Source organism: Aegilops tauschii, chromosome 5 (assembly GCF_002575655.3).
Source record: "Aegilops tauschii subsp. strangulata cultivar AL8/78 chromosome 5, Aet v6.0, whole genome shotgun sequence".
In the NCBI taxonomy this organism is placed as follows: domain Eukaryota; kingdom Viridiplantae; phylum Streptophyta; class Magnoliopsida; order Poales; family Poaceae; genus Aegilops; species Aegilops tauschii.
The window spans coordinates 115872839-115944712 of record NC_053039.3 but is presented as its reverse complement, the minus strand read 5'-3'; the positions used below and the strand labels follow the sequence as shown (position 1 = coordinate 115944712).

The 71874-nt window shown below is 44.5% G+C and overlaps 3 protein-coding genes and 1 non-coding gene across 7 annotated transcripts; 2 read left to right on the top strand and 2 right to left on the bottom strand.

The window, feature by feature from the left end:
• Window positions 1-26051: 26051 nt before the first annotated feature.
• On the bottom strand, window positions 26052-29721 carry LOC109758369 (rhodanese-like domain-containing protein 6). Of its 3 annotated transcripts, none has more exons than XM_073499952.1 (9): window positions 29405-29721; window positions 29131-29292; window positions 28917-29022; window positions 28573-28771; window positions 28395-28476; window positions 28202-28284; window positions 27986-28118; window positions 27689-27865; window positions 26052-27358 (listed from the first exon to the last, which is right to left on the bottom strand). In XM_073499952.1, the coding sequence occupies exons 1-9, from the start codon at window positions 29618-29620 to the stop codon at window positions 27218-27220; spliced, it is 1299 nt and encodes a 432-aa protein (XP_073356053.1). In that variant the 5' UTR covers window positions 29621-29721; the 3' UTR covers window positions 26052-27217. The 3 variants fall into 3 exon arrangements, with proteins under 3 accessions (XP_073356053.1, XP_073356054.1, XP_020172809.1); XM_073499953.1 differs by having other exon boundaries at window positions 26052-27060; window positions 29405-29714; XM_020317220.4 differs by having other exon boundaries at window positions 26052-27060; window positions 27694-27865; window positions 29405-29710.
• Window positions 29722-29820: 99 nt separating this feature from the next.
• Window positions 29821-33232, top strand: LOC109758370 (protein REGULATOR OF FATTY ACID COMPOSITION 3, chloroplastic). 2 transcript variants are annotated; one of them, XM_020317222.4, is made up of 5 exons: window positions 29823-30127; window positions 31851-31905; window positions 31987-32043; window positions 32172-32249; window positions 32553-33232. In XM_020317222.4, the coding sequence occupies exons 1-5, from the start codon at window positions 29888-29890 to the stop codon at window positions 33032-33034; spliced, it is 912 nt and encodes a 303-aa protein (XP_020172811.1). In that variant the 5' UTR covers window positions 29823-29887; the 3' UTR covers window positions 33035-33232. The 2 variants fall into 2 exon arrangements, with proteins under 2 accessions (XP_020172810.1, XP_020172811.1); XM_020317221.3 differs by having other exon boundaries at window positions 29821-30127; window positions 31851-32043.
• Window positions 33233-53101: 19869 nt separating this feature from the next.
• TRNAG-UCC (transfer RNA glycine (anticodon UCC)) lies at window positions 53102-53173 on the top strand. Its single transcript has one exon. It is a non-coding gene; the product is annotated as a tRNA-Gly (tRNA).
• Window positions 53174-54373: 1200 nt separating this feature from the next.
• Window positions 54374-58997, bottom strand: LOC141022608 (uncharacterized). The gene is made up of 2 exons (XM_073498873.1): window positions 57429-58997; window positions 54374-54658 (listed from the first exon to the last, which is right to left on the bottom strand). Exons 1-2 carry the CDS (start codon window positions 58995-58997, stop codon window positions 54374-54376), a joined length of 1854 nt encoding a protein of 617 aa, XP_073354974.1.
• Window positions 58998-71874: the final 12877 nt, after the last annotated feature.

Below are 71874 nucleotides of genomic sequence, written 5' to 3'. Positions count from 1 at the left end.
TAACATTTAATTTCTTATCAACTCTTTGCCCTAGAACAGCACCTACAGCATAATCACTAGCATCACACATAATTTCAAAGGGTAAATTCCAATCAGGTGGCTGAACAATAGGTGCAGAAATTAATGCTTTCTTAAGTATTTCAAATGCTTCTAAACAACCATCATCAAAGACAAATGGTATATCTTTTTGTAATAGATTAGTCAGAGGCCGAGAAATTTTTGAGAGGTCCTTAATGAACCTCCTATAAAAACCGGCATGACCAAGGAAACTTCTTATACCTTTGATGTCCTTGGGACATGGCATCTTTTCAATAGCATCAATTTTAGCTTTATCAACTTCAATGCCTCTTTCAGAAATTTTATGCCCCAAGACAATGCCTTCATTAACCATAAAGTGGCACTTTTCCCAATTCAAGACAAGATTAGTTTCTTCACATCTCTGCAAAACTCAATCAAGGTTGCTTAAGCAATCATCAAAAGAGGATCCATAAATGGAGAAATCGTCCATGAAAACCTCACAAATTTTTTCACAAAAGTCAAAGAATATAGCCATCATGCATCTTTGAAAGGTAGCAGGTGCATTACATAAACCAAAAGGCATATGTCTATAAGCAAAAGTACCGAAAGGGCAAGTAAAAGTGGTCTTAGCTTGGTCACATCTGCTGACACAGGTATTGAGAGAAGCCAGAATAACCATCTAGAAAGCAAAAATGTGTATGTTTGGATAATCTTTCTAGCATTTGATCAATAAAAGGTAAGGGGTAATGATCTTTTTTAGTAGCCTTATTTAATTTGCAGAAATCAATTACCATCCTATAACCTGTAATAATTCTTTGCGGGATCAATTCATCTTTATCATTAGGAACGACAGTAATACCTCCTTTCTTAGGGACACAATGGACAAGACTTACCCACTGACTATCAGCAACGGGATAGATTATACCTGCCTCAAGGAACTTTAATATTTCCTTTCTTACCACTTCTTTCATCTTAGGATTTAATCATCGTTGATGATCAATAACTGGTTTGGCGTCTTTCTCCAAATTTATTTTGTGTTGACATAGAGTGGGACTAATGCCCTTAAGATCATCAAGAGTATATCCAATAGCAGCACGGTGCTTCTTCAGAATTTTCAATAATTTTTCTTCCTCCTTCTCTGAAAGGTTAGCACTAATAATAACAGGATATATCTTCTTTTCATCAAGATAAGCATATTTAAGAGTAGCAGGCAATGGTTTAAGCTCAAACACGGGATCACCCTTGGGTGGAGGAGGATCCCCTAGGATTTCGATAGGCAAGTTGTGTTTCAGAATAGGTCCTTGTTTAAAGAACACTTCATCTATTTCCCTTCTTTCATTCATAAACATATCATTTTCATGGTCTAGCAAATATTGTTCTAAAGGATCACTAGGAGGTACGACAATAGAAGCAAGACCAATAATTTCATCTTTACTAGGCAATTCCTCTTCGCGGTGTTGTCTACGAAATTTAGAAAAGTTAAACTCATGTGACATATCACCTAGACCAATGGTAACAACATCCTTTTCGCAGTCTATCTTAGCATTAACAGTGTTTAAGAAGGGTCTACCAAATATAATGGGACAAAAGCTATCTTGCGGGGAACCAAGAACAAGAAAATCAGCAGGATATTTAGTTTTCCCACACAAGACATCAACATCTCTAAAAATTCCAATTGGTGAAATAGTATCTCTATTGGCAAGCTTAATGGTGACATCAATTTCTTCTAACTCGGCGGGTGCAATATCATGCATAATTTCTTTGTATAAGTCAATAGGTATTGCACTAGCACTAGTACCCATGTCACATAAGCCATAATAACAATGATCTCCTATTTTAAAAGAAATAATAGGCATGCCTACCACAGGTCTATGTTTATCTTTAGCACTAGGTTTAGCAATTCTAGCAGTCTCATCACAGAAATAAATAACATGCCCATCAATATTATCAGCCAAGAGATCTTTAACGATAGCAATATTAGGTTCAACTTTAACTTGCTCAGGAGGTGTATAAGTTCTAATATTGCTTTTACGAAGCACAGTTGAAGCTTTAGCATGATCCTTTATTCTAACAGGGAAAGGTGGTTTCTCAACATAAGCAGTAGGAACAATAGGATCATTATAAGTGATAGTCCTTTCTTCAACTTTAATAGGTGCAACTACTTTTACTTCTATGGGAGGATGATATTTAAACCACTTCTCCTTAGGGAGATCAACATGAGTAGCAAAGGATTCACAGAAAGAAGCTACTATCTCAGAGTCAAGTCCATATTTAGTGCTAAATTTACGGAAAACATCGGTATCCATAAAAGATTTAACACAATCAAACTTAGGTGTCATACCTGACTCCTTACCTTCATCGAGGTCCCAATCTCCAGAGTTGTGTTTGATTCTTTCCAATAAATCCCATTTGAATTCAATAGTCTTCATCATAAAAGAACTAGTACAAGAAGTATCGAGCATGGTGCGATTGTTGTCAGAAAGCCGAGCATAATTTTTTTTGAATAATCATCTCTCTTGAGAGCTCATGATTGGGGCGTGAATATAACATTGATTTAAGCCTCCCCCAAGCTTGAGCGATGATTTCTCCTTCGCGAGGCCAAACATTATTTATATAATTACGATCACGATGAACAAGATGCATAGGATAAAACTTCTGATGAAATTCCAATTTCAGTCGCTTGTAGTTCCATGATCCCATATCGTCACATAGCCTATACCATGTCAATGCATCTCCCTTCAAAGATAAAGGGAAGACCTTCTTCTTGATAACATCATCGGGCATACCTGCAAGATTAAATAATCCACAAACTTCATCCACATAGATTAGGTGCTCATCAGGATGTAATGTTCCATCTCCTGCAAAAGGATTAGCTAGCAGTTTTTCTATCATACCTGAAGGAATTTCAAAGTAGACATTTTCATTTTCAGTAGGTTCAGTAGGTTGAGGAGCAACTCTTTGCTCTACTGGTCGGGGTGAAGATACCCCGAACAAGCCCCTCAGAGGATTACTTTCCATAGTAACAAGTGACAGTAAATTTCAGCACACTATATAAATTTTTCCTTACCAAATCCCACCTACCAAAGGCGCTTCACTCCCCGGCAACGGCGCCAGAAAAGTCTTGATGACCCACAAGTATAGGGGATCTATCGTAGTCCTTTCGGTAAGTAAGAGTGTCGAACCCAACGAGGAGCAGAAGGAAATGATAAGCAGTTTTCAGCAAGGTATTCTCTGCAAGCACTGAAATTATAGGTAACAGATAGTTTTGTGATAAGATAATTTGTAACGAGCAACAAGTAACAAAAGTAAATAAAGTGCAGCAAGGTGGCCCAATCCTTTTTGTAGCAAAGGACAAGCCTGGACAAACTCTTATATAGAGAAAAGCGCTCCCGAGGACACATGGGAATTATCGTCAAGCTAGTTTTCATCACGTTCATATGATTCGCGTACGGTACTTTGATAATTTGATATGTGGGTGGACCGGTGCTTGGGTGCTCTCCTTACTTGGACAAGCATCCCACTTATGATTAACCCCTATTGCAAGCATCCGCAACTACAAAAGAAGTATTAAGGTAAACCTAACCATAGCATGAAACATATGGATCCAAATCAGCCCCTTACGAAGCAACGCATAAAGTAGGGTTTAAGCTTCTGTCACTCTAGCAACCCATCATCTACTTATTACTTCCAAATGCCTTCCTCTAGGCCCAAATAATGGTGAAGTGTCATGTAGTCGACGTTCACATAACACCACTAGAGGAAAGACAACATACATCTCATCAAAATATCGAACGAATACCAAATTCACATGACTACTAATAGCAAGACTTCTCCCATGTCCTCAGGAACAAATGTAACTACTCACAAAGCATATTCATGTTCATAATCAGAGGGGTATTAATATGCATAAAGGATCTGAACATATGATCTTCCACCAAATAAACCAACTAGCATCAACTACAAGGAGTAATCAACACTACTAGCAACCTACAGGTACCAATCTCAGACTTAGAGACAAGAATTGGATACAAGAGATGAACTAGGGTTTGAGAGGAGATGGTGATGGTGAAGATGTTTATGGAGATTGATCCCCTCCCGATGAGAGGATCGTTGGTGATGGATGGTGATGATTTCCCCCTCCCGGAGGGAAGTGTCCCCGGCAGGACAGCTCTGTCGGAGCCCTAGATTGGTTCCGCCAAGGTTCCGCCTCGTGGCGGCGGAGTCTCGTCCCGAAAGCTTGCTTATGATTTTTCCTCGGACGAAGGACTTCATATAGCAGAAGATGTGCACCAGAGGGCCACCAGGGGGCCCACAAGGCAGGGGCGCGCCCAGGGGGTAGGGCGCGCCCCCCACCCTCGTGCCCAGGGTGTGGGTCCCCTCTGGTATTTTCTTTGCTCAGTATTTTTTATTATTTCCAAAAATAACTTCCGTGGAGTTTTAGGACTTTTGGAGTTGTGCAGAATAGGTCTCTAATATTTGCTCCTTTTCTAGCCCAGAATTCCAGCTGCCGGCATTCTCCCTCTTCATGTAAACCTTGTAAAATAAGAGAGAATAGGCATAAGTATTGTGACATAACGTGTAATAACAACCCATAATGCGATAAATATCGATATAAAAGCATGATGCAAAATGGACGTATCATTCACCCACCGTAATACTTATGCTATCTTGAGAGAAGCCACTATTGAAACCTATGGCCCCGGGGTCTATTTTCCATCATATTAATCTACCGTCAACAAGCTATTTCTGGCGTCGTTTATTTTGCTTTCTTTACTTTTACTCTTTATCATAAAAATACCAAAAAATTATCTTATCATCTCTATCAGATCTCACTCTCGTAAGTGACCGTGAAGGGATTGACAACCCCTTTATCGCGTTGGTTGCGAGGTTCTTATTTGTTTGTGCAGGTGTGTGGGACTCGAGCATGGTCTCCTACTGGATTGATACATTGGTTCTCCAAAACTGAGGGAAATACTTATGCTACTTTACTGCATCACCCTTTCCTCTTCAAGGGAAAACCAACGCAGTGCTCAAGAGGTAGCAAGAAGGATTTCTGGCGCCGTTGCCAGGGAGTCTACGCACAAGTCAAGAAATACCAAGTACCCATCACAAACTCTTATCCCTCGCATTACATTATTTGCCATTTGCCTCTCGTTTTCCTCTCCCCCACTTCACCCTTGCCGTTTTATTCGCCCTCTTTTTCCGTTCGCTTTTTTCTTGTGTGTTGGATTGCTTGTTTGTCACGATGGCTCTACCTAGATTTGGTGATCTTCACCTTAAAAGGTTAGAAGAGATTGAAAGCAACGTCAGAAGTTTTATGACTTTACAATTTGAGCATAATAATTTCTTTAGAAACGAGCTTAAGGAACAAAAAGCTTTATGGGATACATGAATAAAGAGCTCGATGATATGTCTAAGGAATTTTATGGTTTGAAATCTCAGATTGCTCATCTCGAAAAATTAATAGCTGAAATCTCGGATAAGCAGGCCACCTTAGTTAATAAGATGGCCGCTAAACCGGAATTTTTTTATGAGAATAAAGATGAAGATCTAAAAGTTATTGATGTGTCTCCTATTAAATCTTTGTTTTGCAATATGAATCTTGATAATGATGGGACTAGAGATGAGTCAACTTTAGTTAAAAGGCGTCCCAAAAATTCGGAGTTTTTAGATCTTGATGCAAAAATTGGTAAAAGTGGGATTGAAGAGGTCAACACTTTAGATAGCAATGAACCCACTATTTTGGATTTCAAGGAATTTAATTATGATAATTGCTCTTTGATAGATTGTATTTCCTTGTTGCAATCCGTGCTAAATTCTCCTCATGCTTATAGTCAAAATAAAGCCTTTACTAAACATATCGTTGATGCTTTGATGCAATCTTATGAAGAAAAACTTGAGTTGGAAGTTTCTATACCTAGAAAACTTTATGATGAGAGGGAACCTACAATAAAAGTTAAAATTAAAGATCATGAATGTTATGCTTTGTGTGATTTGGGTGCTAGTGTTTCCACGATCCCAAAAACTTCGTGTGATTTGCTAGGTTTCCGTGATTTTGATGATTGTTCTTTAAACTGGCATCTTGCGGATTCCACTATCAAGAAACCTATGGTAAGAATTAATGATGTTCTTATTGTTGCAAATAGGAATTATGTGCCCGTAGATTTTATTTTTCTTGATATAGACTGCAATCCTTCATGTCCTATTATTCTTGGTAGACCTTTCCTTAGAACGACTGGTGCAATTATTGATATGAAGGAAGGAAATATTAGATTTCAATTTCCGTTAAGGAAAGGTATGGAACACTTTCCTAGAAATAAAATAAAATTACCTTATGAATCTATTATGAGAGCCACTTATGGATTGCCTACCAAAGATGGCAATACCTAGATCTACCCTGTTTTTATGCCTAGCTAGGGGCGTTAAACGATAGCGCTTGTTGGGAGGCAACCCAATTTTATTTTAGTTTTTTTTATTTTTGCTCCTGTTTAGGAATAAATCTTTGATCTAGACTCTGTTTAGATTTGTTTTTGTGTTTTAATTAGTGTTTGTGCCAAGTAAAACCTATGGGATCTTCTTGGATGATAGTTATTTGATCTTGCTGAAAATTCCAGAAACTTTCTGTTCACGAAAACAATTGTTAAAAATCACCAGAACGTGATAAAATACTGATTCCAATTGCAGAAGATCAATAAACAAATTATTTAGGTTGTCCTATTCTGGTAGAATTTTTAGAGTTCCAGAAGTTTGCGTTAGTTACATATTACTACAGACTATTCTGTTTTTGACAGATTCTGTTTTTCGTGTGTTGTTTGCTTATTTTGATGAATCTATGGCTAGTAAAAGAGTTTATAAACCATAGAGAAGTTGGAATACAGTAGGTTTAACACCAATATAAATAAATAATGAGTTCATTACAATACCTTGAAGTGGTGTTTTCTTTTCTTTCGCTAACGGAGCTCACGAGATTTTCTGTTAAGTTTTGTGTTGTGAAGTTTTCAAGTTTTGGGTAAGGATTTGATGGATTATGGAACAAGGAGTGGTAAGAGCCTAAGCTTGGGGATGCCCAAGGCACCCCAAGGTAAATCCAATGACACCAAAAAGGCAAAGCTTGGGGATGCCCCGGAAGGCATCCCCTCTTTCGTCTTCGTCCATCGGTAACTTTACTTGGAGCTATATTTTTATTCACTACATGATATGTGTTTTGCTTGGAGCGTCTTGTATGGTTTGAGTCTTTGTTTTTAGTTTACCACAATCTTCCTCTCTGAACACACTTTTGAGAGAGACACACATGATTCGGAATTTATTAGAATACTCTATGTGCTTCACTTATATCTTTTGAGCTATATAGTTTTTGCTCTAGTACTTCACTTATATCTTTTAGAGCACGGCGGTGGCTTGTTTTATAGAAACTATTGTTCTCTCATGCTTCACTTATATTATTTTGAGAGTCCTACAAAACAGCATGGTAATTTGCTTAAATTGTGAAATTAATCCTAAATATGATAGGCAACCAACATTAGTAAAAACTTTCTTATAAGTGCGTTGAATACTAAGAAAAGTTTGATGCTTGATGATTGTTTTGAGATATGGAAGTAGTAATATTAAAGTTGTGCTAGTTGAGTAATTGTGAATTTGAGAAATACTTGTGTTGAAGTTTGCAAGTCCCGTAGCATGCACGTATGGTAAACGTTGTGTAACAAATTTGAAACATGAGGTGTTCTTTGATTGTCCTCCTTATGAGTGGCGGTCGGGGACGAGCGATGGTCTTTTCCTACCAATCTATCCCCCTAGGAGCATGCGCGTAGTGCTTGGTTTTTGATGACTTGTAGATTTTTGCAATAAGTATGTGAGTACTTTATGACTAATGTTGAGTCCATGGATTATACGCACTCTCACCTTTCCATCATTGCTAGCCTCTTCGGTACCGTGCATTGCCCTTTCTCACCTTGAGAGTTGGTGCAAACTTCGCCGGTGCATCCAAACCCCGTGATACGATACACTCTATCACACATAAACCTCCTTATATCTTCCTCAAAACAACCACCATACCTACCTATTATGGCATTTCCATAGCCATTCCGAGATATATTGCCATGCAACTTTCCACCGTTCCGTTTATCATGACACGTTTCATCATTGTCATATTGCCTTGCATGATCATGTAGTTGACATCGTATTTGTGGCAAAGCCACCATGCATATTATTTCATACATGTCACTCTTGATTCATTGCCCATCCCGGTACACCGCCGGAGGCGTTCATATAGAGTCATACTCTGTTCTAGTATCGAGTTGTAATCATTGAGTTGTAAATAAATAGAAGTGTGATGATCATCATTCATAGAGCATTGTCCCAAAAAAAGAGAAAGGCCAAATAAAAAAAGGAAAGGCCAAAAAAAGGGGGGAAAGAAAAAAAAAAGAAAAAAAAGGGGGACAATGCTACTATCCTTTCTTCCACACCTGTGCTTCAAAGTAGCACCATGATCTTTATGATAGAGAGTCTCTTGTTTTGTCACTTTCATATACTAGTGGGAATTTTTCATTATAGAACTTGGCTTGTATATTCCAACAATGGGCTTCCTCAAATGCCCTAGGTCTTCGTGAGCAAGCAAGTTGGATGCACACCCACTTAGTTTCTTTTGTTGAGCTTTCATGCATTTTATAGCTCTAGTGCATCCATTGCATGGCAATCCCTACTCCTTGCATTGACATCAATTGATGGGCATCTCCCTAGCTCGTTGATTAGCCGCGTCAATGTGAGACTTTCTCCTTTTTTGTCTTCTCCACATAACCCCCTTCATCACATTCTATTCCACCCATAGTGCTATATCCATGGCTCACGCTCATATATTGCGTGAAAGTTGAAAAAAGTTTGAGATTACTAAAGTATGAAACAATTGCTTGGCTTGTCATCGGGGTTGTGCATGATGAGAGCATTCTCGTGTGACGAAAATGGAGCATGACCAAACTATATGAGGGATCAACTTTCTTTGGCCATGTTATTTTGAGAAGACATAATTGCTTAGTTAGTATGCTTGAAGTATTATTACTTTTATGTCAATAAACTTTTATCTTGAATCTTTCGGATCTGAATATTCATGCCACAAATAAGAGAATTACATTGAAAATTATGCCAAGTAGCATTCCACATCAAAAATTCTTTTTTTTATCATTTACCTACTCAAGGACGAGCAGGAATTAAGCTTGGGGATGCTTGATACGTCTCCAACGTATCTATAATTTTTTATTGTTCCATGCTATTATATATTTTGTTTTGGACATTTAATGGGCTTTATTATACTCTTTTATATTATTTTTGGGACTAACCTATTAACTGGTGGCCCGGCCCAAATTGCTGTTTTTTGCCTATTTCAGTGTTTCGAAGGAAAAGGATATCAAACGGAGTCCAAACGGAATGAAACCTTCGGGAACGTGATTTTAGGAACAAACGTGATCCAGAGGACTTGGAGCGGACGTCAAGCAACCGACGAGGAAGCCACGAGGCAGGGGGGCGCGCCCTCCACCCTCGTGGGCCCCTCGTAGCTCTCTTGACCGACCTCCTTCACCCATATATACTCATATACCCTGGAAACATCATATACAGAGCCAAAACCCTATTTCCACCGCCACAACCTTCTGTACCCGTGAGATCCCATCTTGGGGCCTTTTCTGGCGCTCCGCCGGAGGGGGCATTGATCACGGAGGGTTTCTACATCAACACCATAGCCTCTCCGATGATGTGTGAGTAGTTTACCTCAGACCTTCGGGTCCATAGTTATTAGCTAGATGTCTTCTTCTCTCTCTTTGGATCTCAATACAAAGTTCTCCTCGATTCTCTTGGAGATCTATTTGATGTAACTCTTCTTTTTGCGGTGTGTTTGTCGAGATCCGATGAATTGTGGGTTTATGATCAAGATTATCTATGAACAATATTTGAACCTTCTCTGAATTCTTTTATGTATGATTGGTTGTGTTTGCAAGTCTCTTCGAATTATCGGTTTGGTTTGGCCTACTAGATTGATCTTTCTTGCAATGGGAGAAGTGCTTAATTAGCTTTGGGTTCAATCTTGCGGTGCTCGATCCCAGTGACAGTAGGGGAAATGACACGTATTGTATTGTTGCCATCGAGGATAAAAAGATGGGGTTTATATCATATTGCATGAGTTTATCCCTCTACATTATGTCATCTTGCTTAAGGCGTTACTCTGTTCTTATGAACTTAATACTCTAGATGCATTCTGGATAGCGGTCGATGTGTGGAGTAACAGTAGTAGATGCAGGAAGGAGTCGGTCTACTTGTCACGGACGTGATGCCTATATACATGATCTGTGACGCCCCCGATTTGACCGTACACTAATCATGCATGCAAATGTGTACGATAAAGATCAGGGACTCACGGGAAGATATCACAACACAACTCTACAACATAAATAAGTCATACAAGCATCATAATACAAGCCAGGGGCCTCGAGGGCTCGAATACAAGTGCTCGATCATAGACGAGTCAGCGGAAGCAACAATATCTGAGTACAGACATAAGTTAAACAAGTTTGCCTTAAGAAGGCTAGCACAAAAGTAGCAACGATCGAAAAGGCAAGGCCTCCTGCCTGGGACCTCCTAACTACTCCTCGAAGCCGAACTCCACGTAGAATCATCCTCTGGATCTCTAGCTCCTGGACTCCAGCATCTGGTTGCGACAAACAGGTATAGAAAGGGGAAAAGAGGGAGAAAAGCAACCGTGAGTACTCATCCAAAGTACTCGCAAGCAAGGAGCTACACTACATATGCATGGGTATATGTGTAAAGGGCCATATCAGTGGACTGAACTGCAGAATGCCAGAATAAGAGGGGGATAGCTAATCCTGTCGAAGACTACGCTACTGGCCACCTCCATCTTGCAGCATGTAGAAGAGAGTCGATGGTAAGTTCACCAAGTAGCATCGCATAGCATAATCCTACCCGGCGATCCCCTCCTCGTCGCCCTGTTAGAGAGCGATCACCGGGTTGTATCTGGCACTTGGAAGGGTGTGTTTTATTAAGTATCCGGTTCTAGTTGTCATAAGGTCAAGGTACAACTCCGGGTCGTCCTTTTACCGAGGGACACGGCTATTCGAATAGATAAACTTCCCTGCAGGGGTGCACCACATAACCCAACACGCTCGATCCCATTTGGCTGGACACACTTTTCTGGGTCATGCCCGGCCTCGGAAGATCAACACGTCGCAGCCCCACCTAGGCACAACAGAGAGGTCAGCACGCCGGTCTAAATCCTATGGCGCAGGGGTCTGGGCCCATCGCCCATTGCACACCTGCACGTTGCGAACGCGGCCGGAAGCAGACCTAGCCTAGTGGCGTTCCAGTCCAATCCGGCGCGCACCATCAGTCGATGACGTCACGAAGGCTTCGGCTGATACCACGACGTCGAGTGCCCATAACTGTTCCCGCGTAGTTGGTTAGTGCGTATAGACCAAATGGCCAGACTCAGATCAAATACCAAGAACTCGTTAAGCGTGTTATTTCCAAGTAACCGCGGACGCCGTCCAGGGCCAGGCCCACCTCTCGTCTAGGTGGTCTCAACCTGCCCTATCGCTCCGCCACAAAGATCCACTTGCGGGTACTCCTACAAGCCGACCCGACTTTAGTCACCACAGGTGTCATGTATAGAGTATATAAGTATATACCCGTGATCACCGCCCAAGTGATCACGGCCCGATAGTATAGCACAGCAGACGGACAAGAATGTAGGGCCACTGATGGAAAACTAGCATCCTATACTAAGCATGTAGGATTGCAGGTAAAGGTAACAACTGTAGCAATAATGACAGGCTATGCATCAGGATAGGGTTAACGGAAAGCAGCAACATGCTACACTACTCTAATGCAAGCAGTATTGAGAAGAATAGGCGATATCTGGTGATCAAGGGTGGGGGCTTGCCTGGAAGCTCAGCCGAGAATGAGGGGTCGTCAACACCGTAGTCGATCGGGGGTCGCCGGCAGTCTCGAGGTCTACCGGAAAGAAGTAACGGAGGGGGAACACAATAAATAACAGAGCAACCAAAGCATCACAAAACATAATGAGGCAATACGCGGTGCTAGGTATGCCCTAACGCGGTAGTAAGTGATACCGGCGAAGGGGGAAAACATCCGGGAAAGTATTCCCGGTGTTTCGCGTTTTCGGACAAATGAACCGGAGGGGGAAAGTTGTGTGTTTGCTATGCTAGGGATGTGTGGCAGACGAACGGGCTGCGTATCCGGATTCGTCTCGTCGTTCTGAGCAACTTTCATGTACAAAGTTTTTCCATCCGAGTTACGGTTTATTTTATATTAATTTTCAAAGTTTTAATCAATTTTTGGGGTTATTATTAATTGAAAATTAACTAGCTAAATGCTACGGGTACACATAAGTGTACCCAAAGGTGTACACATGGGGCTGACTGGTGGGGACAGGGGGCTGAGTCAGCAGTCAAAGTTTGATTGTTGACTGGTCAAACTGACCAGTGGGCCCCCTCTGTCATACACTGATTTACCTAATTATAGTTTAATTAGTTAACTAGTAGGTTAACTAAAGTTAAGTTAATTAAGCAACTTAATTAATTAATTAATTTTAATTCTTTTTATTATTATTTATTTTATTTTTATTTTTTGATCGTTTTCTGGGGCGGGTCCCACTTGTCATTCAGCCAGGGGCCTTAACGTTTCGCGGGTGGCGGTTCTCGGGCGCCGAGCGGAACCAGGCGACGGGCGCCAGCCTGCCCGACAGGGCGCTGCGGCCAGCGGGTGAAGGGGGCCGGCGCATGGCCCGGCGCCGGCGACAGTGGCCGGAGCGGGGCGGCACGGCGTGGTGAGGGAAGGGCGACGGGTTCGGCCGGAACAGGTCCGGGCTCGACAACGCCGACGCACAGGCGGGCGAGGCACGTGGCCAAGGCACGCACAGGGCAGCCAGGGCGCGCGTGGAGGCACGGCTGGGCGTAGCCGTTCACGGCCAGAGGTCCGCGGCGGGCGTGGCGATGGGACGGCGTGTGGTGCAGCGTTCGGAGGGGGGGACGGATGGGGCCCGACGGGGAGCTCACCCCCATTGACGAGAAGAGGGCGGTGAGGCACGGGGAGGACCGGCGAAGGAGAGGCGGGGACGGGGTAGTCCGGCGCGACGGGGGCGAGGACGACGCAGTCCGGCGGGGAGGCGGCGCCGGCAAGGTGGCACCAGAGACGGCGAGTGGCGACGGGGCGCAGCGTGGCTTGGTGAGGCCGTCGGGGAGGAGGTTAAGGAGGTCCGGCGTGGGGAGGAGACGAGGAGGTGCCGGCGGAGACGGGCGGCGCTGGCCAGCGACGGGGCATAGGGACGAGGCGGGGGTCGGCGAGGCGGCACCGGGCGACGGCCACGGGGTCAGCCCCGATCCGATCTGGATCGGGGGGGAGGGAGAGACGAGGGAGTGGGGGAAGTGGGTGCGGGTCACGGGTTAGGGTTTTCGTCGGTGGGGGTTTATGGAGGGATTAGGTGGGCCGGCCTGGTTGGATGGCCAGCTGGGCTGAGGCCCAGCGCGCGGGGGGGGGGGGGGGTTCTTTTCCCCTTTTTGTTTCTTCTGCTTTTTTTATTATTCTATTTCTTTTCTGTTTTGGCTAATTGTTTGGGCATCAAATGAGTTTTGTAAGATATGAGAGCTGGCCCACAAATCACAGCCCAATATATCCTACCACCAAAAACTAGTTTGGGGTAAATATCATTTCATATTTCTTTTGTATTAATAAAAAGGTTATTAAATAATGTTTTCATCCACTGTTTGAGGTTGTTTAAGTCACTTATCAAATTTCAATAATGTTGTTTACAATTTTATCATAGCCTCTGATTTATCTACTATTTATTGAACATTTTAGTTTTAATATTTGAAAACTTTTATTGTTTGCTTGATTTTGAATTTTGAATTATAATCGGTTTCGAACTAACACGAGATTAGCAACAGTAATCGAGATGACGTGGCACCATTAGCAAAGGTTTACTGTAGCTTGATTATCCGGGCGTCACAATTCTCCTCCACTACAAGAAATCTCGTCCCGAGATTTAAGAGGTGGAGTAAGGGGGAAAGTTCTGGTTACGAAATTCTAACGGATCTTCTTGTTTTTGGTTGCTCTTCTCGAAGAGGCCGATCCATTACATTGATGTCTTCATTTCCCTGCTTCAGGTCATCTTGATGAAGTCGTCATCCTTCCTTCAGGAATTTCCTTCGTACTTACGAAAAGGATAAGGGGTAGCTTCGGAAGAACTTTACAAGGTTGACTATCTGTTAGACATCTCAGGCAATGTGGCAGAAAGTATCTCTCGAATTGATACTTAAGAAATTATCGAGAGAAAAGTAAGGAGGTATCATGGGAAGTTTCGAGTGGGCAGGCAATCGTTCGATGCCTGTTACAGGGCGTGGAAGGGGTTCAAAGCAACGGGAATAAGTATGGTGTCTTATACCAGAATTGATGATCTCTCGAAAGGTGGCTCGTGAATTACATGTGTGGCCACGCGCGAGGAACAACCTTGGGAACAGGGGGTGTACAGGAGAGTCAGGTTTCGATCCTGTGGAACTGTGGGTTATGGGCCCACCATGTGGATTAAAAGTAGGAAGGGCGGTGACATCTTGCACGATCATGATAGCAAGGCATGTCAGAGGGTAGCCTGTCAGTTATATGTCAGCAACATCGTCGGTACCAAGGGCGAGGGACGAAGAGAACCATTTTCCTGCTCGTTGAAACGAGGCGGACCAATAGGCAAGGTTCTCGTCCATCGATGGTTACCGGAATGTCACCAACAATAGTAACAGGGTCTTACTGACAGAGTTGTACACCGAGGTGTTTGCACAAGCAGGGAATTAACTTCTTAGATCATAATGATCACCAGAAACGTTAAACCAGCCAATGGAAATGAAAATATGATTATCAGATTAAACAGAACAATGGAAAGGAAAATGTGTTTAAACACATATTTCAGGGGTATATCCTTCCCAAGGACCATGGTTAGAAGAGAACCATTTAGGTTAGGGAAGAGGAAGTTCATGACTTCACCCAAACAACGGTGTTTGAATAATGGATAACGAAAATTTAGCATTGTGCTTCAAATGTTTTTATTGAAGATCGGAGTACCACAGACATGCTTCGAGATAGCATTGACATGGTCATTAGGTAAGATCAGGCCATGGATACACAAAGGATCCATCAGGAACAACTTATAGAGTAAGTCTTACAATTTCCTCATGAAAGAATAGCTAACCTTGCTAAAAAGGAAAACTTATAACAATAGGGCCTCTAGGCATGATATCACCTTACTGGGTTATATAAAGACCAATGCTATGACTCTTGGAAAAATGCTCCAACCATCATATCTGACCGAGATTCAGATCTGATTGGTGTCAGGATACCTCAGACTCAGGATGCCTGAGAAGAAAAGGTGCAAAACAAATTGTCGAAACGACATCGAAGATTCTCGGGAGATGAACTATGGAAGCGAGTTCCGAACAAGGGTTCATCATTACATCAAGGAGAGGTGAGGAGGTGACTGATTGACTCAGCGACAATCCATTGAGATTTCCAAAAGATGGATTTCCACCACTAGGTGAACAAGGAGATAACATTAGCTAGATCGAATGACTTAATGATGTATGCTCGAGGAAAACATACACAGTTAAACATTGGTTGAAATGTGCACCCGAAATATGGGCTAGGTAGCACAATCAATGTTCGAATGATGATTCATTAAGCCATAGACGTAGAATGAAACTATAGACCAATAACTTCAAAGCAATAGGGTTGCTAGAAGTTTAGAATTTACACATCACATACCATTTGTCGGTATTCCTTTTAGAAACAACACGAGGACCAAGAAAGAATGGTGATGGTGAGAAGTATCACTGTACCAAGAATTCTTAAGAGGTGGAGTAATGCTCACGACATTCTTGACATCAAAGATGGTAATACTCCACGATAGAACATAACATAGGTTGGATAGCAGGGAAGTCAAGATACAACACAAAATATGAACAAGTTTGTGTTGGGGGGAAGGCAAGAATGTTGTCGATGATAACACAATTCATCGAGGGGCAAGGATGGTATTCCTCATCCTGAATTTCGACACGCAACTTGGAAGAAATCAAATTGTTGACAACGATCACGACAAATTTGTCGAGAGGTTTTCAAGAAGATGAAATTGATCGACGATGAAATCAAGTCAAAGGAATGATGAAAGCGAAAGGTTATTGGAACCACGGGTAGGGCACAAACTCGAAATCAAGTTTGCTGTTCAAGGAGAAGTGATATGACGAGGAAGATCGACGCAAGACTAGCTCACTGTCGAATTTGTGCGCTGGGAAGGTCCAGGTAGCACAGTTAAAACCGGCACGATAATGACATAGCCGAGCAGGCTAGGAATGACTTGAAGGATTATTAAACTCGTAAGCAACAAAAATTACTTAGAGTTATTGAATCAGAGTGCGGAATTGATTCACTTATCGGTGTCCTTGAGGGGTTCTAACAACTCAGAACCCGTTGGAAAAAAATGGAATCGGCAAGAATATTAGTTGATGAAGAACTCATAAGAAGTTAGGTAGTTCCATGGTATTCTCGAGATACTTGAGGGTACTACTCAAGGGAAGATCAGCATAGAAACTGAACTGGAGTGTAGACTTGCAATAGCAGATACTTTAATCTTGTCATGATAGACGAGGCAATGGAATGGTTTCCTTCCAGATGTATTGAATAAGGTTAGAATGGTTGAAACCATAACTGCAAGGGATCCAATTTACTACATCGGGAGAATTATTCGAATGTTTAAATATTCTTGCAAGAAGCTTTCATGATAAGTTCCACATCGTGTCCGTGGGCATGAACACAAATGTTCAAGGTCGACTCCCACTTCTGCAATGCATAACCTTTCATTCACTTCTCATTTACGAAGAAGTTGTAGTGCTGAAATTTTATCTGGCAAAGCACCAGAAGAGTATGACTCGTGAAAACTTTCGGGTTCACACGGATTAGAGAAGGCTTCAACCCATAGGGTCATCTTGGGAACATATACCACAAACTTCAGGAGTAAATAACACAAGCTCGAAAGGAGAGCATTGTTGACAAAGCATAGGATACAATTTACCAAAGGCATTATGTATCCGAGAAAAGACACACAAAGTTATTGAATATGAAGGACGTCGTCGGATAAAATCCAACAAGGTTATGATGGTCCATAAAGGATCTGACGTGAGTATCGGCACACAACCAGAGGAAGAATCAATGCAAAGACCTTGGATTATAGAAACAACTAAGTAACTTAGAGCTCAATTGCAAAGGAATTATGATTTACAAAGCGAAGGATTAGAAACAGACGCTCTGATCAAGGATGGATAAGTTCAATAGACATAGGGGCACAATCGACGACAATTTGATTGGGGGAGAACCAGCTCACGTTTCAAATGACGTCTGAGCCGGAAGGATGAATTCTAGGATCTGATTGAGGATTGCGAGCATTCACAACAAATTGAATCAACGGACTCAAAAGGATAATGACAAGAGATGCCAATAAGATTACGAGACTTAAGATTAATCATAATGCAAGTAAGCAAGAATTTCAAGAGTAAAAAGGCTCCTGAAGATTTTCGGAAGATCGAATGATATTTTGAACACTTTTGTGAAATACTTGAATCAACTGGGGATGAGCGGATACTCGGTAAGTGCGAGAATTATCCGTAGGGGTATTCAGGTGACAAAGAACAGCAAGGCAGTAAGCTCAAAGGATTCTCGTAACAACAGAGAGAATTACAGGGTATCTTGTAGTAACAAGATCAACCGGGAAACATTATATGAATAGCGAGTATACGTGGTTATCCATAGGAGTTTACCGATGAAAGGGAATTGCAAAAGCGATGAACACAAGTTCTCGGGTTATGAGCGGAGAGTATCTTCAGGGTCTTCACATGCAGCAGACGATCATCAGCAATAAGGGGCTCTCCGGGTGAAAGTGATAACGAGATCCTAATGTTAGATTTAGCAAAATTCACTTAACCCGAATAGAAGAGAGATCAGAGTCCCAGAGTATAGACAAGGAGTAAAAGATCCTAATACCACCCAATGGCGACGTGGGCCCGTAAGCCAACAGCCATGTTAGTAAAAGTTTAGCAATGACTAGACTCGACTTCGGCCAAGGAGTTGGAAAGGGGGATTCCTACAGGCAGTTGGCTCTGATACCAACTTGTGACGCCCCCAATTTGACCGTACACTAATCATGCACGCAAATGTGTACGATCAAGATCAGGGACTCACGGGAAGATATCACAACACAACTCTACAACATAAATAAGTCATACAAGCATCATAATACAAGCCAGGGGCCTCGAGGGCTCGAATACAAGTGCTCGATCATAGACGAGTCAGCGGAAGCAACAATATCTGAGTACAGACATAAGTTAAACAAGTTTGCCTTAAGAAGGCTAGCACAAAAGTAGCAACGATCGAAAAGGCAAGGCCTCCTGCTTGGGACCTCCTAACTACTCCTCGAAGCCGAACTCCACGTAGAATCATCCTCTGGATCTCTAGCTCCTGGACTCCAGCATCTGGTTGCGACAAACAGGTATAGAAAGGGGAAAAGAGGGAGAAAAGCAACTGTGAGTACTCATCCAAAGTACTCGCAAGCAAGGAGCTACACTACATATGCATGGGTATATGTGTAAAGGGCCATATCAATGGACTGAACTGCAGAATGTCAGATTAAGAGGGGGATAGCTAATCCTGTCGAAGACTACGCTTCTGGCCACCTCCATCTTGCAGCATGTAGAAGAGAGTAGATGGTAAGTTCACCAAGTAGCATCGCATAGCATAATCCTACCCGGCGATCCCCTCCTTGTCGCCCTGTTAGAGAGCGATCACCGGGTTGTATCTGGCACTTGGAAGGGTGTGTTTTATTAAGCATCCGGTTCTAGTTGTCATAAGGTCAAGGTACAACTCCAGGTCGTCCTTTTACCGAGGGACACGGCTATTCGAATAGATAAACTTCCCTGCAGGGGTGCACCACATAACCCAACACGCTCGATCCCATTTGGCCGGACACAATTTTCTGGCCGGACACACTTTTCTGGGTCATGCCCGGCCTCGGAAGATCAACACGTCGCAGCCCCACCTAGGCACAACAGAGAGGTCAGCACGCCGGTCTAAATCCTATGGCGCAGGGGTCTGGGCCCATCGCCCATTGCACACCTGCACGTTGCGAACGCGGCCGGAAGCAGATCTATCCTAGTGGCGTTCCAGTCCAATCCGGCGTGTGCCACTCAGTCACTGACGTCACGAAGGCTTCGGCTGATACCACGACGTCGAGTGCCCATAACTGTTCCCGCGTAGTTGGTTAGTGCGTATAGACCAAATGGCCAGATTCAGATCAAATACCAAGAACTCGTTAAGCGTGTTATTTTGAAGTAACCGCGGACGCCGTCCAGGGCCAGGCCCACCTCTCGTCTAGGTGGTCTCAACCTGCCCTGTCGCTCCGCCACAAAGATCCACTTGCGGGTACTCCTACAAGCCGACCCGACTTTAGTCACCACAGGTGTCATGTATAGAGTATATAAGTATATACCCGTGATCACCGCCCAAGTGATCACGGCCCGATAGTATAGCACGGCAGACGGACAAGAATGTAGGGCCACTGATGGAAAACTAGCATCCTATACTAAGCATGTAGGATTGTAGGTAAAGGTAACAACTGTAGCAACAATGACAGGCTATGCATCAGGATAGGGTTAACAGAAAGCAGCAACATGCTACACTACTCTAATGCAAGCAGTATTGAGAAGAATAGGCGATATCTGGTGATCAAGGGTGGGGGCTTGCCTGGAAGCTCAGCCGAGAATGAGGGGTCGTCAACACCGTAGTCGATCGGGGGTCGCCGGCAGTCTCGGGGTCTACCGGAAAGAAGTAACGGAGGGGGAACACAATAAATAACAGAGCAACCAAAGCATCACAAAACATAACGAGGCAATACGCGGTGCTAGGTATGCCCTAACGCGGTAGAAAGTGATACCGGCGAAGGGGGAAAACATCCGGGAAAGTATTCCCGGTGTTTCGCGTTTTCGGACAAATGGACCGGAGGGGGAAAGTTGCGTGTTTGCTATGCTAGGGATGTGTGGCGGACGAACGGGCTGCGTATCCGGATTCGTCTCGTCGTTCTGAGCAACTTTCATGTACAAAGTTTTTCCATCCGAGTTACGGTTTATTTTATATTAATTTTCAAAGTTTTAATCAATTTTTGGGGTTATTATTAATTGAAAATTAACTAGCTAAATGCTACGGGTACACATAAGTGTACCCAAAGGTGTACACATGGGGCTGACTGGTGGGGACAGGGGGCTGAGTCAGCAGCCCAGTCAGCAGTCAAAGTTTGACTGTTGACTGGTCAAACTGACCAGTGGGCCCCCTCTGTCATACACTGATTTACCTAATTATAGTTTAATTAGTTAACTAGCAGGTTAACTGAAGTTAATTTAATTAAGCAACTTAATTAATTAATTAATTTTAATTCTTTTAATTATTAATTATTTTATTTTTATTTTTTTGATCGTTTTGTGGGGCGGGTCCCACTTGTCATTCAGCCAGGGGCCTTAACGTTACGCGGGTGGTGGTTCTCGGGCGCCGAGCGGAACCGGGCGACGGGCGCCAGCCCGCCCGACAGGGCGCTGCGGCCAGCGTGTGAAGGGGGGCGGCGCATGGCCCGGCGCCGGCGACAGTGGCCGGAGTGGGGTGGCACGGCGTGGTGAGGGAGGGGCGACGGGTTCGGCCGAAACAGGTCCGGGCTCGGCAGCGCCGACGCACAGGCGGGCGAGGCACGTGGCCAAGGCACGCACAGGGCAGCCAGGGCGCGCGTGGAGGCACGGTTGGGCGTAGCCGTTCACGGCCAGAGGTCCGCGGCGGGCGTGGCGATCGGACGGCGTGTGGTGCAGCATTCGGAGGGGGGAGACGGATGGGGCCCGACGGGGAGCTCACCCCCGTTGACGAGAAGAGGGCGGTGAGGCACGGGGAGGACCGGCGAAGGAGAGGCGGGGATGGGGTAGTCCGGCGCGACGGGGGCGAGGACGACGCAGTCCGGCGGGGAGGCGGCGCCGGCGAGGTGGCACCAGAGACGGCGAGCGGCGACGGGGCGCAGCGTGGCTTGGTGAGGCCGTCGGGGAGGAGGTTGAGGAGGTCTGGCGTGGGGAGGAGACGAGGAGGCGCCGGCGGAGACGGGCGGCGCCGGCCGGCGACGGGGCGTAGGGACGAGGCGGCACCGGGCGGCGGCCACGGGGTCAGCCCCGATCCGATCTGGATCGGGGGGGAGGGAGAGACGAGGGAGTGGGGGAAGTGGGTGCGGTCACGGGTTAGGGTTTTCGTCGATGGGGGGTTATGGAGGGATTAGGTGGGCCGGCCTGGTTGGATGGCTAGCTGGGCTGAGGCCCAGCGCCGAGGGGGGGGGGGGGTCTTTTCCCCTTTTTGTTTCTTCTGCTTTTTTTATTATTCTATTTCTTTTCTGTTTTGGCTAATTGTTTGGGCACCAAATGAGTTTTGTAAGATATGAGAGATGGCCCACAAATCACAGCCCAATATATCCTACCACCAAAAACTAGTTTGGGGTAAATATCATTTCATATTTCTTTTGTATTAGTACAAAGGTTATTAAATAATCTTTTCATCCACTGTTTGAGGTTGTTTAAGTCACTTATCAAATTTCAATAATGTTGTTTACAATTTTATCATAGCCTCTAATTTATCTACTATTTATTGAACATTTTAGTTTTAATATTTGAAAACTTTTATTGTTTGCTTGATTTTGAATTTTGAATTATAATCGGTTTCGAACTAACACGAGATTAGCAACAGTAATCGAGATGACGTGGCACCATTAGCAAAGGTTTACTGTAGCTTGATTATCCGGGCTTCACGTGATCATACCTTGATATTCTCATAACTATGCTCAATTCTATCAATTGCTCGACAGTAATTTGTTCACCCACCGTAATACTTATGCTATCTTGAGAGAAGCCACTAGTGAAACCTATGGCCCCCGGGTCTATTTTCCATCATATTAATCTACCGTCAACAAGCTATTTCTGGCGCCGTTTTATTTTGCTTTCTTTACTTTTACTCTTTATCATAAAAATACCAAAAATATTATCTTATCATCTCTATCAGATCTCACTCTCGTAAGTGACCGTGAAGGGATTGACAACCCCTTTATCACGTTGGTTGTGAGGTTCTTATTTGTTTGTGTAGGTGCGTGGGACTCGAGCATGGTCTCCTACTGGATTGATACCTTGGTTCTCAAAAACTGAGGGAAATACTTATGCTACTTTACTGCATCGCCCTTTCCTCTTCAAGGGAAAACCAACGCAGTGCTCAAGAGGTAGCAGTATCTCTGGGCCCTCTCGGTAATGCACATCATGATAAGCCTTGCAAGAAATATGACTAATGAGTTAGTTACGGGATGATGCATTACAGAACTAGTAAACAGACTTGCCGGTAACGAGATTGAACTAGGTATGAAGATACCGACGATCGAATCTCGGGCAAGTAACATACCGATGACAAAGGGAATGACGTATGTTGTCATTGCGGTTTGACCGACAAAGATCTTCGTAGAATATGTAGGAACCAATATGAGCATCCAGGTTCCGCTGTTGGTTATTGATCGGAGATGTGTCTCGGTCATGTCTACATAGTTCTCGAATCCGTAGGGTCCGCACACTTAACGTTCGATGACGATTTTGTATTATATGAGTTATGTGATTTGGTGACCGAATGTTGTTCGAAGTCCAGGATGAGATCACAGACATGACGAGGAGTCTCGAAATGGTCGAGAGGTAAAGATTGATATATAGGACGATAGTATTCGGACACCGGAAGTGTACCGGAGGGTACCTGGTACATATCGGGTCACCGGAAGGGGTTCCGGGCACCCCCTGCAAAGATATGGGCCTTATTGGTGAAGAGAGGGACAGACCAGCCCACAAGGGGCTGGTGCGCCCCCATATAGGCTGAAATAGGAGGAGAAGGAAAGAGGGGAAGGGAGAAGGAAAGGGGAGGATTCAGCCTCCCCCTTCCTTCCCTCACCCTCTCTTTCCTTTCCCCTCCGGTTAATAAGGAAGGGGTGGGGACCCCAAGTAGGATTCCTCCTACTTGGGGCGCCCCCCTTGGCTGCTCCCTCTCCCTCCCACCTATATATACGTGGGGAGGGGGCGCCTAGAACACACACCAACAATTGTTAGCCGTGTGCGGCGCCCTCCTCCATAGTTTACACCTCCGGTCATATCTTCGTAGTGCTTAGGTGAAGCCCTGCGCGGATCACTTCACCATCACCGTCATCACGCCATCGTGCTGACGGAACTCATCTACTTCCTCGACACTTTGCTGGATCAAGAGTTCGAGGGACGTCATCAAGCTGAACGTGTGCAGAACTCGGAGGTGCCGTACGTTCGGTGTTTGATCGGTCGGAATGAGAAGTTCGACTACATCAACCGCGTCATCAAACGCTTTCGCTTTCGGTCTACGAGGGTACGTAGACACACTCTCCCCCTCTCGTTGCTATGCATCTCCTAGATAGATCTTGCATGGGCGTAGGATTTTTTTTGAAATTGCATGGTATCTTTCTCAAAAGTTATTGCTTTCTACTACTCCGTCCCATAATTTAAGATGTTTCTAAACACTAATGTAGTGTTAAAAAATGTCGTACATTATGGACGGAGGGAGTAGATTTTTGTCACTAGAACCACTCTCAGAAAAAGAAAGGTAAGTTGGATCACAGCACATATGGAATTTGTTTTCAAGAAAATGTGATGAAAATTGGAAACATAACATGTGTGTAGACGAAATCAGAAAGCCAGGGCCCAAATTTCCATGGTCCACCTCGCCCTCTTGTGGCCTATTTAGAGCAACTCTAGCAGACCCCGCATCCCGCCCCGACTCGCAAAATAACCGCCCAAATGCGGGTCAGGTGGAAAAACCTGCCCGCTCAGACCCCGCATCCCGCCCCGACTCGCAAAATAACCGCCCAAATGCGGGTCGGGTGGAAAAACCTGCCCGCTCAGACCCCGCATCCCACGGCCCGCAAAAAAATTTGAGGGGTGCGGCAAAATCTCGGCCTCAACCCGCTTATTCGCGGGTTCCCCCTCGCCGCTGCGGTGCCCTGCATATAAGCGGAAGTGGTTGGTGGGGGGACATTTCAGCCCGCACTTTCCCCACCAACCACCTCTCCTCTCCCCCCTCGCGCCGCCGCCAGGCCGCCGCCCAAGATTCCGGCGAAAGCAGCCGGGAGGAGCACGCCGAAAGGCCGCCACACGCACTATGCCTCCCCTCTCTCCCCCCTGCGTCGGCGGGCCGCCGGATTTGCGGATCTGCGGCACTTCATCGCGGGCCGCCGGATTTGGCTTTTCCGGCCGCCGGTTTGCTGTGCCAAGCGCTGGAGTGGTCGGGGAGCCTCTCCCGCAGCCCCGGCAAGGGCGCATCGCCGCATGCAGGTACGGGTTCGTCTGCCCGCCGCCGCTGACGGTTTGCGGGCATGGATTCGTCCGGCCGTCCACCGGGCTCGGCGCTCGCGCAGCGTCTCTGTGGCTTGCCGATGCCGCTCATACAGTGCGACGACTGCAAGCGGACAGTGCTACGGCTAACTTCGGGCACGCCGAAGCACCCCGGATGGGTGTTCTTCAAATGCGAAAACGACGGGGTACGTGCACTTGCGGTAGCTCATTTGATAGCTCATTCTTTAGTTCAATTGCGGTAGCTCATCTTGAACTTGCTCATTCTTTTGTGTAGGACGATGGATGCTCATTTTGGTTTTGGGAAGGCCAATACATTGATTTATTGATAGAAAGAAACTTAATAGATGTTGGTGCACTCCTTAGTAGAATCGAAGGCAATGATGCGGCTGCATGTGCAACTAGAGGGGAAGCAACGTCTACTTCTTTCGAATCAAAGATGAAGAAAGAAGAATGCAAAATCAAGAATCCGCAGATAAACAATGAATGCATGGAGAAGATATTAGTCCAACTTGTGGGAGCAGTTATGGAAGTTGGAAATCTTCTGAAATGCATACTTGTGGTTCTTGTTTTCTTTGGTCTTGCTATTCTAGCAAAGATTTGGTGATGTCTTTTGTATCCAATGTTGTTGAAAAAGCAAAGAAATGCATTATGCTAGATCAAATTAAGGTGCAAATTTAAGTTTTCCGGGCCGGGAGGAGTTGCGCCAGATCAGACGCCGCAAAGCCGACCCGTAAAAAAACATATTCCGGGAATATCCTTTTTTACGGGTCCATTATGCGGGGTCTGCAACTGCGGCTGTCCGCGCCGGCCCGCAAAGGCGTTTTTCCGCGAACTGCAAACACGTTTTGCGGGCCGAAAGGATGCGGGGTCTGCTAGAGTTGCTCTTAGCACAGGGAAGTGAGAGAACACATGTACCCCTTTGGGGTGTGTTCTTATGTTTTGTGTGTGTGTGTGTGTTATGTGTTTTGTGTTTGAGGCAGTGATGTATGAAACTAAAGTCTCACCATTCTATCTCCATCATGGCGTGGATTTTGGCAATCACTAGTCTAGTTTGTGCAAGTTTAATCGCCCATAGTTCATCAGCAAAGTCATCACGGAGCGTCAAAATCTTGATGTTTCAGTTTTATAAAAATCTTTATTGTCTGAATTTGTTGCAATGAGCATATATCTGATGTAAGTTGGATCACATAGTACAAACCTGCACAAAAAGTGAGATGGCTATGGAGAAAGAGCATTCTGAACTATCAATCTTGCCGGCCACTAATCACCTAAAAACAAATCTTGCCGCTGCCGGCCACCAAGACAAATATTTGATCAATTTTACACTGAAACTCATGTGATACAATATCATGATCACCAGCTAATACTTTTGAATAAAAATATAATACCAATTTTATACCATGTAAAATATACATATTAGCAGAGAAATTGTTGGTCAAAGTTTGTCCTAAACCAAATGCATGTTACATTTTGTTCAAAGTCTCCATGTCATTTTTCCCTGAAGGTCAAACAAAATTTTAGCTCAAACAATCAAAAGCTTTCACAAGAATAGATGTATCAATTTTTTTACACAAATACTAAAGCAGAATAACAGGCAAATCCTAAGACATGATTTTATACAACACACGGGACAATAACTATTTTGCACCATCCACAAAGCATCTGGTTTCAACTCACTGATTTGTTTGTTGTCTTTCCTTTCCTTCGGTTTTAGAGGCAAAAGTAGTATACAAAAAGAAGAAATACATCAAAGCAGGTCCAGAGATACAACAAAGCACATCCCCTATTTTCCAAAAAGGTCATATGAAATTGCATAGGAACTCTTTCATCCGATCGATGTAGGGTGGCCGGGTAGGGATGATATGCCCCATGTCATGCTCAATGATGGTGCACCGGCCCTCCTCAAACATGCCAGCAAGTTCAGTGCTTGCCCTGCTTGCGATCTGCCTGTCATGACCTTCACCGCCGCCGAAGCAATGGAGCGAGGGGAGCCTGATTGGCTCTCTGTCAAAATCGCCAACAGGTGCTGGATATCCAGAGCAGAATATCCCAAACCTGAACTTTGGAGATCCGCAAGTCTTCTGCTGCTGCCTGCACAGTAAGGCAGCCATTGCTGCACCCTGGGAGAAACCGAGAACGCCATCAAAGTTGCTATCCTGAGCAATTATACTTTCAAGGTATGCATATGATTCCTTGAACCCGTCTGTTTGTTCCTGATACTGAAGGGGGTCAAACGGTGCATCTGCAACCTTCCAATCTTGCATGGTGTGGCAGCTCATGTTTGGAGAAACTAGCCACGCGAATTTTGTTTTCGCTGTGCCAGATGGAGGTGAGGGTTTGTCGGAGCAGACATCTGGATGTGGTTGGTATACAAATGAAAGCTCGTGAGGAGCGTCTATAAATACAAGCTCCGCGATGTGCTTCAGCTTCTTCGCAAGCGATGATGTTCTCCCCTTAAAGTTTGAAGAGTTCTGACGGAAACCGTGCAAGCAGAGAATCCTCAACTTTTTCAGCTGCTCACTACCTGGTACATCATTTCCACAAGTTGTAATACTAACACTCAGACAAAAATACTAACTCGGAAGCAATACACGGGTACTGACAAAAGCTAATACTATCTCAGACAAAAATGAATTGAAGACCACAAACGAGTTGGTTGAAAAAGAAATAGGCTCTTCAAACTACAAGTGGAAGTTCGTGAGGAGAAAACAGGAGAAAGACATCAACATTTGTTGCAACACTGTCAAAAGCTGCATGTGTGCCATGCTTGATGCGTGCGCCAGACAGACCTTCCATTTGACCAATGCTTTTATCTCTTTGCTCTGGAGCAATACACGGGTAACGACTAGTTAAGTTAGTACAGAAGCTTGCTACCATATGGAGTTCATTTTGACCCCATAGGTTTCAAATACTCCCTACAAAATTAGCGAATATACGGCGCGTTACTCTTTCTTGCTGAGCGCCACTACTTTAGTTCTGCCTACATAGTTGCTCTCTACAAAATTAGCAAGTCAACTGTGCATTACTCTTTCTTGGTGAGCAACACTTCTTTAGTTCTGCCTACATAGCATATGGACTTCTAGGCTGGGCATACTTGATAATATCTTAAATAGCCAAACATCACAATGACACAAATGCAAATTGATACAGACCTTACCATTACTCCCGGGAGCTTTAGAGGTTGAAATTTTGTTGCTTATGGATAGCTTTCCAATGTCAGAAGGCTCAGATAGCTCTGGCTCTGCTTGGCAGTCTTGCTTTACAGATATTTCACAGCACTGTTTTCCATTCTTTAGACATAGTTCACATACATACTCCTTAGTAGAATCCTGGAGAAGAAAATGTTTACAAGATTTAGCAGACACATTCTGGCATGATGTCATCAATAATGAAATTAAGGTAATTAGCAACAATTTAGAAAACAATATAAAGCATGTCATCTTAGGTACCTGACATGTGGAGCACACTAAGACCAACATTCTGCAATTGCTGCAACGACACCGAGAGGAATAGTCATCATAGGTAGATCCACATACCAAACAAGTTCCAAGTATGTTATCTTTATTGCTTCCCACAGAGATTCTGTTAAACCATATTGAAACAAGTTAAGTAACTGAGTTACTATGAAATAGTTCGAGGGTTCGAGCACAAAGTTCAGCACTAACCTATGGTCAAATACAAAATTCTTTCCATCAAAATAGCCACCATCTGGATATTGCTCCAAATATCTCTGAATGCCACCGTATAACTAACGCAAGCACAATAATAAATGATCATAAATAATGCAAAGTACGATATCATGGTGAATATGTACTAATGTCTGAAATCTCGAAATTAGCAACCGAAGGTGCAGCTTACTTGAAAAACATTCTCAAAGCCTTCACCTTTGGAGCGGATATAAGCTGAGGCCATCTCACACCGTATACCTCCTGTGCAGTACCTGAAAATACCAATAAGGTAGTTACTTAAATTGCTTGCTAAATGTGTTGCCTAAACTCTAAAGCAATGTATAATTCGAAGACCTGGCCATACATACATCATAATTGATTTACCACGTAGCTTCTCAGTATGCTCATCTATCCACAATGGCAAGTCACTGTATTGTCTGATTTCAGGATGCAGCGTCTCCACATTTGGTACATGAAACTTGCCGATCCGCGTCTCATACAGATTCCTTGCATCCAAAACAACCACATCATTCTGCCCCGCAGGCGCCTCAGTATCCGAACCAGTTCCTGCAACAAGAGCAATCCAACTTAGCATCAAGCTCTTGTTTAAACATCTGTTCTTCACGGCAAGAGAATGATCTCGCTACTAAGAAGAGCGTAGGTCACATTGACAGCCAGATGTATACAGGCTTCAGTTTGAGAATCAACCCACCAACACTCTGAAGCACCGAGTGGAACTCAGCCGCTGACAAATGCCTCCCGGCGAATGAGATATCGGGGGTTGTCAATGATGGGTTGGAACAAAGCGTAACCAGCTCCTGCCAATCCCAAGAACAGCATTAGACACAATGTAATCGACAAGACTTCACGGTGCTACACGAGCTCATAAATGGTGAAAACATTTGCCTTGTGAGGAAGAAGAGAACCTTGACGAGCCGAACGGAGAGCGACGTGAAGCCGCACTCCCTGGCGACCCTCTCGTCGACAGGCTCCTCGCAGGAGGCCAGCTTGAAGTCGGTTCCGTCGAACAGGCTGTTCGAGCTCATCTCATCGATGTGCTTCTCCAGCGCCGCCACTCTTCCCCCGAGCTACCAGCACAAAATGTGGCCACAAATTCAAGTACCCACCACGAGACATACGGGAATCCGCAAAACACGGCGCCCTTAGCGGGGGGAGAACTAGAAAGAGGCGGACGCTCACCGTGGCATTGACGCCGTCGGGGCCGACGCGGACGCGGCCGACGAGCGCCAGAGCGCGGCAGCGGGACTCGTAGAAGGCCGCGAGCGCGGGGGCGTCGGGGACATCGGCGTACTTGTAGTACAGGAGCACGCCGTAGCTGCCGTCTCCACCGCCTACTTCATCCTGCTTCTGCTGCTCCTGAGTCGACGTCGGCGGCAGCGCCCCCGTCGCGTCCATGGCTACGAGTACGACCACGAGCCGCAAAACCCTAAGCGACTGCGGCGGTGCGGCCGGAGGAGGAAGAAGACGGACAGGCCGGCTTTCCCAGAACCTGGCCCATATTGATTGAGCGCGCGGCCTCTACACAAGACAAAAAACAAAATGGCCCACCGAAGAGCCCGGCCCGTTAACTACCTTATCTGCCCACGTTTCATTTCGCTTCGCGTCCCCAAACCAAAACCCCCGCGAGAACCTTCCACCTCTTCTCACCCGCGACCGCCGCTCATGGAGGCCACCGCCGCGTCGACGCGGCCTCTCTTCCTTCTGGCGCCTTCGCCGCCGCTTCTCAGCACGGTGCGCCTCGCCCTTGGCGTGGGGAGGCGCCGGCTCGTGGCCGCGGGGGCCAGGAAGAAGAGGGGGCGGCAGGACGGGGAGGCGGGGGAGGAGAGGGTGGACGCGCACAGCTTCAACCCCAAGGCCGGCGAGGTCACCGGGCCGTTCCCCGAGGCCGTGCTTCTCAGAAAGGTGCGTGTGCCCGTAATTTGTGATGCGGGAAGTTACACTAATTCTGTAGAGCGTTGGCATTTGGGCTGCGTAGAATTTTGATGTTAGCTTATGGATAATGAACTCCCTGAGCTTTGACGAATATCACATATGGCATGGTTGCTAGTTTGGTGAAGTAGGCATATTATTCGATAGACCTTGGACCGAAAAGGCAGGCAGATTATTGGAGGCAATAGATGTCATTCTCTGAGCATAGTTTGGTATCATTCTCTGCTCATAGTTTTCAGATTGCAGTATTTATTAACAGTGAGCATGGGTAGATCCACAAGTGTTGTTTCATGATGCTGTTTCTTGGGCTGGATGGGATTCACTAACAATGATCGAATTCTACTGATACAATCTGCAATGTTTCTATTTTGCTAAAATGCTGGTAACGGTCCCTTATGCCTGGCATTTGTCCCCTCATCTTTCGTTTGGAAGAAAGACTACATAGTATCCCAGTTTTGTTTGAAAGCGATGAAAGTAGCCTTTCTGCTGGCATACCAGCTTACAAGTAGGGCCCACGAAAAGAATAGGCTGTAAACCCTGAATTGAACAACTAGGAAACCAGGGTGCAACACCAACCTACATCCAGCCTGCAGCAAATAGACTGACGAGTAACGGGAATAGGCTGGAAGTCATTAGACAGGAACTACACAACAGACCCATAAACAACTGTTGGTACTCAACGCCGTGTCTAGCGTGCGCCTCCCCTCCAACAGCAATTAAAACTTCTCCTTGGCTCCTTCGGTTGCTTGCGATTATTTTGCAGGAAGCAACAAACTCCATTGATGCATGGGAGGAGTACAATATCAATCTCTGAGCACCATTTTTTTTAACATAAAGATTTATTCAACTAGGAGCATTTTACAGAAAGAAGCATGAAAGGTAACACACTGGATACAGTGAGAATTTCCCTGATTGGACAAAGTCCTATATCTGAGCTTAAACAATGAAACATTAAAGGTCTATTCTGCCTTTTTAAAGCTAGCCTTGAAAGATGATGAGCCTTGACGTTGATTCCTCTGTTAATGTGAGAAACCCTGCTTCTCTGAAAAGAAGGACTGTTCTGTATCTGAGCTATCAAAGGCCTGTTTTCCCAGTGTCCTGGAGCGGAGAGAATGTTTGTCGCTTTTGTTGCTGAAGGAAGCACTGAACAATCTGTGAGAAATTGAGGATCCTGGATATTGAGTACCTCCACCAGTCTAGTCCCAAGCAAGAGACCAAAAGTCTCGGCCTGATGAGGAGAAGAAGCCGGGGGGGGGGGGGGGGGGGGGGGGGGGGGGTCGCCATGCAGCATCACAGAAGATAGCATTGCCTGCAAAAAAATCTGTATTTTGAATTGCCGGTGGTAGAAGATGGTCCTGTAAGTACGTCGCAGCATGATCTTCAGCAGGAATTGCTCCTTCTAATTTGGTTCCTTACATGATTGCGTTAATCTCTGAACACCATAAATTATTGCTATTAGCCAATGGACCAAACTATCACTGCTAAGACTTAAATGACAGACAAATTGTAATGGTATAATCATTTTAATGTTTGTTTCCTTAGATTAGAAGTTTTCAATATTTATTTGTTCTGTTATAATCATTTTAATGTTTGTTTCCTTAGATTAGAAGTTTTCAATATTTATTTGTTCCTTGAGAAGAAAGCGAAAAATGAGATTTAGAGTTGATTATACTTTTTTATGCTGATTGTTTTGCAGAAAAAGGTGAAAGAGGACGGTGAAGCTTTGCCAGAATTCGCGGACGCCGAAGAAGGTGATAGTCAATTTGTACTCAGTTGGTCCTTTTTGTGCTTGATGTCAATACGCGATCTGTCTAACCCAACTACATTTACAGAAAAGCTATACGAGCTTCTTAACATTCAGCTAGAGAGTGGTTTAAATCTGCAAAGAAGTAAGACCTCTTCCCTTTCCCCCCTTATCAAAACATTTTAATTGGTTATATATGGCGGCATCATTGCACGCCTGTTTACATGTGGTGATCTAAGATCAGGATAATGAACATTCTCCATCATTCTGCAGTGCGGCACTATGAAGTTGTTTACCTCATTCACGAGGACCGCGTGGAAGAAGTTGAAGACGTTGTATCAAAAGTACAAGGTGCATTTCTCGATACTCACGCATCACTTAGTTGTACAAAGATGTGATTTTGTCCACATGTTGTTTGTATGTACTTAAATCCTCAGTGAGTTAATCTCAGTCATGATGAGTATGACAAACTTCCATGTTATGGCGGCAAGGGTTTGACACTCCCCTGGAGCCATGGCCTGCTAAAGAATACTCCTGTCTGGCTGATTTGCTAACTTTAATCGCCTAAAACATACTATTTGGGGTATTTCAGTTCTAACGAGGATTTTGCTGCTCTAAGGTATGCTATAAACTATGTTCTTCATTCTATTGTAGACTTTATCAGAGAGAAGAAAGGAAGGATTTGGAGGGTGAACAACTGGGGACTGCGCAGACTTGCTTACAAGATAAAGAAAGCAACACATGCCAACTACATCCTAATGAACTTTGAGATACAGGCACAATCCATAAACGAGTTCAAGACTCTGCTAGATAAGGATGAAAGAATCATTAGACACCTTGTGATGAAACGAGATGAGGCGATTACTGAAGATTGCCCTCCTCCACCAGAGTTCCATGCTATGCGATCTCAACAGTTGGATGGCGAGTATATTGATGAGGAATATGGGAGGGTGGACGATGGGGATGATGAGGCTGAACTAGAGTCTTCTGGCAATGTTGATGATGACGTTGAAGATGGCGATGAACCTGAAATCATTCTTGTTGATGAAGTTGACGATGACAATGCCGAAGACCTCAGAAGAAGAAATAGGAAGGTGAAACTGGAGAAGTATACGGTGGAGAAGGTCTTGAGGTAGCATGCGTATCTACTGTGTGGTTTAGTTCTTATACAAAGGAACACTTGTACGATGAAGTAATTACATTAGGTGTTTTCCCTGTACCGGTGACCACTGTTACGATGGTAGTAATTAGTGCGATAAGCTCATCAGGTCTTCTCCCTAAATCTTGAGCTGTTGTTGTTTTTCCAAATTATGTGGTATGATCATTCCCTTGTAGATGCATTTTTTAGTACACCTTTTATTTTTTGAAATGCATCAAAAGCCAAAATACCATAGTGGGTTAAAAAGACAAATTTAAGTAATTAGCACAACTCTTTATTGTGAAACTCATGCATCCTTTTATTGACTTAATATGTAAAACTAATTGCCAAAGTTTGTACAAATCCAGATGCTTGGTTGTTGGAATAGATGCTTTCATTTTAGCAGTACATAGAAGAGTTGGTCTATAATTTGATCAAGATGCGCTTCTGTTACTTCTGATGTTCTCCTTGTTTGAGTAGACTAAGTTTTGTTGATGCGTTCAGTTTGCTGTTGACCTGTACGTGACAAATTGCTTAGTGACTGGTGAATTCCTTCAATATTTATATTCTGCATGATAGTTGCTGAATTCCTCTGCAGGTCCTCATGTTTGCTGGACTATATCAGTTACTTAAACCTTCGTAGCCTATATATGCACCGTTTGGTTCATATTGTTACTCCAAAAATTCAGCATATCTTCATCATTTATCCAGACACTCTTAGATTCTTTTTGCTTTCGTCTGTACGAGGTACTAACATTTCCAACTGCATTTAACGGAGTACAGTGCTGGGTATTGACTTGTTAAACTCATGACATGATCTCACCAATATGGTGGCAATCTAGCAATGTGGAAGATGATTGGCTTGGGATGCAAACTTCACGAATGATCATACCTTAATACTGTTCAACAGTTGTTGCCTTGTTGGTAGGTGTCCTCCATGCTCAATAAAGGCTGAGATGATTGAGTGGATTCGCCAATCAATAACTAGCAATAACTTTGGTTGTAGAGAATTCTTGTTCATGCCCCAACTTGTTTGTCGCTGGTCTCCTGCAAGTTTTTCTATCAAATAGAGACTATTAAAATTTGCAGTTTATCATCAGTGAACTTATCTGTGCATGATTCTGACCATCTTTCTTTGAAATGTATGTAATTATAATGCATCTCTCTGAATTTGGCATATCATCTTGTTCTGTCACTACTTTGTATGTTGCATTTAGGACATGTGGCTTGAGTTTCAGACAATCAAGACTTGGAACTGGTCATGGGTAAATTCTCTTAAATTGCCTTATTTAAGATTATCAATACTTGTTGTTGATTGCTGGGACCTTGTTGATTCACCAGCTTATTTTGCCATAGTTTTCTCCCATCCCGCAATGCCAAGCAGCTGGTTCCAGATTTTCTGCTGACAGGAGAATTCTCAATAGGTAATAACAAAATCATTCTGCATTGCTCAGATAATTTGGCGAGTTGCTTCGCTTATTTGCTATTTGCCGTATTGTGCGGTGCATTGATGAGCCGAAATCGGTGTACAACTGCCCTTATACTGGTACTGTTGCTGCGCATTTATCCTGCACTTTGCTTTCAACAGCGTATCTATGATCTGGAAACTTTGATTGCTTCTCGTGGTCCCCTGGATCCATCTGATAATGATCTGGAAACTTTGATTGCTTCTCGTGGTCCCCTGGATCCATCTGATAATGATCTGGAAACTTTCAATACCTGCTAGTAAGCAATGCCATCTTGTCATCTTGTTGATATGTTGGCCTGTTTTGGTCATAATCTGAAGAACCTTCAAGCAAATTCAGACTTCAGACGCAACGTGTTTGGCATGTACCAACTAATTATATCCACCAACTTTGTACAGACAAATTATTGGTTTTTTTCCTAGTTCATCATGAGGTGCAGCAATTAGTACAGATTCCCTTTTAACATTATGGCCATAATGTGGAAAGCCCCATGACTTTCTGTCCAATCTCTGATTACCGCTTTGGTTAGAGCAACTCCAATGGGGCGACCCATTTTGTCCGTGGCCGTCCGTTTGGGTCGACGCGGACAGAAAAGGCGGCCCAACGCGCCTACCCAAACGGACGCGCGTCCGTTTTTCGTCCGCAGGCGACCCATTCCCGGCCCATTTTTGAGCCTGATTTGCGTCGGCGCGGACACGCGACGGACGCGCGCGCGGTCGCCTACTCCTGTTCCTGGGCCCGCTGGTCTGTGGCACATTGGCGTCCCTTCCCCCGGCCAACAAGCAACCCTCGCCCCCGCCTCCCCGTCACCGACACCGCCGCCCATTTTTGCGGCGACTCTTCCAGCTGCCGCCGCCTCCACATCCGCCCAGCAACGCCGCCCCTGCCCCCAGTTGCCCGCCGCCGCCGTTTTGCCGCCGGGGAGCAAACTGGTTCCCGCCGCCGGTTCCCCCACCGCACAGCCGTCCGCGACCAAGAAGACGCCTCGCCGCTGTGACGCCCCTGATTCAATCGTACACTAATCATACACGCAAATGTGTACGATCAAGATCAGGGACTCACGGGAAGATATCACAACACAACTCTAAAATAAAATAAGTCATACAAGCATCATAATACAAGTCAGGGGCCTCGAGGGCTCGAATACAAGTGCTCAATCATAGACGAGTCAGCAGAAGCAACAATATCTGAGTACAGACATAAGTTAAACAAGTTTGCCTTAAGAAGGCTAGCACAAACTGGGATACAGATCGAAAGAGGCGCAAGCCTCCTGCCTGGGATCCTTCTAAGCTACTCCTGGTCGTCGTCGGCAGCCTGCACGTAGTAGAAGGCACCTTCGGTGTAGTAGGAGCCGTCGTCGACGGTGGCGTCTGGATCCTAGGCTCCAGCATCTGGTTGCGACAACCAGGTAGAATGGAAAGGGGGGAAAGAGGGAGAAAAGCAGCCATGAGTACTCATCCAAAGTACTCGCAAGCAAGGATCTACACTACATATGCATGGGTATCTGTGTAAAGGAGCAATATCGGTGGACTGAACCGCAGAATGCCAGAATAAGAGGGGGATAGCTAGTCCTGTTGAAGACTACGCTTCTGGCAGCCTCCAACTTGCAGCATGTAGAAGAGAGTAGATGGTAAGTTCACCAAGTAGCATTGCATAGCATAATCCTACCCGATGATCCTCTCCTCGTCGACCTGTAAGAGAGCGATCACCGGGTTGTATCTGGCACTTGGAAGGGTGTGTTTTATTAAGTATCCGGTTCTAGTTGTCATAAGGTCAAGGTACAACTCCGGGTCGTCCTTTTACCGAGGGACACGGCTATTCGAATAGATAAACTTCCCTGCAGGGGTGCACCACATAATCCAACACGCTCGATCCCATTTGGCCGGACACACTTTCCTGGGTCATGCCTGGCCTCGGAAGATCAACACGTCGCAGCCCTACCTAGGCACAACAGAGAGGTCAGCACGCCGGTCTAAATCCTATGGCGCAGGGGTCTGGGCCCATCGCCCATTGCACACCTGCACATTGCGAGGGCAGCCGGAAGCAGACCTAGCAACCTCCATTACAAAGGAAGTCACGTTACGCGGTCCAGTCTGGCGCGCGCCGCTCAGTCGCTGACGTCACGAAGGCTTCGGCTAATACCACGACGTCGAGTGCCCATATCTTTCCCACGTAGTTGGTTAGTGCGTATAGACCAAATGGCCAGACTCAGATCAAATACCAAGATCTTGTTAAGCGTGTTAATTGATGTAACCGCGGACACCGACCAGGGCCAGGCCCACCTCTCACCTAGGCGGTCTCAACCTGCCCTGTCGCTCCGCCACAAAGGTCCACCCAGAGGGCCGTCGGGACAAAGGTCCTTTCAGCCCCCAATCCGTGAATCACTCGTGGGTGCTCCACGAGCCGATCCGACTTTAGTCACCACACGTATCATGTATAAAATATATAGTATAAACCCGTGATCACCTCCCAAGTGATCACGGCCCGATAGTATAGCACAGTAGACGGACAAGAATGTAGGGCCATAGATGAAATACTAGCATCCTATACTAAGCATGTAGGATTGCAGGTAAAGGTAACAACAGTAGTGGCAAAGACAGGCTATGCAGCAGAATAGGATTAACGGAAAGCAGTAACATGCTACACTATTCTAATGCAAGCAGTATAGAGAAGAATAGGCGATATCTGGTGATCAAGGGGGGGCTTGCCTGGTTGCTCTGGCAAGAAGGAGGGGTCGTCAACAGCGTAGTCGGTCGGGGCACCAGCAGCGGCGTCGGTCTCGTAGTCTACCGGAGAGAAGAGGGGGAAGAAACAATGAATACAATGCAAACAGATGCATAACGATGCATGACAAAGCAAACTCCGTTGTTAGGTGTGCCCTAACGCGGTAAGAGGTACCGGCGAAGGTGGGAAACATCCGGGAAAGTATCCCCGGTGTTTCGCGTTTTCGGACATATGTACCGAAGGGGGAAAGTTGTGTGTTCGATATGCTAGGGGTGTGTGGCGGACGAACGGGCTGCGTATCCGGATTCGTCTCGTCGTTCTAAGCAACTTTCATGTAGAAAGTATTTTCATCTGAGCTACGGTTTAATTTATATGATTTTATAAAGTTTTAAATCATTTTTAGAATTTAATTAATTAATTTAATTCAACATTATCCAGAACAGTGCATGCTGACATCAGCATGACGTCAACATGAGTCAGCAGTCAACAGGGGTGTTGACTGGTCAAACTTACATGTGGGTCCCGTTCGTCATTGATTAGACTAACTAATCATGATTAATTAGTTTAATTAGTTGTTTAGTTTAATTAATCAAAATTAATTAAGTTAATTAATTCCTCAATTAATTAATTAAACTATTATTCATTTATTTTATTATTATTATTTTTAATTTCCATTTTTTTAAACGTTGTAGGGGCTGGGGCCCACGTGTCATTGCCCCCAGGGGGCCTATCGGGCATGGCCCGAACGGGCATGCGGGCAGCGGGCGAAGCGCCCGTCGAGGCGACGGGCGAGCGATGGAGCAAGGCCGCGCTCGGCGGCAGCGGCAGAGCAGCGGGCCGGCGAGCGGAGCGCTGCGGCTGCGGCAGCTGCGCCAGAGAGCGGCGGCGAGCCGTGCGGGGTTGTGGCCGGGCGCGAGGGGCGCGGCCATGGGCGGCGGGCGCGCAGGGCGGCGATGCGCGGGCGTGTTGGGGGCGCGGCCATGGGACGGAGCGGCACGTGCGGTCGCAGGCAGAGGCCGCGGTCGAGGAGGACGGCGAAGCGCGTCAAGTGGGGTGGCCGGAACGGGGCGGGCACGGCCCTGGGCGGAGGCCTCGGCAGCGAGCGAGGGACACGGGGGGGGGGGGGGGAGGGGACGGCAGTGAGCAGTGTGGAGGCTGCGGCGGGGCTGTGCGGGCAGGCGCGGCGCGGCAGAGCAGGAGGGGCCGGAGCGGGGCGAGGCCAGCGCGCGGCACTAGGCGACGGCGGGACTGGACAGAGGAGAGGCTGTTGGGGAACGTAGTAGAAATTCAAAATTTTCCTACGTGTCACCAAGATCAATCTAGGAGATGCTAGCAACGAGAGGGGAGGAGTGCATCTACATACCCTTGTAGATCGCGAGCGGAAGCGTTAAAGAGAACGGGGTTGATGGAGTCGTACTCGTCGTGATCCAAATCACCGATGATCCTAGCACCGAACGGACGGCACCTCCGCGTTCAACACACGTACGAAGCGGGGACGTCTCCTCCTTCTTGATCCAGCAAGGGGGGAGGAGAAGTTGATGGAGATCCAGCAGCACGACGGCGTGGTGGTGGAAGTAGCGGGATCCCGGCAGGGCTTCGCCAAGCGCAAGCGGGGAGGAAGAGGTGTCACGGGAGGGAGGGAGGCGCCAGGGCTTGGGGTGCTGCTCCCATGCGCCTCCCCACTATATATAGGGGTGGAGGGGGCTGGTTTCTTGCCCTCCAAATCCATTGGGGCGTTGGCAAAGGTGGGGGAAAGAAATCCCATCATTTCCCTTCCCCACCGATTGTTATCCCCCTTTTTAGGGATCTTGATCTTATCCCTTCGGGATATGATCTTATTCCTTCTAAGGTGGGATCTTGGTGCGCCTTGAACAGGGGTGTGGGGCCTTGCCCCCACTACCCACGTTCATGTGGGTCCCCCCATGCAGGTGGGCCCCACTTTGGAACCTTCTAGAACCTTCCCGGTACAATACCAAAAAATCCCTAACATTTTCCGGTGGCCAAAATAGGACTTCTCATATATAAATCTTTACCTCCGGACCATTCCGGAACTCCTCGTGACGTCCGGGATCTCATCCGGGACTCCGAACGACTTTTGGATTTCCGCATACTAATATCTCTACAACCCTAGCGTCACCGAACCTTAAGTGTGTAGACCCTACGGGTTCGGGAGACATGCAGACATGACCGAGACGACTCTCCAGTCAATAACCAACAGCGGGATCTGGATGCCCATGTTGGCTCCCACATGTTCCACGATGATCTCATCGGATGAACCACGATGTCGAGGATTCAATCAATCCCGTATACAATTCCCTTTGTCAATCGGTACGTTACTTGCCCGAGATTCGATCGTCGGTATCCCAATACCTTGTTCAATCTCATTACCGGCAAGTCACTTTACTCGTACCTTAATGCATGATCCCGTGACCAAACACTTGGTCACATTGAGCTCATTGTGATGATGCATTACCGAGTGGGCCCAGAGATACCTCTCCGTCATACGGAGTGACAAATCCCAGTCTCGATTCGTGCCAACCCAACAGACACTTTCGGAGATACCTGTAGTGCACCTTTATAGCCACCCAGTTACGTTGTGACGTTTGGTACACCCAAAGCATTCCTACGGTATCCGGGAGTTGCACAATCTCATGGTCTAAGGAAATGATACTTGACATTAGAAAAGCTCTAGCAAACGAACTACATGATCTTGTGCTATGCTTAGGATTGGGTCTTGTCCATCACATCATTCTCCTAATGATGTGATCCCATTATCAATGACATCCAATGTCCATGGTCAGGAAACCATAACCATCTATTGATCAACGAGCTAGTCAACTAGAGGCTTACTAGGGACATGTTGTGGTCTATGTATTCACACATGTATTACGGTTTCCAGTTAATACAATTATAGCATGAACAACAGACAATTATCATGAACAAGGAAATACAATAATAACCATTTTATTATTGCCTCTAGGGCATATTTCCAACAGTCTCCCACTTGCACTAGAGTCAATAATCTAGTTCACATCACCATGTGATTAACACTCAAAGTTCACTAGAGTCAATAATCTAGTCCACATCACCATGTGATTAACACTCAATGAGTTCTAGGGTTTGATCATGTTATGCTTACGAGAGAGGTTTTAGTCAACGGGTCTGCAACATTCAGATCCGTGTGTGCTTTACAAATCTCTATGTCATCTTGTAGATGTAGCTACCACGCGCTACTTGGAGCTATTCCAAATAACTGCTCTTCGAATCCGGTTTACTACTCAGAGTCATCTGGATTAGTGTCAAAGTTTGCATCGACGTAACCCTTTACGACGAACTGTTTTACCACCTCCATAATCGAGAAAATTCCTTAGTCCACTAGATACTAAGGATAAGTTCGACCGCTGTCATGTGATCCATTCCCGGATCACTATTGTACCCCTTGACTAACTCATGGCAAGGCACACTTCAGGTGCGGTACACAGCATAGCATACTGTAGAGCCTACGTCTAAAGCATAGGGGACGACCTTCGTCCTTTCTCTCTCTTCTGCCATGGTCAGGTCTTGAGTCTTACTCAATACTCACACCTTGTAACACAGCCAAGAACTCCTTCTTTGCTGATCTATTTTGAACTCCTTCAAAATCTTGTCACGGTATGTATTCATTTGAAAGTACTATTAAGCGTTTTTGATCTATCCTTATAGATCTTGATGCTCAATGTTCAAGTAGCTTAATCCAGGTTTTCCATTAAAAACACACTTTTCAAATAACCCTGGATGCTTTCCAGAAATTCTACATCATTTCTGATCAACAATATGTTAAGAACATATACTCATCAAAAATTCTATAGTGCTCCCACTCACTTCTTTGGAAATACAAGTTTCTCATGAACCTTGTATAAACCCAAAATCTTTGATCATCTCATCAAAGCGTTCATTCGAACTCCGAGATGCTTACTCCAATCCTTAGAAGGATTGCTGGAGCTTTGCATACTTGTTAGCATCTTTCAGGATTGACAAAACCTTCTGGTTGTATCATATACAACCTTTCCTCAAGAAAATCGTCGAGGAAACAATGTTTTGACATCCTATCTGCAAGATTTCATAAATAATGCAGTAACTACTAATATAATTCTAACAGACTCTTAGCATCGCTACGAGTGAGAAAGTCTCATCGCAGTCAACTCCTTGAACTTGCCGGAAAACATCTTAACGACAAGTCGAGCTTTCTTAATGGTGACACTTACCATCATTGTCTGTCTTCCCTTTAAAATCCATCTGTACCCAACAGCCTTACGACCATCAAGTAGTTCTTTCAAAGTCTATACTTTGTTTTCATACGTGGATCCTCTCGGATTTTATGGCCTCAAGCCATTCGTCAGAATCCGGGCCCACCATCGCTTCTCCATAGCTCGTAGGTTCATTGTTGTCTAGCAACATGACTTCCAAGACAGGATTACGTACCACTCTGAAGTAGTACGCATCCTTGTCGTCCTATGAGGTTTGGTAGTGACTTGATCTGAAGTTTCATGATCACTATCATAAGCTTCCACTTCAATTGGTGTAGGTGCCACAGGAACAACTTCCTGTGCCCTGCTACACATTAGTTGAAGTGACGGTTCAATGACCTCATCAAGTCTCCACCATCCTCCCACTCAATTCTTTCGAGAGAAACTTTTCCTCGAGAAAGGACCCGTTTCTAGAAACAATCACTTTTGCTTCCAGATCTGAAATAGGAGGTATACCCAACTGTTTTGGGTATTCTATGAAGATGCATTTATCCGCTTTGGGTTCGAACTTATCAGCCTGAAACTTTTTCACATAAGCGTCGCAGCCCCAAACTTTTAAGAGACGACAGCTTAGGTTTCTCTAAACCAGAGTTCATACGGTGTCATCTCAACGGAATTGCGTGGTGCCCTATTTAAAGTGAATGCGGTTGTCTCTAATGCCTAACCCATAAACGATAGTTGTAATTCGATAAGAGACATCATGGTATGCACCATATCCAATAGGGTGCAGTTATGATGTTCGGACACACCATCACAATATGGTGTTCCAGGCGGTAATAGTCGTGAAACAATTTCCACAATTTCTTAATTGTGTGCCAAACTCGTAACTCAGATATTCATCTCTATGATCATATCACAGACATTTTATCCTCTTGTCACGACAATCTTCAACTTCACTCTGAAATTACTTGAACCTTTCAATAATTCAGACTTGTGTTTCATCAAGTAAATATTCTCAGCATCTACTCAAATCATCTGTGAAGTAAGAACATAACGATATCCACTGCGTGCCTCAGCACTCATTGGATTGCACACATCAAATGTATTACTTCCAACAAGTTGCTCTCTTGTTCCATCTTACTGAAAACGAGGCCTTTCAGTCATCTTGCCCATGTGGTATGATTTGGATGTCTCAAGTGATTCAAAATCAAGTGAGTCCAAATGATCCATCTATATGGACTTTCTTCATGCATATATACTAATAGACATGGTTCGCATGTCTCGATCTTTTCAAAAACGAGTGAGTCCAAAGATCCATCAACATGGAGCTTCTTCATGCGTTTTATACCAATATGACTCAAGTGGCAGTGCCACAAGTATGTGGTACTATCATTACTATCTTATATCTTTTGGCATGAACATGTGTATCACTACGATCGAGATTCAATAAACCATTCATTTTAGGTGCAAGACCATTGAAGGTATTATTCAAATAGACAGAGTAACCATTATTCTCCTTTAATGAATAACCGTATTGCGATAAACATAATCCAATCATGTCTATGCTTAACGCAAACACCAAATAACAATTATTCAGGTTTAACCCCAATCTCGATGGTAGAGGGAGCATGCGATGCTTGATCACATCAACCTTGGAAACACATATCGTCATCTCACCTTTAGCTAGTCTCCGTTTATTCCGCAGCTTTTATTTCGAGTTACTAACACTTAGCAACCGAACCGGTATCTAATACACTGGTGCTACTAGGAGCACTAGTAAAGTACACATTAATATAATGTATATCCAATATACTTCTGTCGACCTTGCCAGCCTTCTCATCTACGAAGTATCTAGGGTAGTTCTGCTTCAGTGACCGTTCCCCTCATTTCAGAAGCACTTAGTCTCGGGTTTGGGTTCAACCTTGGGTTTCTTCACTAGAGCAGCAACTGATTTGCCGTTTCATGAAGTATCCCTTCTTGCCCTTGCCCTTCTAGAAACTAGTGGTTTTACTAACCATCAACAATTGATGCTCCTACTTGATTTCTACTTTTGCGGTGTCAAACATCGCGAGTTGCTCAAGGATCATCATGTCTATCCCTGATATGTTATAGTTCATCACGAAGCTCTAATAGCTTGGTGGCAGTGACTATGGAGAACCATCACTATCTCATCTGGAAGATTAACTCCCACTCGATTCAACTGATTGTAGTACTCAGACAATCTGAGCACATGCTCAACGATTGAGCTTTTCTCCCTTAGTTCGCAGGCTTAAGAAACTTGTCAGAGGTCTCATACCTCTTGACGTGGGCACTAGTCTGAAATCCCAATTTCAGTCTTTGGAACATCTCATATGTTCTGCGACGTTTCAAAACCGTCTTTGGTGCCACAATTTTAAACCGTTCAACATTACGCACTGAACTATCACGTAGTCATCAAAACGTGTATGTCAGATGTTCGCAACATCCACAAACGACGCTCGAGGTTCAGCACACCGAGCGGTGCATTAAGGACATAAGCCTTCTGTACAGCAATGAGGACAATCCTCAGTTTATGGACCCAGTCCGCATAATTGCTACTATCAACTTTCAACTAAATTTTCTCTAGGAACATATCTTAGTAGAACTAAAGGGTAAGCTACGACATTATTTGCAAAGACCTTTTGACTATGTTCATGATAATTAAGTTCATCTGATTATTTAATGAACTCCCACTTAGATAGACATCCCTCTAGTCATCTAAGTGATACATGATCCGAATCGACTAGGCCGTGTCCGATCATCACGTGAGACGGACTAGTCATCATCGGTGAACATCTCCATGTTGATCGTATCTACTATACGACTCATGTTCGACCTTTCGGTCTCTTGTGTTCCGAGGCCATGTCTGTACATGCTAGGCTCGTCAAGTCAACCTAAGTGTTTTGCTTGTGTTCCGAGGCCATGTCTGTACATGCTAGGCTCGTCAACACCCGTTGTATGCGAACGTTAGAATCTATCACACCCGATCATCACGTGGTGCTTCGAAACAACGAACCTTCGCAACGGTGCACAGTTAGGGGGAACACATCTCTTGAAATTTTAGTGAGGGATCATCTTATTTATGCTACCGTCGTTCTAAGCAAATAAGATGTAAACATGACAAACATCACATGCAAATCATAAAGTGACATGATATGGCCAATATCATCTTGCGCCTTTGATCTCCATCTTCGAGGCGCGGCATGATCACCTTCGTCACCGGCATGACACCATGGTCTCCATCATCATGATCTCCATCATCGTGTCTTCATGAAGTTGTCTCGCCAACTATTACTTCTACTACTATGGCTAACGGTTAGAAATAAAGTAAAGTAATTACATGGTGTTTTCATTGACACGTAGGTCATACAATAAATTAAGACAACTCCTATGGCTCCTGCCGGTTGTCATACTCATCGACATGCAAGTCGTGATTCCTATTACAAGAACATGATCAATCTCATACATCACATATATAGTTCATCACATCCTTTTGGCCATATCACATCACATAGCATACCCTGCAAAAACAAGTTAGACGTCTTCTAATTGTTGTTGCATGTTTTACGTGGCTGCTATGGGTTTCTAGCAAGAACGTTTCTTACCTACGCAAAAGCCACAACGGTGATATGCCAATTTCTATTTACCCTTCATAAGGACCCTTTTCATCGAATCTGATCCAACTAAAATGGGAGAGACAGACACCCGCTAGCCACCTTATGCATCAAGTGCATGTCAGTCGGTGGAACCTGTCTCACGTAAGAGTACGTGTAAGGTCGGTCCGGGCCGCTTCATCCCACAATGCCGCTGAATCAAGATAAGACTAGTAACGGCAAGCAAATTGAACAAATCATCGCCCACAACTACTTTGTGTTCTACTCGTGCATAGAATCTACGCATAGACCTGGCTCATGATGCCACTGTTGGGGAATGTAGCAGAAATTCAAAATTTTCCTACGTGTCACCAAGATCAATCTAGGAGATGCTAGCAACGAGAGGGGAGGAGTGCATTTACATACCCTTGTAGATCGCGAGCGGAAGCGGTCAAGAGAACGGGGTTGATGGAGTCGTACTCGTCGTGATCCAAATCACCGATGATCCTAGCGTCGAACGGACGGCACCTCTGCGTTCAACACACGTACGGAGCGGGGACGTCTCCTCCTTCTTGATCCAGCAAGGGGGGAGGAGAAGTTGATGGAGATCCAGCAGCACGACGGCGTGGTGGTGGAAGTAGCGGGATCCCGGCAGGGCTTCGCCAAGCGCAAGCAGGGAGGAAGAGGTGTCACGGGAGGGAGGGAGGCGCCAGGGCTTGGGGTGCTGCTCCCATGCGCCTCCCCACTATATATAGGGGTGGAGGGGGCTGGTTTCTTGCCCTCCAAGTCCATTGGGGCGTTGGCAAAGGTGGGGGAAAGAAATCCCATCATTTCCCTTCCCCACCGATTGTTATCCCCCCTTTTTAGGGATCTTGATCTTATCCCTTCGGGATATGATCTTATTCCTTCTAAGGTGGGATCTTGGTGCGCCTTGACCAGGGGTGTGGGGCCTTGCCCCCACTACCCACGTTCATGTGGGTCCCCCCATGCAGGTGGGCCCCACTTCAGAACCTTCTAGAACCTTCCCGGTACAATACCGAAAAATCCCGAACATTTTCCGGTGGCCAAAATAGGACTTCCCATATATAAATCTTTACCTCCGGACCATTCCGGAACTCCTCGTGACGTCCGGGATCTCATCCGGGACTCCGAACAACTTTTGTATTTCCGCATACTAATATCTCTACAACCCTAGCGTCACCGAACCTTAAGTGTGTAGACCCTACGGGTTCGGGAGACATGCAGACATGACCGAGACGACTCTCCGGTCAATAACCAACAGCGGGATCTGGATACCCATGTTGGCTCCCACATGTTCCACGATGATCTCATCGGATGAACCACGATGTCGAGGATTCAATCAATCCCGTATACAATTCCCTTTGTCAATCGGTACGTTACTTGGCCGCGATTCGATCGTCGGTATCCCAATACCTTGTTCAATCTCGTTACCGGCAAGTCACTTTACTCGTACCGTAATGCATGATCCCGTGACCAAACACTTGGTCACATTGAGCTCATTATGATGATGCATTACCGAGTGGGCCTAGAGATACCTCTCCGTCATACAGAGTGACAAATCCCAGTCTTGATTCGTGCCAACCCAACAGACACTTTCGGAGATACCTGTAGTGCACCTTTATAGCCACCCAGTTACGTTGTGACGTTTGGTACACCCAAAGCATTCCTACGGTATCCGGGAGTTGCACAATCTCATGGTCTAAGGAAATGATACTTGACATTAGAAAAGCTCTAGCAAACGAACTACACGATCTTGTGCTATGCTTAGGATTGGGTCTTGTCCATCACATCATTCTCCTAATGATGTGATCCCGTTATCAATGACATCCAATGTCCATGGTCAGGAAACCATAACCATCTATTGATCAACGAGCTAGTCAACTAGAGGCTTACTAGGGACATGTTGTGGTCTATGTATTCACACATGTATTACGGTTTCCAGTTAATACAATTATAGCATGAACAACAGACAATTATCATGAACAAGGAAATACAATAATAACCATTTTATTATTGCCTCTAGGGCATATCTCCAACAGAGGCCAGGCCTCACCGTGGGGCAGTAGGGTCTGGGCAGTGGGGGTTGAGGCGGAGGACGAAGACGACCGGGCGATGGGGAGGCGAGCGACGATCCGGCGAGGTGGCTCCGGCGATGGCGTCGAGCGGCGGGGGCGGCGCCGGGTGATGCCCCGATCCAGATCGGGATCGGGGGAGGGGGCGAACGTGGGTGGGGGAGTGGGAGACGGGGGTTAGGTTCCCCCCCCCCCCCCCGGGTGGGGGATATGGAGGGGGAAGTGGGGCGCCGGCTGGGCCGGCCTGGCGAGCCCAGTGTCCAGCTGGGCCGAAGCCCAGTAAGGGGGGAGGGCTTTTCCTTTTACTTTCTTTTGGTTTTGTTTTTTTCTTTACTGTTTTATTATTTTTATTTTCTGTTTTATCTTAGATACACATTATTTTTAGTTTAGTAAAATATGATAACTCCTAAAATAATGTTTCAGAACCACCCACTGACATAAAACTTTTACCCCGAAATAAATTGGTTTAGAGTTTTATTAATTGAAAAGAGGCATTTACTTAATTGTTTTTGATACTGTTTAAATCACTTTAGAGTATTAAAGCATTATTTAAAAGTATGGTTTCTTCACCATAATTACCTATGCATCATTTGGCACCTCCCGAACATTTTAGTTTTAACATTTGAAAATCCTTACCATTTGACTTGTTTTTTTTACTTTTGATTTAGAACGGGATTGAATCATCGTGATTAACAACAGTCATCGCGGTGACGTGTCATCATTAACAGGGAATTACTGTAGCTTAACTATCCGGGCGTCACAATTCTCCTCCACTACAAGAAATCTCATCCCGAGATTTAGGAGGGGAGTAAGGGGGAAGGGATTGGGTTACGAAAAATCTAACGAATCTTCTCGGTCTTGGTTGCTCTTCTCGAACAGGTCAATCCATTACATTGACGTCTTCGTTACTCTGCTTCATGTCATCATGATGAAGTCGGCATCATTTCTTCGGGAACTCCATCGTACTTATGAAATAATAAAAGGGGGTATTCCGGAAGAATGGACCTCGGCAAGGTTGACTATCTGGTCGATAACATCGGGGAAGGTGGCGGAATTAACTCTCGAATTGAAACTTAAGAAAATATTGAGAGCAAAGTAAGGAGGTATCATGGGGAGTTTCGAGCGGGTGGGCAATCGTTTGATGCCTGAAACAGGGCGTGGAAGGGGTTCAAAGCAACGAAAATAAGTATTGTGTCTGATAACAGAATTGATGATCTCTCGGAAGGTGGCTCGTGAACTACTTACGAAGCCAAGTACGAGGATCAACTTTGGAAAACAGGGATGTACAGGAGAGTCAGGTTTCGATCCTGTGGAACTGTGGGTTATGGGCCCACCATGTGGGTTAAAAGTAGGAAGGGCGGTGACATCTTGCGCGGTCATGATAGCAAGGCATGTCAGAGGATAGCACTGTCAGTTATGTCGACAACAACGTCGGTACCAAGGGCGAGGGACGAAGAGAACCATTTTCCTGCTCGTTGAACGAGGCGGGCCAATAGGCAAAGTTCTCGTCCATCGGTGGTTACCGGAATGTCATTAACAATAATAACAGGGTCTTGCTGACACGGTTGTACACCAAGGTGTTTAGATAAGCAGAAGAATATTACTGCTTAGATCATATGGATCACAAGCAAGGTTAAACAAATCAATGGAAAGTAAAATGTGATCATCAGATCAAACAGAACAATGGAAAGGAAAATGTGTTTGACACATATACCAGGGGTATACCCTTCCCAAGGACAAGCAGAGCAAGATATACACGACGGGATAGAAAGTAGAAACCATTTAGATAAGGGGAGAGGAATTTCATGACATTACCCATACAACGGTGTTTGAATAATTGATAAAGATAATTTGGCATTGTGCTTCAAATGCCCTTATTGAAGATCGGAGTACCACAGACATGCTTCAAGATAGTATTGACATGGTCATCAGGTAAAGATCAGACTTTGGATACACAAAGGATCCATCAGGGACGACTTATAGAATAAGTCTTACAATTTCCTCATGGAAGAATGGATAACCTCACAGAAAAGGAAACTATAACAATAGGTCCTCCGGCCAGGTGTGCTAGGCATGACACCACCTTAACGGGTCATATAAAGACCAATGTAATAACTCTTGGAAATATGTTCCAACCATCATATCTGACCGAGATTCAGATCTGATCGGTGTCAGGATACCTCAGACTCAGGATGCCTGAGAAAGAAAAGGTGCAACACAATTGACGAGATGACATTATAAGATTCTCGGTCAATGAACTATGGAAGCAAGTTCCAAAACAAGAGTTCATCATTAAACCAAGGAGAGGATGAGGAGGTGGTTGGTGGAATCAACGACAATTCCTCGAGATTACCAACAAGATGGATTCCACAATTATGTGAACAAGGAAATAACATTTGTCTGATCAAATGATATAATGATGTATGCTCGAGGAAAACATCAATTAAACATTGGTTGAAAGGTGCACCCGAAATATGGGGTTAGGTTGCATGATCGAGGTTAGAATGGTGTTTCAATAACCAATGGTCTAAGACTGAACTGCCGACCATTAACTTCAAAGTGATAAGGTTGCTAGAAATACAGAATCCAAGCAGCACCGTTCACTTGTTGGTACCCCGGTTAGAATCAACACGGGAACCAAGAAAGGATGGTGATGGTGAGAAGTATCATTATTTCAAGAATTCGTAAAAGGTGAAGCAATCCACACCACATCCTTGACATAAAAGCCAGTAATACTTAGAATCATAACATAAGTTGGATAGAAAGGACCTCTAGGTACAACACAAACAGGAACAAGTTTGTGTTGGGGGGAAGGCAAGAATGTTGTCGATGGTAACACAATTCATTGAGGGGCCAGGATGTTATTTCTCATCATGAATTTGATTGGTATTCTGGAAGGAGTCAAATGATGATCGCGACAAATTTTGTCGAGAGGCTCCATGAAGATGCAATCAATCGGCGATGACATCAAGTCAAAGGGATGATGAAGCGAAAGGTTATTGGAACCACGAGTACGACACAAACTCGAAATCAAGCTTGCTGTTCAAGGTGAAATGATATGACGAGGAAAATCGACGTAAGCTTAGCTCATAGTCGAAAGTTGTGCTTCGAGAATAAGGACCAGGAGCATAATTAAAATTAGACGATAATGATATAGTCAATCGGGCTAGGAATGACTTGAAGGATTATTAAACTCGTAAGCAATGAAAATTACTTAGAGTTATTGATTCGGAGTGCGGAATTGATTCACTTATCAGTTTTCTCGGTTGATGACAACCCAAAACCCAGAAAAATTGGAATTGGTGAGAAATAACAGTTGATGAAGAACCCATAAGAAGTTATGCAGTTTCGTGATAATCTCGAGATACCAGGGGGGTAATACTCGACAGTAGATCAAAGTAAAGGTTGGACTGGTGTATTCATCCACAGAAGACAAGTGTTTAAACTTGCCCGAGAAATGGAATCAAAGAAGAACATATGGTCGGAACCATGATTGCAAAGGATCAATTCACTGATACCAAAGGATATTATATCAAGGAAATAGCTATTATTACAAGAAGCTTCCAGGATAGGATCTACATCGTGTCCATGGGCATGAACACAAAGTTCAAGGTCGACTCCCACTTCTCCAATGCATAAACTTTCATTCACTTCTCACTTTCGAAAAAGTTGTACTGTTGAAATTTTATCTGGCAAAATACCAGAAGAGTATTACTCGTGAAAACTTTTGAGTTCACACATATTAAGGAAGGCATATGTTCAATCCATCAGGGTATCGTGGAAACATATACCACAAGCTTCAATAGTAAATACCACCAGGTCAAAAGCTGAGCATGGTTGAGAAAGCAGAGGATACAATTTACCAAAGGCATTATGTATCTGAGGGAAGGCTCACAAGGTTATTGAATATGAAGGACGCTGTTGGATAAAATCCAACAAAGGATCTGCCGGTCGATAATGGAGCTGATGTGAGTATCGACACACAACCAAAGGAAGTAACAATGCAAAGGCATTGGATTATAGAAACAACTGACTAATTCAGAGCTCAAATGCAAAGGAATTGTGATTTTCAAATGAAGGACTCAAAAGCAAACGCTCTGATTAAGGATGGATAAGTTGAGTAGACTTAGAAGCACAACCGATCAAGGCATTGATTGGTCAAGAACCAGCTCATATCCAAATGACGACTGAGCCGGAAGGATAATCTCATTGACGAGTACGTCCGTATGAGCGAGTCTACATGCCTAGAGTCCCTGTATAAGTTCTGCAAGGCTGTGATTGCTGTGTTTGGCCCTGAGTACTTGAGAGAGCCGACAGCTGCAGATACAACCCGTTTGTTGGCGATGAATGCTAGCAGGGGCTTCCCGGGGATGCTTGGCAGCATAGACTGCATGCACTGTGAGTGGAAGAACTGCCCTTCTGCTTGGCAAGGGCAGTATAAGGGACATGTCAGGGCTTGCACTGTCATACTAGAGGCCGTGGCATCTCAAGATCTCTGGATCTGGCACTCTTTCTTTGGCATGGCTGGATCACACAATGATATCAACGTGCTTCAGCGCTCGCCGGTGTTTGCTAGGCTTGCCGAAGGCAACAGCCCACCGGTGAACTTTAATGTCAACGGCCACAACTACGACAAAGGGTACTATTTGGGTGACGGTATCTATCCTCAGTGGACCACTATTGTAAAGACAATACCCAACCCTGTTGGAGAGAAAAGGAAAAGATTTGCCCAAGAGCAAGAGAGTGCTAGAAAGGATGTCGAGCGTGCCTTTGGTGTTTTGCAATCTCGATGGGGCATCGTTCGGTATCCTGCTAATACTTTGAGCACACAGAAACTATGGAAAGTGATGACTGCTTGTGTGATCATGCACAATATGTTCGTAGAAGACGAGCGCGCCGGAACGTCTGTACGATCAAGGCTTTCAGTTTCAGGGTGAGAATGTTGTGCCTGAGCATGAAGTAGCGGCAACATTTGAGCAGTTCACTCAGTTTCATGAAGACATGCGTGATTAGGAAACTTACGTGCAATTACAAAATGATTTGGTTGAGCATATGTGGACTCATGTTGGCCACCAATAGATGTATCTTCTTTTATTCGTTTGTAAAACTATGTGAAACATTTTTATTTTTATTTGGCCTGTAAAATTATACTATTTATTTGGGCGGACTATTTTGTTTGTTAAATTTTTATTTCACAATATATTGAATGCAATGTAAAATTGCGCGGCCAGCCGGCCATGCCTGCACATATAGGTCGGCTCGTTGGGCGCGCTGCCGACCCATATGAAAAACAGAGCGGACGCCGGGCGGGCGGCTGACCCAAACGGACAAAAAACGAACGAAATCGCCGTCCGTTTGGGTCGGCCCATTGGAGTTGCTCTTAGGGGCTATTTATCGCCGCGGGCTGTCAGCCACTACCTAACTACTTTCTCATGTTCATTCAAGACAACACTTTAGCACAATCTTTTCTGTATCAGAAGAAACTATCCAGATTATGGCTGAAGAACTATCTCGGATGTCGGAACTGTTTTGCCCCCAAAATCCGTGTGATCTGGACTAAGGTGGCCTGGTCTGGAACCTGCTTCTGTAGATGATGCTGGCATTTTGGTAGAAAACTGTCTATTGATGGCCGAGCAACCATCAAAGTCACATTTCAGCAAATCTTTTGATGGCTCGAACTATCCAGGCTAGATTCCAGCAAGTCCTTCCATCGATCAAGCGATCAGTGGAGTGGTTTGTTCCACTGTTTCGGACCCCCCAAATAGGGTGACCACTGATTAATCGTGGTACAGACTGGCTGTAGTCTGAAGTAATGACTCTTCGGGCCTGCTTGCGCAGGTGACGGTGGCATATTGTCTCTCATTTCTTGTACGTCTCAAGAATAGAGCGTGGCGACGCCTTTATGTTCCATTGATAAAAGGTACTGAACTGTTGTGGACATCAAAGCGTCTGTAGTCCAACGGTTAGGATAATTGCCTTCCAAGCAATAGACCCGGGTTCGACTCCCGGCAGACGCATTTTTATTTTCCCTTTTTCTGGAAAAATGTCAGTTACCTACATACTTGTTTTGATGACCTAATTTTTTTGTCGTTTTGATGACCTAATTTTTTTGTTTTTGTGAGTGACCTAAACTTGTCTTATAGCGAAAATAGTAAGTAGCCATGAATGGAAGTCATGCCAATCATTTTCTTCTTTGATTCTTCAGTCACTTTTTTTGGATTTAGTGCTGCTTCATACACTGCTATTATTTTTTTTCATTTCCTCCTAATTTATTTCCCCTTTTCTGGAAAAATGTCAGTTACCTACATACTCGTTTTGATGACCTAATTTTTTTGTCGTTTTGATGACCTAATTTTTTTGTTTTTGTGAGTGACCTAAACTTGTCTTATAGCGAAAATAGTAAGCAGCCATGAATGGAAGTCATGCCAATCATTTTCTTCTTTGATTCTTCAGTCACTTTTTTTGGATTTAGTGCTGCTTCATACACTGCTATCATTTTAGAGACATTTTTTTATTTGTTTATGTTAGGTCTGTATTTGTTGTACGATTTTTCTTGTGCAATTGCATTTGTTTGTTTCTTATAAAGGCATCTCCAAGAGAAGGCAATGGTGGTCGCAGCTGTTGCCTTCTCTGAGCTCGCAAATGTCGCCCCCTCACATTCTCGTCACCAACAGGCTTCCCTGCCAAGAAGGTGATGATGGTCATAGAATTGCTCGCTCCGCTCTCGAGCTACCATGAAGACTACCGTACGAGCCGTCACCGACGTGGTGATGGTCGCGGTTATTGCAGCACCCAGTGGCGAAGACAGGGGGTGCCAGCAGGGGCCTGACCCCCCTAACATCCAAGAGTTGTTGATAATTTGCTTGTGAACAGTGCAAAATTAGTCATATTTGTTGCTAAATGTCTCTCTTTCTATGGTTTGGCCCTCTCCATCCCGATTCACCATCATTCGCCCCCCTCGATCAATTTTTTCTGGCTCCGCCACTGGCAGCTCCCATCATCGAGCCCTTTCTTTTATCTAGGGTTTAGGACAAACGAGTTTTCCAGCTAGACTAGGATGTAGTGCTAACTTTTTTAAGGACCAGCAAAGGCTGGTGTTTCATTGTTATTAAGCAGGGAGCAGATGACAAAAGTGACAAGGCGAGGATCCGCAGATCAAGGAGAGAAGGAAGAAGAATGAAGAAGAAAGCAAAGTGCCCCAGGCACAATCCACTAGCCTACTCTCCCGGGGGGTCCCCGAAGGGGCTCTGAAAGAACTTGACGCCGCCTTGCTGCCAGAGGTTTAGGCTTCTCCTGATTGCAAGTAGCACATCAGCCACACTGGCCTCTTTTGCCCTAAAAATGCAACGGTTCCTCTCCTGCCAGATCTCCCACAGGGAAAGCATCGCGAGAGCCTTGACTGCTTTCCTGGTTGTTGCCGGCATAGCTCCGATCATGGCTTCAATCTTGTCCAGGGAGCTGGGGCTGCGGATCCAGGTCGCCTGACCCAGAGCATGGCAGTACTGCCAGGTAGATAGTGCAGCCAAGGTCGCAACTACGAAGTGGCAGTGCCAGAACAGGTGCTCGGAGCTTTCTAGGTTGCGCAAGCAAAGCTGGCAAAAATAGTTGTTGGCCCATCATCCTCTTCGCTGCAACCTATCATTGCACCAGAGACGATCTTGGTGAAGCAGCCACGCGAAGATCTTCAGCTTCAGCTTCGCAGGAGCCCAAGTGTCCCAGATCAGCTAGCGAAATTGGGTTTGCGTTGAGCCCTGAAACTGAGCGCAGTAGGCCGATCTTGCGCTGTACTGTCCGGAGGCAGCAATCTTCCACCTGATCTGGTCTTGGCTGGTCTCCTGAAGATCAAGCTGCTGTAGATGAAGCCGCCTATGCAGGTTGAGCACGTCGTGGATGATTGAGCTGGTGTCGCCGTGCGCCAGGTCGGAGATCCAGCGATCTTCAGAGAGAGTTTGGGCTACTGATCAGTTCTTTCTCCTGGAGTGCTTGTACAGGTTGGGGAGGAGGTGTTTCAGCGGTGTCGAGTCTAGCCATGCAGAGTGCCAGAACAATGCTGCTTGACCGTTGCCAACGGTCACCGTTGTGGCCGCATTGAAGAGAGCGTGATCCGAGGCGTCGCAAGGCGGCTCCGTCCCCGCCCACGGCCATTCTGGGTTTTTCCAGGCGTGCCATGATGTCTACTACACAACCTTCTTCTTGTAGACGTTGTTGGGCCTCCAAGTGCAGAGGTTTGTAGGACAGTAGCAAATTTCCCTCAAGTGGATGACCTAAGGTTTATCAATCCGTGGGAGGCGTAGGATGAAGATGGTCTCTCTCAAACAACCCCGCAACCAAATAACAAAGAGTCTCTTGTGTCCCCAACACACCCAATACAATGGTAAATTGTATAGGTGCACTAGTTCGGCGAAGAGATGGTGATACAAGTGCAATATGGATGGTAGATATAGGTTTTTGTAATCTGAAAATATAAAAACAGCAAGGTAACAAGTGGTAAAAGTGAGTGTAAACGGTATTGCAATGCTAGGAAACAAGGCCTAGGGTTCATACTTTCACTAGTGCAAGTTCTCTCAACAATAATAACATAATTGGATCATATAACTATCCCTCAACATGCAACAAAGAGTCACTCCAAAGTCACTAATAGCGGAGAACAAACGAAGAGATTATGGTAGGGTACGAAACCACCTCAAAGTTATCCTTTCTGATCGATCTATTCAAGAGTCCGTAGTAAAATAACATGAAGCTATTCTTTTCGTTCGATCTATCATAGAGTTCGTACTAGAATAACACCTTAAGACACAAATCAACCAAAACCCTAATGTCACCTAGATACTCCAATGTCACCTCAAGTATCCGTGGGTATGATTATACGATATGCATCACACAATCTCAGATTCATCTATTCAACCAACACAAAGTACTTCAAAGAGTGCCCCAAAGTTTCTACCGGAGAGTCAAGACGAAAACGTGTGCCAACCCCTATGCATAGATTCCCAAGGTCACGGAACCCGCAAGTTGATCACCAAAACATACATCAAGTAGATCACGTGATATCCCATTGTCACCACAAATACGCACATGCAAGACGTACATCAAGTGTTCTCAAATCCTTAAAGACTCAATCCGATAGGATAACTTCAAAGGGAAAACTCAATCCATTACAAGAGAGTAGAGGGGGAGAAACATCATAAGATCCAACTATAATAGCAAAGATCGCGATACATCAAGATCGTACCACCTCAAGAACACGAGAGAGAGAGAGAGATCAAACACATAGCTACTGGTACATACCCTCAGCCCCGAGGGTGAACTACTCCCTCCTCGTCATGGAGAGCGCCGGGATGATGAAGATGGCCACCGGTGAGGGATCCCCCCTCCGGCAGGGTGCCGAAACAGGATCCCGATTGGTTTTTGGTGGCTACAGAGGCTTGCTACGGCGGAACTCCCGATCTATTCTGTTTCTGAAGGTTTTTAGGGTATATGGACATATATAGGCGAAAGAAGTTGGTCAAGGGAGCCACGAGGGGCCCATGAGGGTGGGGGCGCGCCCAGGGGGCAGGCGCGCCTCCCTGCCTCGTGGCCTCCTTGAAGCTTCCTTGACTTCAACTCCAAGTCTCCTGGATCACGTTCGTTCCAAAAATTACGCTCCCGAAGGTTTCATTCCGTTTCGACTCCGTTTGATATTGCTTTTCTGAGAAACACTGAAACAAGGGAAAAACAGAAACTGGCACTGGGCTCTGGGTTAATAGGTTAGTCCCAAAAATAATATAAAAGTGTATAATAAAGCCCATAAACATCCAAAACAGATAATATAATAGCATGGAACAATCAAAAATTATAGATACATTGGAGACGTATCATGCCACAACTAGCGTAGGCGTAGGGTGCGGCTGAATTTTGGCAGGTCCAGGATGCCAAGCCCGCCGTGCTCGATCGGGGAGCAAACCCGCCCTAGTTGACTTTGCAGCTTCCTCCAGAGAGCTCCTGATCACGACCCCAAAGGAAGCGACATCTACATTTATCAATTTCCTTCAGCAGTTTCACCGGAACGCGGAGCGCAGTGAGGGCGAACGTTGGCAGGGCGGTGAGGATGCATCTGACAAGGACCCTGCGCCCCGCGATGGAGAGCATTTTCCCTTTCTAGCCAGCAAGTCTAGCTCTAACTCGATCGAGGATGAATTGGGGATGAACTAGACGAAGCCGGCCAATCGTGAGGGGTAGCCCTAAGTATCTTATCGGGAACTGCATAGTTGGCCCCCCAAAAGATTGAAGGACGGTAGTAAGGTCGATGTCACTGCAGCATATCGGAGTCGTCGTGGATTTGGCGTTGTTAATCCTCAGGCCTGTGGCATCGCCCAAGCTCTCGAGCATGGCCATTAATTGATTGATCTCCTCCTTGACGGGGTTTGCAAATATGATGGCGTCATCTGCATATAAGCTAACCCTAAATTTGATCTCTCCGCCCGGCACCGGAGTAATGTCAAGTGCGTCTTCTGCAGCTTTGAGCAGGCGATGGATGGGGTCGATCGCTAGGATGAAGAGAAGCGGTGATAGGGGGTCGCCCTGCCGTAGGCCGCACCGGTGTAGGATTGTTTTGCCAGGGATTCCGTTGAGAAGGAAGGCAGACGATGAAGTGGAGAGCAACAGGGTAATCCATTCACGCCATTTAGCACTAAACCCTAAAGTTACCATGAGCTCAAGCAGATATTCCCATGAAACGTTGTCGAATGATCTTGAGATATCTAGCTTGAGGAGGACAGTCGGCGTCTTTCTGCGATGCAAGGCTCTAACACAGTTTTGGACGTAGACGAAGCTATCATGCAGGCATCTGGTTTTCAGAAATGTTGTCTGGGCCGATGATATGAGGCTTTGGACCACCGGAGCTAGCCTGATCGAGAGCACTTTGGAAACTAGCTTAGCTATGGAGTCAATCAGGCTAATCGGACGGTAGTCGCTAATGATGCTCGTGCCGTCTTTCTTGGGGATTAGGGATATGATCGCCGAGTTGAGCAAGCCAAAGTTGTTGCCGGCCAAGTTGTAGAACTGGTTAAACGCCTGCATTACGCCTTCCTTGATTATCGGCCAGCATGACCTGAAGAATAAGCCACTGAATCCGTCCGGCCCGAGAGATTTTTCCGCCGGCGAGGCCTGAATCGCCGCCCACACCTCTTCCTCTGAAAACGGGTTGTCAAGTCCACCACCTTGGATTGTTGGCATTTGAATCTGGCTCGAGTTGATCGTGGTTGATCTCTGTTGGGTAGCTCCAAGGATGCTGTCAAAATGGCTGTGAATAGCCGCTTCTTTCTCGCTGTGCTCCGTGGCTACTGTTTCATTGACTTTCAACGCATGAATGAAGTTCTTCCTCCTTCTCGAGCAGATTTTTGCCATGAAGAACTTGGTTGCGGCATCACCAGAGCGCAGCCAGGTGAGTCTCGAGGCCTGCCTTTTCTTGCAGTGCTCGATCGCTGCCAGCCCTAGCAGCCTGAGCTTGAGGTCCTTCCGCAGCTCTCTTTCGGCCGGCGAGAGCTGACGCCTTTCCTGGGCCACATCCAGGCGCAAGATGACCTCGCAGGCGATGTGGAACTGCAGCTTTGCATCGCCGAAGAGGCTCCGGCTCCAAATGCGGAGGTCCTTGGCCGCATGAGCAAGCTTGGTGTGGAGGCGGGCAAAGGCGCATGTTGCAGCGACCGGCCGCGCCCAGGCCGCGGTCACCGTGTCAGTGAAGCGTGGGAAGTGCAGCCAGAATGACTCGAACTTGAAGCACCTACGTCGGCGAGGTCCTGCCGCGTCCGAAAGCACGAGCGGGCAGTGGTCGGAGCAAGCCGTGGAGGCTGCCATGAGCATGGCCAGAGGAAACAGGGTTTCCCATGGCGCGTTGCAGAAGAATTTGTCGATGCCCACTAGGGTTGGGCTGTCACACTCGTTGCTCTAGATGAACCTGCGGTTGTTGCATTTGATTTGGCGTAAACCAGCTCTGTCTATTGCAGCCCTAAAGCACCCCATGAGCCTCCTATTGAGGTTGAGGTTGTTCTTCTCCCTAGCCTCATAAATTTGGTTGAAATTGCCATTGATAAGCCATGGCTCGGAGCTAGGCGGGGCAGAGTTTGTGATCTCGGCAAGGAAGGCCTCTTTGCTCGCGTCGTTAGTCGGACCGTAGACCGTGGTTAACCAGAACGAGGTCTAGTGTCTAGCTACACAAACCTTAACCGTGATCGCGAACTGGCCTACGGCATGGGTGTCGACGTCTATGATACGTCTCCAACGTATCTATATTTATGAAGTATTCATGCCATGTTTACAACAATTTTATATGGTTTTGGTATGATCTGCATGGAACTATCCCGGACTGACGCTGTTTTCAGGGGAACTACCGTGGTGTTGTTTTTTGTGTAGAAATGAAAGATCTCCAAATGAGCTGAAACTTTTTGACGATTTTTTTGGGAACAAAAGAGACCCTCGAAGCTTCATGGGAGGGCCAGAAGAGCCACGAGGAGGGCATAACCCACTAGGGCACGCCTGGTGGGCCTGGCTTGGCCCGGTGGGTTGTGCCCACCTCGAGGCCCTCTTAGCGTGAAACCAACGCTAAAAAATCCTATAAATAGAGAAACCATCAGGGTTAACCTAGATCAGAAGTTCCGCCGCCGCAAGGCTCTGTAGCCACCGAGAACCAATCTAGACCCCGTTCCGGCACCCTGCCGGAGGAGGGAATCATCTCTGGTGGCCATCTTCATCATCCCGGTGGCCACCATGATGAGAAGGGAGTAGTGCACCCTCGGGGCTGAGGGTTTGTACCAGTAGCTATGTGTTTAATCTCTCTCTCTCTCTCTCTCTCTCTCTCTCTCTCTCTCGTGTTCTTGAGATGTCACGATCTTGATGTATCGCGGGCTTTGTTAATAGAGTCGGATCATATGGTGTTTTCCCTCTCTATCTTGTTGTGATGAATTGAGTTTTTCCCTTTGAGATTTCGTTGTTATCGGATTGAATACTTTTATGGATTTGAGAACAGTTGATATATGTCTTGCAATTGAATACTCATGGTTACGATGGGGTATCGTATTGATTCAATGATATATGTTTTGGCACTCAACTCGCGGATTCCCGAGGTGACATTGGGGTAATCTATGCATAGGGGTTGATGCACGTTCTTGTCTTTGTTTCTCCGGTAGATATCTTGGGGCACTCTTTGAAGTTCTTTGTGTTGGATTGAGTATTATGAATATGAATTTTCTTTGGTGTTATTTTAGTACGAATTGTAGGATAGATCAAACGGAAAGAATAGCTTTGTGTTATTTTAGTACGAACTCTTGAATAGATCGAACGGAAAGAATAGCTTTGTGTTATTTTAGTACGAACTCTTGAATAGATCGAACGGAAAGAATAGCTTTGAGGTGGTTTCGTACCCTACAAACAATTTATTATTATGTTCTCCGCCAGATAGGAACTTTGGAGTGATTCTTCATCGCACTTTGAGGGGTGGTTATATGATCCAATTATATTAGCACTGTTGAGAGATTGCACTAGCGAAAGTACGGACCCTAGGCCTCATTTTCAAGCATTGCAATACCATTTTGGTGCCCATTTACTATTTGCTACCTTGCTGTTTTTATTTATTCCAGATTATAAAAATATATTTCTACCATCAATATTACACTTTTATCACCATCTCTTCGCCAAACTAGTGCACCTATACAATTTGCCATTATATTGGGTGTGTTGGGGACACAAGAGATTTCTTGTATTTGGTTGCAGGGTCGTTTGAGAGAGACCATCTTCATCCTACACCTCTCACGGATTGATAAACCTTAGGTCATCCACTTGAGGGAAAATTGCTACTGTCCTACAAAACTCTGCGCTTGGAGGCCCAACACGTGTCTACAAGAATAAAGTTGCGTAGTAGACATCAAGCTCTTTTCTAGCGCCGTTGCCGGGGAGGTGAGTGCTTGAAGGTATATCTTTAGATCTTGCAATTGAATCTTTTAGTTTCTTGTTTTATCACTAGTTTGGTTAAAAAAAGAAAACTACAAAAAAAATGGAATTGAGGTTGCATCATATATTGAGCATCTTTATAATGTATTCATGAAAATGATGGAAAGGAAAATTGTGCTCAATTGTTAGAAGAAGAAGTCAATAAAATGATTGGCACAAAATATTTGAATGATGAGCATGATTGCAATGTTGTTAGTATGAATTCTTTGAATATCCATGATGCTAATGATATGCAAAGCCATAAGCTTGGGGATGCTATATTTGATGAGTATGATATTTTTAGTCCCCCAAGTTTTGATGAGAAAATTTATTATGATGATTGCATGCCTCCTATTTATGATGATTATATTGATGAAAGTGGATTTGGAGAGGTCATGACTTTATTTAATGATGAATTCACTGCTTTGGAAGAGGTTTCAATTGACTATGACAACAAAGTTGCTATATATGATGATTATGGTGATGACATGTATGCTATGAGAAATAATGATAACCATGAAACTTATCATCATGATTTTAATTTTCAATCCCATGATAGTTATTTTGTTGAGTTTGCTCCCACTACTATTCATAAGAATAAATTTGCTTATGTGGAGAGTAATAAATTTTCTATGCTTGTGGGTCATGAAAATAATGCTTTATGTGATAGTTATATTGTTGATTTTATTCATGATGCCACTGAAAATTATTATGAGGGAGGAACTTATGCTTGTAGGAATTGCAATAATATCAAGTTTCCTCTCTATGTGTTGAAAATCTTGAAGTTATGTTTGTTTTGTCTTCCTATGCTAGATGATTATTGCTCCCATAAATTATTTTCTCACAAAATTCCTATGCATAGGAAGTGGGTTAGGCTTAAATGTGCTAGTCATATGTTTCATGATGCTCTCTTTGTGTTTCAATTTGTATCTTTTATGCGAGCATCATTGAAATCATCATGCCTAGCTTAAAAGGCACTAAAGAAAAGCGCGTGTTGGGAGACAACCCAACACTTTTACCTACTGTTTTTGTGTGTTGACATGATTAGGCTACTGTAGAAAGGATGTTTTATTGCTTTTATTTCAATAAAGTGCCAAGTAAAGCCTTTGGGATCATGTTGGGTGATAGTTGATTTGATCTTGCTGAAAAACAGAAACTTTTGTGCTCACGAAACAATTCTCATTTTTAACAGAAGAGTACTTTTGAGTTGATTCTTTTTGCATAAGTTTAATATACAAATTTATCACGTGTTCCTAATTGTTTCATAATTTTTGGAGTAGGAGAAGTATGGTAGTTATCCAAATCATTACAGACTGTTCTGTTTTTGACAGATTCTGTTTTCAATGCACAGTTTGCTTGTTTTCTAGTTTCTATGGCTTATATTGCTCAATATAAATTGTGTAAATGATATGCTACAGTAGTAATTATGAGGAAACAATTATGAATCTTTTCTTTGACAGTACCAAAGTGAAATGGTTTTCTCTTTATCATACTAACCTATCTCACGAAGTTCCGTTAACTTTTGTGTGATTGAAGTTTTCAAGTTTTGGGTGAGATGTCAATATGAGGAGAATAAGGAGTGACAAGACCCTAAGCTTGGGGATGCCCAAGGCACCCCAAGGTAATATTCAAGGAAGATCAAAGCAACTAAGCTTGGGGATGCCCCGGAAGGCATCCCCTCTTTCGTCTCCAACATTATCGGTAACCTCACTTGGAGCTATGTTTTCATTCGTCACATGATATGAGTTTTACTTGGAGCGTCATTTTATTTTGTTAGGATTTGCTTTATATTATTTAGAATAATGTTTTGCATCTTTTATTTCAATAAAAGTGGCATTGATAGCCTTTACTATGCTTATTTTACAAGTCTACATGTTGCTGTTTGAAAACAGAAAGTTTACCGCTGTTGCAAAAATTCCCTAGAAAAGTCAGAATGTGATAAAATGTTGAAACTTTTTGCAAAATAAGCTCTGATAAATTTTCTACAGTGTGGTAAATTTTCATAATCTTTGGTGTTAGGGAAGTATTGATATTCTTGCATTCTTTACAGACTGTACTGTTTTGGCAGATTCCTGTTATGTTTGCATTGTTTGCATATGTTTGCTTGTTTAATGATTCTATTTGAGGATATGATTAAATATGCAGAGGAATTTAGTATGCAATGTTGAATAATAATTTTAGTGATTTACTACAGTAGAGAATGATAAGGTTTTTTGCATTAGTTTATACTAACTTATCTCACGAGTTCTTGTTGAGTTTTGTGTGGATGAAGCTTTTGAGATTTAGGAAAACCGTGATATGAGAGGAATTAAGGAGACGCAAAAGCTCAAGCTTGGGGATGCCCCGGTAGGCATCCCACCTTTCTTCTTCAACAATTACCGGTTAGTATCGGTTGAGCCTAAGTTTTTGCTTCTTCACATGATGTGTGCTATTCTTGGAATGTCATTTTGTTTTGTTTTTGCTTGCTATTTTGATAAAATACTTAGATCTGAAAGTTTTAAATAAAATAGAGTTTTCAAATAGTTGCCAGGGAGGCTAATTAAGCGGCACTCACATCCCGTCAACGAAGCTCTTTTCTATGGAATTGCTCTAGTGCTTCACTTATATCTTTTTGAGCACGGTGTGCTTTAGCATTTTTGAATAAATTATATCTTGCTTCACTTAAATTAATTTGAGAGAAAGAAATATTATGCTCATGATCTTCACATATATTTGTTTGAGCTTATCAAAAGCAATACATGAAAATTAGTTCCAAAGTGATAGATATCCAAGAAGGATATAATAAAAACTTTCATGAAGGTCATTGGAAAAAATAAACTTGATTCCTTGTAATAGTTTTGAGATAGGATGATGTGATATGTGAGTCATGTTGATGAGTAATTATGCTTTAGTAAGAATATTGAAGGTAAGGTTTGTGATTCCCTATGCAAGCACGAAAGTCAATAGTTGTGCAATGAAATTACATCCTACTTGTGGTGCATTATTTGGTGTTAATTATGCTCAATGCTCGCTTATGAGATTATTCGTTTCTTGGTTGGTCGCTTCTCAATCTTTTGCTAGCCTTCATTTTGCACTAAGTATGATCACTACTTGTGCATTCAAAATCCATTAAAACCAGTTTTGCCACATGAGTCCACTATACCTACCTATATGCGGTATTCTTTTGCCGTTCTAAGCAAATTTGTATGTGCCATCTCTAATTTTCAAAATAAATTTCTCTTTTGTGTGCTCGTACCGGTCGCGAGGCGGTGAGGGGTGGCCAATATTTTCCATGCTAGATGTGTTATTCTCACGATGAGTGTTTATTCACTTGTCATTGCACGAGAGTAAGGCAAAAGTATTAGGGATGCCTAGTCCCGAAACGAAAAATGAATTTACTTTATGTTGTCAAATAATAAATTCCTTGGAAAGTGTTGGTATGGAGGGCACCCATGGATACGGTTAGCCATGGAAAGTGAAAGAATGGGGGAAAAGGATACACTTTATTTTCTGTTTGGGAACCACCTATGATATATCTAGCATGGAAAGTGTTGGGAGCCCTAAGTCGTTTTCGTTGGTGGGAAAAGTATGCCTCTCAAAATGTTTTTATCTCTCAATTTTCGCTTTGAGTTCTGGCACCTCTACAAATCCCTACTCCCCTCTGCGAAGGGCCTTTCTTTTACTTTATGCAATTTTTATTTTTAATTTGAGTCTCCATCTTCTCTTATAAAGCACCAACTAGGAGGCACTATGATCGTACTTGAGCATTGAGTGTAGCTAATATGCGAGTGTGTTTCATGAATGGATCAATGATTGAGCATGATGGGCCAGGGATAACTTATTTTAGCATTGATATTTTGAAAGACATGGTTGCTTGTTGGTATGCTTGAGTATTAAAGTCCTCATGTCAAAACTAGACTATTGCTTGAACCATATAAAAGTCCAAATGTCCATGCTACAAAAGAAAAGAGTTTATGATGAATATGATAGGTAGCATTCCACAACAAAAATTCCATTTTCAATTGCTACTTTATCATAATAAGTTTTATGAGAAACAATTGTTGTTATGATGCTAGGAAAAGTGATTGAAATTATCATTGATCAAACTTATGCACTTTGCTAGCATTCACACTTCATAAATTATTTCTTTTATCATTTACCTACTCGGGGACGAGTAGGAATTAAGCTTGGGGATGCTGATACGTCTCCAATGTATCTATAATTTATGAAGTATTGATGCCATGTTTACAACAATTTTATATGGTTTTGGTATGATTTGCATGGAACTAACCCGGACTGACGCTGTTTTCAGCAGAACTACCATGGTGTTTTTTTTGTGCAGAAATGAAAGTTCTCCATGTTGGGGAACGTAGTAATTTCAAAAAAAATCCTACGCACACGCAAGATCATGGTGATGCATAGCAACGAGAGGGGAGAGTGTTGTCCACGTACCCTCGTAGACCGTAAGCGCAAGTGTTATGAAAACGCGGTTGATGTAGTCGTACGTCTTCACGATCGACCGATCCTAGTACCGAAAGTACGGCACCTCCGTGATCTGCACACATTCAGCTCGGTGACGTCCCATGAACTCACGATCCAGCAAAGTGTCGAGGGAGAGCTTCAACAGCACGACGGCGTGATGACGGTGATGATGAAGCTACCGGCGCAGGGCTTCACCTAAGCACTACGATGATATGACCGAGGTGGATTATGGTGGAGGGGGGCACCGCACACGGCTGGAAACAATCAACTTGTATGTTCTAGGGTGCCCCATGCCCCCATATATAAAGGAGCAAGGGGGGAGGCCGGCCAGCCCTTGTGGCGCGCCAGGAGTGGAGTCCTCCTCCTCCTAGTAGGAGTAGGACTCCCCTTTCCTACTCCTACTAGGAGGGGGAAAGGAAGGAGAGGGAGAAGGTAAGGGGGGCGCCACCCCCCCCTTCCCTAGTCCAATTTGGACCAGAGGGGGAGGGGGTGCGCGGCCTGCCCTGGCCGGCCCTCTCTCTCTCCACTAAGGCCCATGTGGCCCATTAGTTCTCCGGGGGGGGGGGGTTCCGGTAACCCTCCGGCACTCCGGTTTTCTCCGAAATCACCCGGAACACTTCCGGTGTCCGAATATAGCCGTCCAATATATCAATCTTTATGTCTCGACCATTTCGAGACTCCTCGTCATGTCCGTGATCACATCCGGGACTCCGAACTATCTTCGGTACATCAAAACACATAAACTCATAATACCGATCGTCACCGAACGTTAAGCGTGCGGACCCTACGGGTTCGAGAACTATGTAGACATGACCGAGACACGTCTCCGGTCAATAACCAATAGCGGAACTTGGATGTTCATATTGGCTCCCACATATTCTACGAAGATCTTTACCGGTCAAACCGCATAACAACATACGTTGTTCCCTTTGTCATCGGTATGTTACTTGCCCGAGATTCGATCGTCGGTATCTCAATACCTAGTTCAATCTCATTACCGGAAAGTCTCTTTACACGTTCCATAATGCATCATCCCACAACTAACTCATTAGTCACATTGCTTGCAAGGCTTATAGTGATGTGCATTACCGAGAGGGCCCAGAGATACCTCTCCGACAATCGGAGCGACAAATCCTAATCTCGATCTATGCCAACTCAACAAGTACCATCGGATGTAGAGCACCTTTATAATCACCCAGTTACGTTGTGACATTTGGTAGCACACAAAGTGTTCCTCCGGTATTCGGGAGTTGCATAATCTCATAGTCATAGGAACATGTATAAGTCATGAAGAAAGACATAGCAACATACTAAACGATCAAGTGCTAAGCTAACGGAATGGATCAAGTCAATCACATCATTCTCTAATGATGTGACCCCGTTAATCAAATGACAACTCATGTCTATGGCTAGGAAACTTAACCATCTTTGATTCAACGAGCTAGTCAAGTAGAGACATACTAGTGACACTCTTTTTGTCTATGTATTCACACATGTACTAAGTTTCCGGTTAATACAATTCTAGCATGAATAATAAACATTTATCATGATATAAGGAAATATAAATAACAACTTTATTATTGCCTCTAGGGCATATTTCTTCAGTTTCCTACTTGCACTAGAGTCAATAATCTAGATTACACAGTAATGATTCTAACACCCATGGAGTCTTGGTGCTGATCATGTTTTGCTCGTGAGAGAGGCTTAGTCAACGGGTCTGCAACATTCAGATCCGTATGTATCTTGCAAATTTCTATGTCTCCCTCCTTGACTTGATCGCGGATGGAATTGAAGCGTCTCTTGATGTGCTTGGTTCTCTTGTGAAATCTAGATTCCTTTGCCAAGGCAATTGCACCAGTATTGTCACAAAAGATTTTCATTGGACCCGATGCACTAGATATGACACCTAGATCGGATATGAACTCCTTCATCCAGACTCCTTCATTTGCTGCTTCCGAAGCAGCTATGTACTCCGCTTCACACGTAGATCCCGCCACGATGCTTTGCTTAGAACTGCACCAACTGACAGCTCCACCGTTCAATATAAACACATATCCGGTTTGTGACTTAGAGTCATCCGGATCAGTGTCAAAGTTTGCATCGACGTAACCATTTACGACAAGCTCTTTGTTACCTCCATAAACGAGAAACATATCCTTAGTCCTTTTCAGGTATTTCAGGATGTTCTTGACCGCTATCCGGTGATCCACTCCTGGATTACTTTGGTACCTCCCTGCTAAACTAATAGCAGGGCACACATCAGGTCTGGTACACAACATTGCATACATGATAGAGTCAGCATAGGGAACACATTTCATTTTCTCTCTATCTTCTGCAGTGGTCGGGCATTGATTCTGACTCAACTTCACACCTTGTAACACAGGAAAGAACCCTTTCTTTGATTGATCCATTTTGAACTTCTTCAAAACTTTATCAAGGTATGTGCTTTGTGAAAGTCCAATTAAGCGTCTCGATCTATCTCTATAGATCTTGATGCCCAATATATAAGTAGCTTCACCGGGGTCTTTCACTGAAAAACTCTTGTTCAAGTATCCTTTTATGCTATCCAGAAATTCTATATCATTTCCAATCAACAATATGTCATCCACATATAATATTAGAGATGCTACAGAGCTCCCACTCACTTTCTTGTAAATACAGGCTTCTCCAAAAGTCTGTACAAAACCATATGCTTTGATCACACTATCAAAATGTTTATTCCAACTCCGAGATGCTTGCACCAGTCCATAAATGGATCGCTGGAGCTTGCACACTTTGTTAGCATCCTTTGGATCAATAAAACCTTCAGGTTCCATCATATACAACTCTTCTTCCAGAAATCCATCCAGGAATGCAGTCTTTACATCCATTTGCCAAATTTCATAATCATAAAATGCAGCAATTGCTAACATGATTCGGACGGACTTAAGCATCGCTACGGGTGAGAAGGTCTCATCGTAGTCAACTCCTTGAACTTGTCAAAAACCTTTCGCAACAATTCGAGCTTTATAGACAGTAACATTACCGTCAGCGTTAGTCTTCTTCTTGAAGATCTATTTATTCTCGATGGCTTGCCGATCATCGGGCAAGTCAACCAAAGTCCAAACTTTGTTCTCATACATGGATCCCATCTCAGATTTCATGGCCTCAAGCCATTTCGCGGAATCTGGGCTCATCATCGCTTCCTCATAGTTCGTAGGTTCGTCATGGTCAAGTAACATGACCTCCAGAACAGGATTATCGTACCACTCTCGTGCGGATTTTACTCTGGTTGACCTACGAGGTTTGGTAGTAACTTGATCTGAAGTTACATGATCATCATCATTAGCTTCCTCACTAATTGGTGTAGGAGTCACATGAACAGATTTCTGTGATGAACTACTTTCCAATAAGGGAGCAAGTACAGTTACCTCATCAAGTTCTACTTTCCTCCCACTCACTTCTTTCAAGAGAAACTCCTTCTCTAGAAAGGATCCATTCTTAGCAATGAATATCTTGCCTTCGGATATGTGATAGAAGGTGTACCCAACAGTCTCCTTTGGGCATCCTATGAAGACACATTTCTCCGATTTGGGTTCAAGCTTATCAGGTTGAAGCTTTTTCACATAAGCATCGCAACCCCAAACTTTAAGAAACGACAACTATGGTTTCTTGCCAAACCACAGTTCATAAGGTGTCGTCTCAACGGATTTAGATGGTGCCCTATTTAACGTGAATGCAGCCATCTCTAAAGCATAACCCCAAAACGATAGCTGTAAATCAGTAAGAGACATCATAAATCGCACCATATCTAGTAAAGTATGATTACGACGTTCGGACACACCATTACGCTGTGGTGTTCTGGGTGGCGTGAGTTGCGAAACTATTCCGCATTGTTTCAAATCAAGACCAAACTCGTAACTCAAATATTCTCCTCCACGATCAGATCGTAGAAACTTTATTTTCTTGTTATGATGATTTTCCACTTTACTCTGAAATTCTTTGAACTTTTCAAATGTTTCAGACTTATGCTTCATCAAGTATATATACCCATATCTGCTCAAATCATCTGTGAAGGTGAGAAAATAACGATACCCGCCGCGAGCCTCAACATTCATCGGACCACATACATCAGTATGTATGATTTCTAACAAATCTTTTGCTCGCTCCATTGTTCCAGAGAACGGAGTTTTAGTCATTTTGCCCATGAGGCATGGTTCGCAAGTACCAAGTGATTCATAATCAAGTGATTCCAAAAGTCCATCAGAATGGAGTTTCTTCATGTGCTTTACACCAATATGACCCAAACGGCAGTGCCACAAATAAGTTGCACTATCATTATCAACTCTGCATCTTTTGGCTTCAACATTATGAATATGTGTGTCACTACTATTGAGATTCAACAAAAATAGACCATCCTCAAGGGTGCATGACCATAAAAGATATTACTCATATAAATAGAACAACCATTATTCTCTGATTTAAATGAATAACCGTCTCGCATCAAACAAGATTCAGATATAATGTTCATGCTTAACTCTAGCACCAAATAACAATTATTCAGGTCTAAAACTAATCCCGAAGGTAGATGTAGAGGTAGCGTGCCGACCGCGATCACATTGACTTTGGAACCATTTCCCACGCGCATCGTCACCTCGTCCTTAGCCAATCTTCGCTTAATCCGTAGTCCCTGTTTCGAGTTGCAAATATTAGCAACAGAACTAGTATCAAATACACAGGTGCTACTGCGAGCATTAGTAAGGTACACATCAATAACATGTATATCACATATACCTTTGTTCAGCTTGCCATCCTTCTTATCCGCCAAATACTTGGGGCAGTTTCGCTTCCAGTGACCAGTCCCTTTGCAGTAGAAGCACTCAGTCTCAGGCTTAGGTCCAGACTTGGGCTTCTTCACTTGAGCAGCAACTTGCTTGTCGTTCTTCTTGAAGTTCCCCTTCTTCCCTTTACCCTTTTTCTTGAAATTGGTGGTCTTGTTGACCATCAACACTTGATGCTCCTTCTTGATTTCTACCTCCGCAGCCTTTAGCATTGCGAAGAGCTCAGGAATTGTCTTATCCATCCCTTGCATATTATAGTTCACCACGAAGCTCTTGTAGCTTGGTGGTAGTGGTTGAAGAACTCTGTCAATGACACTATCATCAGGAAGATTAACTCCCAGTTGAATCAAGTGATTATTATACCCAAACATTTTGAGTATATGTTCACTGACAGAACTGTTCTCCTCCATCTTACAGCTATAGAACTTATTGGAGACTTCATATCTCTCAATCCGGGCTTCAACTCCTGGAACATCTCATATGCTCCATGGCATTCAAAACGTCGTTGAAGTCCCGGTTCTAAGCCGTAAAGCATGGCACACTGAACTATCGAGTAGTCATCAGCTTTGCTCTGCCATACGTTCATAACATCTGGCGTTGCTCCTGCAATGGGTTTGGCACCTAGCAGTGCTTCCAGGACGTAATTCTTCTGTGCAGCAATGAGGATAATCCTCAAGTTACAGACCCAGTCCGTGTAGTTGCTACCATCATCTTTCAACTTAGCTTTCTCTAGGAACGCATTAAAATTCAACGGAACAACAACACGGGCCATCTATCTATAACAACATAGACATGCAAAATACTATCAGATACTAAGTTCATGATAAATTAAAGTTCAATTAATCAAATTACTTAAGAACTCCCACTTAGATAGACATCCCTCTAATCATCTAAGTGATCACGTGATGCAAATCAACTAAACCATGTCCGATCATCACGTGAGGTGGAGTAGTTTTCAATGGTGAACATCACTATGTTGATCATATCTACTATATGATTCACGCTCGACCTTTCGGTCTCAGTGTTCCGAGGCCATATCTGTATATGCTAGGCTCGTCAAGTTTAACCCAAGTATTATGCGTGTGCAAAACTGGCTTGCACCCGTTGTATGTGAACGTAGAGCTTATCACACCCGATCATCACGTGGTGTCTCGGCACGACGAACTTTCGCAACGGTGCATACTCAGGGAGAACACTTATACCTTGAAATTTAGTGAGAGATCATCTTATAATGCTACTGTCGAACCAAGCAAAATAAGATGCATAAAGGATAAACATCACATGCAATCAATATAAGTGATATGATATGGCCATCATCATCTTGTGCCTTTGATCTCCATCTCCAAAGCACCGTCATGATCACCATCGTCACCCGCGCGACACATTGATCTCCATTGTAGCATCGTTGTCGTCTCGCTAACTATTGCTTCTACGACTATCGCTGCCGCTTAGTGATAAAGTAAAGCAATTGCATG

Bases quoted from the DNA above. Each gene is read 5' to 3' on its own strand.
- LOC109758369 (XM_020317220.4), bottom strand. From the start codon at position 29,620: ATGGACGCGACGGGGGCGCTGCCGCCGACGTCGACTCAGGAGCAGCAG. The intron at 28,119-28,201 runs GTTAGTGCTGAA...ATGGTTTAACAG, and splicing joins AATTTTGTATTTGACCATAG to AATCTCTGTGGGAAGCAATA. The intron at 27,061-27,693 runs GTAAGGTCTGTA...ATGATGTACCAG, and splicing joins TAAAGCTCCCGGGAGTAATG to GTAGTGAGCAGCTGAAAAAG.
- LOC109758370 (XM_020317221.3), top strand. From the start codon at position 29,888: ATGGAGGCCACCGCCGCGTCGACGCGGCCTCTCTTCCTTCTGGCGCCT. The intron at 30,128-31,850 runs GTGCGTGTGCCC...ATTGTTTTGCAG, and splicing joins AGGCCGTGCTTCTCAGAAAG to AAAAAGGTGAAAGAGGACGG. The intron at 32,250-32,552 runs GTGCATTTCTCG...ATTCTATTGTAG, and splicing joins CGTTGTATCAAAAGTACAAG to ACTTTATCAGAGAGAAGAAA.
- LOC141022608 (XM_073498873.1), bottom strand. From the start codon at position 58,997: ATGCTCATGGCAGCCTCCACGGCTTGCTCCGACCACTGCCCGCTCGTG. The intron at 54,659-57,428 runs GTCCTTCAATCT...TCTACCTGGCAG, and splicing joins GTGACATCGACCTTACTACC to TACTGCCATGCTCTGGGTCA.